This window comes from Lytechinus variegatus, chromosome 4, assembly GCF_018143015.1.
Source record: "Lytechinus variegatus isolate NC3 chromosome 4, Lvar_3.0, whole genome shotgun sequence".
NCBI classification, from domain to species: Eukaryota; Metazoa; Echinodermata; class Echinoidea; order Temnopleuroida; family Toxopneustidae; genus Lytechinus; species Lytechinus variegatus.
The window spans coordinates 34264957-34337045 of record NC_054743.1 but is presented as its reverse complement, the minus strand read 5'-3'; the positions used below and the strand labels follow the sequence as shown (position 1 = coordinate 34337045).

The 72089-nt window shown below is 36.3% G+C and overlaps 2 protein-coding genes and 3 non-coding genes across 7 annotated transcripts; 4 read left to right on the top strand and 1 right to left on the bottom strand.

Annotated features, from left to right (window-relative positions):
• The first annotated feature begins 2272 nt into the window (after positions 1-2272).
• On the top strand, positions 2273-2354 carry TRNAS-UGA. Its single transcript has one exon. It is a non-coding gene; the product is annotated as a tRNA-Ser (tRNA).
• A 5149-nt stretch (positions 2355-7503) lies between these two features.
• TRNAS-UGA lies at positions 7504-7585 on the top strand. Its single transcript has one exon. It is a non-coding gene; the product is annotated as a tRNA-Ser (tRNA).
• A 419-nt stretch (positions 7586-8004) lies between these two features.
• TRNAS-UGA lies at positions 8005-8086 on the top strand. The gene has a single exon. It is a non-coding gene; the product is annotated as a tRNA-Ser (tRNA).
• A 15268-nt stretch (positions 8087-23354) lies between these two features.
• Positions 23355-37655, top strand: LOC121413902 (transmembrane protein 135-like). Of its 3 annotated transcripts, none has more exons than XM_041606896.1 (6): positions 23355-23518; positions 30259-30386; positions 31710-31799; positions 32886-32919; positions 33759-33824; positions 36876-37649. In XM_041606896.1, the coding sequence occupies exons 1-6, from the start codon at positions 23375-23377 to the stop codon at positions 36924-36926; spliced, it is 513 nt and encodes a 170-aa protein (XP_041462830.1). In that variant the 5' UTR covers positions 23355-23374; the 3' UTR covers positions 36927-37649. The 3 variants fall into 3 exon arrangements, with proteins under 3 accessions (XP_041462830.1, XP_041462829.1, XP_041462831.1); XM_041606895.1 differs by lacking the exon at positions 30259-30386 and adding an exon at positions 29261-29403; XM_041606897.1 differs by lacking the exon at positions 23355-23518 and adding an exon at positions 28547-28587 and having other exon boundaries at positions 36876-37655.
• Positions 37656-44001: 6346 nt separating this feature from the next.
• Positions 44002-53972, bottom strand: LOC121413901 (echinoidin-like). Its single transcript, XM_041606893.1, has 3 exons — positions 53649-53972; positions 45156-46184; positions 44002-44297 (listed from the first exon to the last, which is right to left on the bottom strand). Exons 2-3 carry the CDS (start codon positions 45439-45441, stop codon positions 44068-44070), a joined length of 516 nt encoding a protein of 171 aa, XP_041462827.1. The 5' UTR covers positions 45442-46184; positions 53649-53972; the 3' UTR covers positions 44002-44067.
• Positions 53973-72089: the final 18117 nt, after the last annotated feature.

Sequence of the window (72089 nt, the reverse complement as noted above, 5' to 3'; positions counted from 1 at the left end):
CACATAAAAAAATTAGATACTATTACCTTTTCTTTTTTTTTTTATCTTTGATGGATTTTCCTAGGACCTTCACCAATATTCATTATCATTGCTATCTATATAGTAACATGTAGGTCATACATGAATATAGTATTAATTGCTGAGGTGATATATATATATATACTAGCAGCCATCGCTGATTGATGAAAAAATGGTCAAAATATACCATTGCACGGTGTTGCCAAAGTTGGATGGGATCCCCTATGCACGAAGCGGGGAATTATTGGAGTATAACGCCTTTGTGTGTGAAAGAATTGAACTGTAAACACAAGTGGATCCAAAGTAGGAGGTCATTATAGATTTCAGACTGGACTAATGGGTTTGTAATGCCTAAGCACAACTTCCAAACGAAGTTCTTTATCAAGATAAGGGGCAAACAAACGGGAGTTGATTGTTTATCGTGAAATTAGCACAAGGGCTCGTTTTGAATTTTAATGGGGGACTTATGCAAGTGGCTCTATAGAAAAGCCATAAAAACTCTCGTGGCTTTGCTTGGCGAGGTGATTACGCTAATGCTTTTGTGCACACCTTTCCTCCCTGCGTTTCGTGTCGGGTTAAACGGTGGGAAGATGATCCCCTTTTCATTGCTTTTTGAAGTTTGGGGATGAGAAATACCTGTAAGCTTTTTTGTGGGGTTTCCAAGACCTTGCTCCATTCACGTTTACTTGGTAGGCCTATAGCTGTAGAAGATTTTGTTAATGGGCGGGGGTGCAGAACAGTGGACGAATTGGCAAATTCGTCCACTGTCAACTAGTCCACTCACACATGACCTATACCTTCGTTTAGCCTAATGCCATTCGGTCCATCAACATTTCGTCTAACAACCGTTTGATCCAATAATCACTTCGTCTAATCACCAGTTCGTCTATTACCATTTCGTCTAACAACCAATCGGTCTAATACACATTTTCTTTCCTTCATTTTGCACAATTAACACTTTTGTTTAATTAGACCAAATGGTATAATCTATTGGACCTAATGGTTATTGGACGGAATGGCATTAGACCAAATGATAGTAGACGGGTTGGCAATTGGACGAATTGGCATTAGACGAATTGGAAACAAACCGATTTTATCCATTTATTTTTTTGTGGGGGGTGGATCCTAATTGGTCTTTTTTTCATGTTTGTTTCTTTTCAATCTACTGTTTTGCTGATTAATTCTAAAGACAGTAAAAAAGGATTATAGTCCTGAAATTTATATAGGGAACTTCAATGTGATCACAATTGATACAAGTAAAAGTAACGTAGTAACTTTTGGGCCACTGGTTCCGTCCCTCTGGCCTTCAGTTGGTTTTACCCTGGTTTTGTTGACGTTGTACTTTTCAAACCCAGGGTAAAAACATCTATTAATGCCCATACAAAAACATATTTTTTCGTTGCATGTGCGAGAAAATTTTGAACGACCTTCCCCAAATCTGGCTTGACAAGTGTTTTCCGCAATATGGCCAGCAGGGTATATATAAGCCGCAGCCACTCTTGACATACCGGGCATTTTCTCCCCAGCTCCCACGCCGGTCCGCCGGGGACGCGAGTAGACAGACGGCCGCTAGCGATGGGTTTCAACATGAAGAAGCAAGAGATGGGGTTTGTTATTGTAAAACTCAATTTTATGGGGATTTTGCTAGAGGAAAGTACGTGGGAGTGGAGTATACATATTGTTTAGTTCTAACAAGTATGCAAGGAACCGTATGTAACCATGTATGGTTTTCCACCGTGATTGAAGATGTGACTTGCATATAAGTTGCATGATCCCCCATTCCTCTATCCCCTTCCTTCACCCCCCTCCCCGCCCTTTCCAACCCGCTCCCTCCTCATCTCTCCCTCCTTTCCAATCTTTTCCTCTCCATCCCTCTCTTTTATTTCTCATGTTATTTTTACTCTCTCTTTCTGCACCTATACCCCCCCCCCACCTCCTAGTCTACAAATGTAGACCCACATCTGCAGTGTGTGTACCTCAGTTCATACAACGAGTCTGCATAGCAGACTAGGTCTACTGAGGCTGCAGAAGCTGCGCTCGCCCTTTCAGGCTGGTTTGCGAAGTAGCAGATCCCACCTCACGAGCCATTCAGAGTCTGCATAGCAGACTACCCACCTCCCACCCGATATCAACCGAAAACTGTATTCTGTCGTAGATGGCGCTATTGCAAATAGACCAAAATCTGACAGGAAAGAATATTTTGATAAAGAAAAGGGAAAATTGAAGAAATAGCATTGGGCATACATATCACGGAGCTGCGATGGCCGAGTGGTTAAGGCGTTGGACTTGAAATCCAGTGGGATCTTCCCGCGTAGGTTCGAACCCTACTCGCAGCGATCATCCTTTTTCGAGTCTATAACTATGGCCAGGGAAGTTATGGTCGAGCGTAAAACCTCATCCGCTCGAAATATTTTCCGTCTGATGTTACTTGATAGATACCTATTTTTGCATCGTTTGATGAATTTGGCCTCAATAATTTACATATGGGAATCAATAATTCATTACTTCACAACCCAATTTTCTACTTCATTCAGATCACCAGAATGTTCATCTCTTTTTACTTTACTATTTTTTTAATAAAGGAAAGGCTATTTTCATACGAAGCACTGTTCTTAAAATTTACTTTGGTGATTTCATACTGCAAATATTAAATGTGAATTTCTCATTGTTAAAAATGAAATCACTTAAAATGGTTTATGGACATGATGGGGGGGGGAATGATTCCTCCATCATTAAGGGTGGATGTCTCTTACTGATGATTCATATAAAAAAATCGAACTTGCAAAGTAATTTATGCCGCAATATGATTGCGTCTTGAAATTTAATCACGTTATGATATTTTTGGTGCTATTGGTGATCCATGTTTTCATTAATAAGGGGGATATTGTTTGAAGAAAAAAAATACAATAAAAAGATCTTCGTTGGTACAAACATACGATGTATAAATTCAAAAGAGTCATTAAAACATGTAAAAAGAGTTTCTTGATCAAACAAAGACTGTAGATCTATAAAAATACAAAATGGGTCGGTTTTTTTTTTTTTTTCGATTGCAATGATCAAGTATTTTTCATGATCATACAATATATATGATGATAATCATATGAAACTAACTTAATCAAAATATCATTTTAAAATGTTTAATTTGGTTTAGCATCCAGACAGTCAAAAATCAATAGACAACAACCACATGTTTTTTGTTTCAACTTGCTGTTTAGACCACAGAAAGAAAATTTACGAGTTTAATTTTGTCCTATAATTTCCCCTGACGAAATGATGAAAATGGAGTGGTGAAGACGGATGATATTATATCTTTGATCATGAGAAAGAGAGAAAGAAGAAAAGAGTTGCAGAATGGGAAAAATGAAAGGGGCGCAGTGCATGAAGATGGAAGGAAATGTGATAGGAGGGAATGAAAGATGGATGATCGTTTCCATGGTAACAAATTGCAAGCAAGACATGAGTAAATCAAACAGTGAAGTCTACACAGGATTTAAGTTTAGTCTGCTTCTTGTTCTATTGATCTCCTTTCTCTCTGCTTTCTCCTGTCCAGTCTTCCCTTTTTTCGGTGATGGTAGTCTCTCATCCTCTCCCTATTTCTTACCCCCCCCCCGTTTTAATCTTTCTCATCCCCTATCCCACCCCCTACTCTTATCATTAAAAGTTCTTATTTGTTTGTCCATCTCCCTTGTTTCGAATAATTACACATCCCACTCCCTTTCGTGACACGATCTTTTTCATGATCGCGCCCTCGGCCCCCTTCCCCTCATCAATACAGTCTTCATTTTGGTCGCCCTTCCCCATTATCTAAAAGATAATTCCCCTCTTCCCTTATTCTCTCCTTTATATCTCCCGCCCCCCTCTCTCTCCCTCTCTCCTTCCCTCCCTCTCTCTTTCTCTTTGAATATCTTTCATCTCATATTCTCATCTCTCCTCTCCACTGTCTTCCCTGGCGCCTGCACATCTCAATGACCACCCAACAAGGAGGGAGAGAAAATATTTACGAACAAGAAACATAGCACAACAAGACATCCCCTGAAACTTGAAACGAGAGTTGAGAGAATCCCTGCCCCGAGACGCTGGCGTGGTGTCTTGAGAGGCTCCCGCTCTGTCATCTCCGTCGTGGCTTCCCTGTGGACAAGTCTTTGCCCTGATAACCAAAATAAACAACATGAATAACTAACCCTTTTAGCTTCAAAAAAATAATATAAGATCAAAATAATATAAATTACCGTAAGCAAACCCCAACCGATTTTTCAAGAATTTGCGCTGGTTCTCTTTTCGTGTATAATAGTGGCTGCTACCTTATAGGTCTATGCTTATAAATTCTTCCTAAATCTGCAATTGGTCTGGCGTTTGAATATTTCTTTAACATTTTCATGAATAGGCCTATACTAAGTAGTGATCTCACCGTTTTGTGTTATAGGGGCCTACTTCTAAAGTTTACGGTCAAGAGTCTATTCAGGCATATGAAATCACAGCAGAGAATATCAATTTTTTAAGAAAACCCCCTCTCAGCCCCCCCCCCAAAAAAAAAAAATTCAATACTGTTCCGCGGCTTCCGATTCTCCCATTCATTGTACATTTGCCACCACTCCCCCCCCCCCCCTCCTCTGTTTGGTTTATTTTCATTTGGTCCAATGCCAATTCCTCCAATTGCCAACTCGTCTACTATCGTTTGGTCTACCATCAGTTCGTCCAATATCCACATGGTCTAATTGCCATTTCATCCACTCACACCCGGTCCAATAGCCATTTAGTCCATATACCATTTGGTCTAATTAGACTAAATGTTAATTGGGCAAAATAAATGAAAATAAAACGAATATTAGACCAAGTGGTTATGAGACGAAATGGTCATAGACAAACTGGTGATTAGACGAAGTGATGATTGGACCAAATGGTTGTTGGACCAAATGTTGATGGGTGGAATGGCATTAGACTAAATGAAGGTAGACCATGTGGTGAGTGGACGAGTTGGCAGTGGACGAACTGTCACTTTACCATCCGTTTGATCTAAGTTTTTTTCGGTCGTTCTGGAGACGCTACCTCACAACACACCCACACCACCCGATCCTATGTCAGTCAAGTCTCTTATTATAGAGAAGCCCGTCTTCTTTCCTGGTCCTGTTTCAAAGTGATGACATCTCGTTACCGTGGCAACCATGATATACGATCTTTCCGATACATCTAGGTCAGTATGTTCCTTTTCCTTCAAGTCTCGTCAAAACACGATATGAGACGGGACATATTGGCATGTTTCCACAGCATGAGAGCAATAACGTGGGATGAAATCAATCAAATCATGAATAAAATTTGGTGTTTTCTTTTCATTAATATACAGGGGGTATTCCACTCACCCAATGAACGTTCCGAGTGTTCTACCGATAATGTCTTCATTGTTTTAAAATCATCATCATCTCTATCTTTAGCATTATCGATGTCTCGCTCACTGGTTGAATGTTTTGAAGTTCTGATGCGTTTTTCATGAGATGAAGGCTGAAGGCTGGAGTAAAATAGTTTGCTGTGCAAACCTTTAAACTCGAGGAAAGTGGTCTGAATATGCAGCCTAAGGTCCCTCTCATCGAATTACGCACAGCTGGTTATGCTAGTCTAGTGTGAAGACTCACTTTATACAGTTATACAAGTTTCAATCACGCTCTGTGCATGCAGACCAATGTCAAATCAGGGGGGCGTTTCATATAGCTGTTCGTAAGTTAAGAGCGACTTTAAGAACAACTGGTGATCCCTTCTTACGTGATAAATGATCACCAACATCTAATGGTGAACATCATTTACCACAAGAAAGGTTCACCAGTCGTTCTCAAAGTCGCTCTTAACTTACAAACAGCTTTATGAAACGGGCCCCAGGTGTTTCATATAGCTGTTTATAAGTTAAGAGCGACTTTAAGACGACTGGTGATCCTTTCTTATGGTAAATGGTATATTCAATGGCGATGGTTTAGCGCGTAAGAAAGGATCACCAATCGTTCTTAAAGTCGCTCTTAACTTACGAACAGCTATATGAATCGGCCACCTGAATTGAGATCAGTGCTGCAGACTCGTATGGGATGACGAAACATGACGAAATTTGCCTGGACGAAACACACGTTAGACGGCGTTTGGGTCGTTCAAAGGTCCACATAAATTTACGAGGAGATATGTGTGCATTTGAATTTGTAATAGATACCGAAAATTAAAATCTCAAATAGAAATTTAAATTTTGAATTCAAGTAATATCGTACGACCATAATGACGTCTTCTTCAAGATGACTGAAAAACAGGATCATGTTAATTCCAACTTTACTACTGTCATGAACACATAATAATGGCCTGAAAGAGTATGTCCTCCCAGATAATTTAACGCTTGGAAAATCCTGTGCAGTCATCATGGTCACGTAAATTTTGATTTGCGCCAAAAAAAGGCATGACTGTAAAGGATGAATCCAGGCGTCGATTATGTGATAATCCTTCATTTAAGGAATCATAAATGATTTCGCTATAAAGATTCATAGATTGAGTATAAAAATTATTTATCGAAAATGAAATATAGTGGGTAAAATATTGATCAAAACTAATTTATTATAATGACTATGGATACATGAATCGTGAAATTATGATAGAATACTTAAACTATTGTAATTATTGGTATGAATGAAAAAAAATTATACCCGAAAATCTATTTGTGACTTGATTTGTTGATGAACTATCGATCGACTCATGTTGGATTAAAGAAGCTGATTTATTAAGTTATGAAATATAATTATATCATAGAAATTTAGTATGGAATTAACTAACGAATAAAGTGGATATGAGATTACAGATTAAAGCAAACGGATGAGGTGCAGAAGGAGGATGCCTGGATCGCAGGCTGAATATAAATGCATGATGGTGACGATGACCGGTGCTTGAGTTGGAAAAAGAATCTCCGACACGCGCATATCAGGAAAGTCTGAAGATCAGTTAGAAAAACACGATGGTTTTCTTTCTAAATGATTAGGATTACAGACAGATAACACCAACTCATTGATACTATCTGCCGACAGCTATATGCGGTGATGGTGAGAGAGTGACAGGGAGAGAGGAGTAGTGGGAGAGAGGCGGAGAAACGAAGGAGGGGCGTCAGGACAATTTAATGAGGGGCATTCAATTCCATTTTTATCCATGTAGGGCGTAAAATGTTTTATGATAATACTTTACTATACCGTACCTACCTCAATTATTATTTTTGGGTATAAGTTTCATTTGCAAATGTCATTGTAATCATATTCGATCAAATTATTGTTGTTCTGTGTAAAATGAAATGAAACAATTTGGACGCAGCAATCAATTTGAATGGTTAACAACATAACGGGCGAGGGAAAATATTTAATATCATTGTTCATTCACGTTAATTTTTCGATTGTATGAGTATGACATTTCAAACGATTTTTAAAACCAGTTTAAGGGAAGAAAGAAAGAAACAAAATAATATTCACATTTCATGGAGCTGCGATGGCCGAGTGGTTAAGGCGTTGGACTTGAAATCCAATGGGATCTTCCCGCGTAGGTTCGAACCCTACTCGCAGCGTTATTCCCTTTTTAGAGTAAATAAGTCATGACAGTCAAATATTCATTCAAAGCACTGACTAGGGAATTGAGCGATGTTGTTGTTGATTGCCTTTTAACGGCGCTCTAAAAAAAGACAATATATGCGCCAATAAAGAACCCCGATGTTCTAATTTATTATTTTCAGTAGATGAGGCCTTTTATTTTAAGATTTGAGTAGTATAAGGCCGTTAATATACTTTTCAAGTCAATTCAAGTCCGAGTCAAGGTGTGATATGGAGCTACATTTTTGTTCGACGTTTAAATTTCATCCACTCGAAATAATTTGAGTCAGATATAAGGCCTACTTGGTGCATCGTTATCTATTTTTTGCATGTCGATTATTTATTTTTATCAGAAGTGTGGAAAGAGAAGAAACAACGTAAAGTTGCTCACCATGGAGCTGCGATGGCCGAGTGGTTAAGGCGTTGGACTTGAAATCCAATGGGATCTTCCCGCGTAGGTTCGAACCCTACTCGCAGCGTATCGCCTTTTTGGCGACCCCATATGTTTGATTTACTTACAGATAATTTTGTTTACAGAGGACAATTTTGCTTAGCTTGGAAATTAACATATTAGAGATTGTATATAACTTACATAACTTGTTCTTGGTTTTGACAGTCTGAGACGGTGACTCTTAGTGTTACTGTGTGTTAAACTATGACGAGTTTCATTCATTTTCTCATATCATTCTCGGTTAACAGATGGATTCACCAGGCAGGCCTATACCGGGGGAAATTAACATATCTGGGGCCGTTTCATAAATTAGGAGCGAATTTAAGAACGACTGGTGATCCTTTCTTACGCGCTTAACCATCGCGAATGAATATACCATTTACCACAAGAAAGGATCACCAGTCGTTCTTGAAGTTGCTCTTAACTTACTGCTTACGAGCAGCTTTATGAAACACCCACCTAGATTTATATAAACTGTGCAAGGGGGCGAGGGCATATGATTAAAATGCGTATTTCCAAGCTGTCTTGCTATACGCTCCGTACTTACATACAAATTGAAACTCTTTTTTCTTTGGCAAGGGGGAGGGGGTGACCTCCCGTGGCTATACCCCCACCCCTGTCGGTCAATTTCCAGAAATTTTCAGGTTTACAGGACAGGATCAGGATGAGAAGAGAAACATTTCGAACTTTTGTCTAACATTGTTTGACTTTTCAAACATTCCAAAAGACATAATAATACGAAATGGTCGCATTTAAAATCTGAAATGTTCGGATTTTTTTTAGGTTAGACGGTACCGTCCTACATCATCTTTTGTCTGATCCTTTTATTCTGATATTATCAGTTAAAACATTCGATGGAGGTGGAAAGACCAGCGAGTACTAATCCGTTTCGACATGCAGTCTGACAATGATACTATCTGATTGTATACAGTAATAACAATATATTATCACTTCTGTTCCTGTCGTGTTTACATCTAGTCCATTCCAACTTCTATGTCGCCTGAAAACCTGTCCCTCGGTTAGTCGTCATCCACTGGGAAGGCTGTTGCTGAAATAACGTAACCCCCCCCCCCAAAAAAAATGGATGGATGGTTGTTTATGGAAGCAGCGATGAAAGGTCGAACTAATTAAAATCTTACCTCTCTGGATAAATAGTACAGAATGCCGAAGTATGACGTCATTAATTTTCCAATTTTGCCTTCATAATTTTGTTAGAGCATGATGAAATACCTCCACTTCCAAAGTTTGGTGCAAATCGGTCCATGGGGGCCTGAGATATGACCTCATGAATACATAATTAGCTCCAATGATGTATTATTGGCCTGGTTCCGAACTTTTAGAACCAGCCCAATAATACACTTTTGACTTTTGTGACGTCTTCACTTCGGTAGGCCTACTCCATTTCTCCATGATAGAACTCTTTCTCCAACGGACCTCAGATACATGACAGACCTCGGATGTACCTCTAGCAATTGCCAGCCTGGTCATGGCCGTACGCATGTTTTTTCGGTGGTGGGGGGGGGGCAAGATTGAGTACAAATTTTCAAAGAAACTCGAAGCGAAGGCAAGGGGACGAAGCGACTGAGCTTGACATGGGAGCGCATTAGTATTTCATTTTGGTGATTTTTTTTTTGAAAATTTTCAGTAAAAAAACTGTGTGTTTTCAAAATTTCTATATAGGGGTACGGCCATGTGTCAGCACCTGTTTTTTTTCTTTTCCACAGATTTACATTGAATTTGTATTTTATTGAGCCCTATTTTTTAACTAGTAATTGCGTGGTTCTCTTTCATCTATATGACTATGGACCTACTAGCAAAAGATAGGCATTAAAGTAATTGCTATACATATATAAATTACTTTTACTTACCTCCCCAAAGAGGACAGTACTTTTGGAGGACATGAATTTCATGTGACCATTGAGATGGAGTGGAGGTTGTTATCTCTGCGTTGCGTCTCGGTGATGAAGTTTGTTTGACTTAGCTTTCTTGTTGATTTATCATAGAATATATTCAAGGTTCGTGTCCCCCATTTATCATTAAAGACACCAATCTCACACTTTAAACATCCTACTAACACCATGTTGGCCGAAGAAGCATGACTACAAATAAAATGTATTTTGAAGTTCACTGATTTCATTGCCGATCGATTTGTAGAGAAACATTATTTTTGTGTAGTAATCTGAAAATTTTCCACAAAATTTCCGCTCCATGCACGAATATGAACATGACGACAGTTGCTAAATGAAGGCTACGCTTTCAAATTCCCTACACTCTATAGGGTTTACCCAATATTAGGTAAAATGGGAACATACATGTTTGTTGGTTAAAAAAAGTACGAAATATTTTTTACATTTTACGCAATGTTACGTTGAAGTTAACACATAATATGCATTTTCCCCTAAATTGGGGGAAAATTTACCCAGCAAACATGCATGTTCCCTTTTTTTTTTTTTTTTTTTTAATTTACAAAAGTTGTATCTTTATTGAATATATTTGTACGGTTCATGATGGTCACATAAGGAAATGAAAGAAATGCTTCATAAAAACTAGAGACTCATTTCAGAGCAAGGGGTATGTTTTTTTACATGTAAAACATGTGCAAGATTTCTGTCACAAATTAGCTCTTGAGGAATCGAATGATGCAATTTTAAAGGCTGACAGTTGCATTTTGTTTCATAAAGACTTGTTTAAAATGTTATTATAATAAATCTTCAATTCCCATAACAAATTTGCCATCAGCCAATAAAATTATAGCTTTAAATTATAACTGTAAGTTTTTTAATTATAACAAGTTTTATGAAATGGCCCCCTTGCCATCACAGGAACCCAGGAAATCATCATCCCCCCCCCCCCGTGCATGTTCCCTTTTTACCCAATATTCGGCATTTTTTTACTCTCTGTTTTAGAGTGTAAAATGTAACAAGAAATGGCGATGTTATTCAAAGTTCTCTAAATTGCAAAAATAATTCAAGAAAATAATCTTGGAGTGCATAAGGCATAATTGAAATCTCCATGCACTTCTTACATGTAAAATGTTTTGGCTGTACCAAGAGCATCAGGTTTAAGATATAACGACTTTGATTTTTGTCAATAAAAACAAACTTTTAAAGAAAAATCAATCTCTGCCAGTATATAAGAGAAGTTTGTATGTTGTTTTCCTCTCGCTCTTCCCTTTTTAAACCGATGTTCACATAACATCACGCCTTTTAGACATAAAACATTCGTGTTGAAACGTTCTGATCTGTCATCGTAACTCACATCTCAATGTTCCACCGTCACTTTCTCCCGACTGTTTGCACATTAATCATGTTAAACATGATTCATGTAACGGCCGGTGTACATAGCGTAAAGAAATGAACAATTTTTTGTTGTATGTGTTGTTTTGTTAGTTTGTTACAAATGATTCTTGGTGTTTGTCATCTTTCGTCATGGTACACTTTTCGGGAGTGAATTATCAATACGCACACACCCTCACCGACCATTGCGCACTCTAAAAAAAAAGGTTTACCCAACATTGTGTAAAATGGGAACATACATTTTTGTTGGGTAAAAAGATACAAAATATGTTGTAAATTTTACGCAATGTTGCGTTGGAATTTGCCATTTAACTATGCATTTTGCCCAATATTGAGGGGAAAAAATACCCAGCAAACATGCATGTTTCCTTTCTACCCAATATTGGGTAAGTTTTAACTCTTTTTAGAGTGCATGAAAGTATGCTATTCCATTTTTTTTTCATTTATTGCAAAAAAAGGAATCGATACAGCAGATTGGACACGAAGAGAGATAAAAATGTGGAGGGGAAAAGGGAGGAGAGTCTTTAAAATAGAGAAAAATTTTGGAAGTAAAGTAGGAAAGAAAAAAGAAGGGAGAGAGAGGGGCGGATGGGTACGTGGTAGTTAAAAAAAATCCGCTGATATTTTGACGGACGATTCTGAGAGCTGCATGCCTGTTCTGAATCATTAATGGGCCCACTGGAGAATCCGGGGGCGGGGCACAGTCGACCCGTGTCCCCCTATTGGGAGGCACAATTAAAATGTGTAATGTAAAAATGCTGTTAAAACAGAAGTGTGCCCCCCCCCCTTTCGAAAGTGACGACCGTTCATTTTTTGCCTTATCAAATTTTCCTAGGAAAAATGTGCATCCCCTTCGAAAAATCCTGGATCCGCCCCTGAATGGGCCCACCTCGGCTAAACTAGACTAGCCGAATATATACCTCAAATATTTCAATTTGAATCATTTTAGATTTAAAACATCTTTAGGATCCAAAATAAAAGTCTCACTGGTCAGTAGCCGCATCCGATGTGGATTTATAGTTTCAATTCCTCTTTGTAAGAATGTCGGCCTACACAATGATAAGGAGTCACTTTTTAGTTTAGGGATTTATTTTAATTGTCTTTTTAGACATCACAATTTGGATGAATATCAGTGACTTAATACTAAAACTAACCAATAAAACCTATAACAATCATCTTTAACTCTAAAATTATAACGTACATATAAAAATCGGCCACTATATTGATACCACGACAATGATGCCTTCTTGTATTGGTAAAATTATGAAAATCTAAACGAGAAATGTTTCACTAAAAACACCTTTTTTTATAAAGGTACCATGCCAATAAGGCTATGCACTAACCAACAACTTATTTTTTTTCATATAATTAGGCCTATAGATGTATCTGTCTATTCTGTACTATGACTCAAGAGTTCAACTATGTACGAAGAATGCAAGACTCACTCGAAGCTCCCAAGAATCATAGGTCCAGACCGTCGCGCAGCTCGGGATGCGTGAAGTGTTATATTTGCGTTTGGCGTTTTTAGATAAATATCAAATATTTCCATCCCGCTTGAAAAGTAGATTAGGTTGTGTACTGAGACGGATTAATGCTTATAGAAAACGATTCCCTCTTTTCATAGTAATGGCATTAGCATCCATGCAATGTTAATGGAATGTTTAACTGGCATGACTGGTATGGTCAATTGGTGATTCAGTCGCTTGTTTCTGTTGAATTACATTTTCATAAACCGGTGAAAATACAGCTTCCACCATCATGACCATTCATGTTCTGTTCAAATATAATCTGAATATTTTTTACCCCTTCTGCTATATATTTCTGCCCACCTGGACAGACATGTAGATGGGGGGTCTTGGGCACTGAGGACCCCCCCCCAAAAAAAAAGGGATATATAAGTTAAAAAAAAATCGACGACAAAGGGGAATGAATAAAGAAGGGAAAAAAAGAAAAGGAGATGAAAAAAAGAAGATGAAGAAAAGGGTGAAATATTTTTTTTAAATAGGAGTATAATTTCAAAATCTATCACGATATTAGGTCTTCATTATAAAAGTTTTTTTTAAAGAACTCTCGCTCGCTTTTCAATATGGTTGGGCTCATTACCCCCACAGTCCACGCGCATCTTCTATTCTCCTAACACCCTTCAACTTCCTCTTCCTCTGTTAATGCTTTTCTTCCAATCTTCTCCACCACCCCCCCCCCAGCACTAAAAAAGTTACATGGGTATCCCGAGAAAATAGTAAAAACTTCTCAATAGTTTAGATTATTGAAGATGGTATTGGACAAAATCGAATATTCAATAAACATCATCAATAAATCTTTAATTGCGTGTATTATATGAACCAAATTTTATAATGTCTTTTAATGTAAAAAAAATGATTCTCGTGAAAAAAATCAAATGTCCACACATTATTTTTAAAAAATAATTTATATCATAGCATAGCCACATTATAACCATGGTGTAACCATGAAGTTCATTTAGTCCCATAGGTCCATGCATACAGTAACTCAATAAGGCTCTCTTGCCTCACATGTCGTCACGATAGTTAGAGCAATGCTCTGATCAAAGATGACACGTGAAATGGGAGGAAGGGGTCCCTACGAGACAGGCCGGGGGACCAAACATCGCTGCTAATTTCCAAAATGTTCACTCATTCCTGTTTGCTTTCTAAAAAACAACAGAAGTGTATTCTAACCCAAATACGGAAATAACCATTCCCCAATAAAACCGCATTTCACGATCGAAATATTTTGCATAAATCACACGGGGCGCATACTTCCATATCACGCAATACTCATATGAAAAAAATAAGGTAAAGGTCCTATTTCTACATCTGGAACAAAAAAAAAATAAGTATCTGAAATGAAACATTGAGATTCCCCAAAGGAACAAAAAAAAAATAACTTTTCCTTCGAAAGGAATAAAGTAAAGATCAGAAGCGGGGGAGGGGGTGGGCTGGGGGCTTCAGCCCCACTTTCTTTCCAAAACCGTGTACAAAAACGTAAAAATGACAACGGGATTGTGATTTTTTGCCCCTAACTCCCCCCCCCCCCATTTGGAAACCGTTCATGGGCCCCTGAAGATATATACATGTGCTAAAATGAAGACGGTCTGCCAATAATAGGCTATGAAATTCCTTTTCAGCACTTTTTTATAGATGTAAGAAATTGAATTGTAATATGTGATACAAATACCACTTTAAAAGTTATCTTTCCTAGTTGGATGCAACCAGTTGTCCCCCACCCCACCCCAGCCCCTCTCGACCCGCCCATCTGTCTACCCCCCCCCCCTCCTCCGCATTCTTACTTTGAAATCACATTAAATTCATATCATATGCACTTCTTTGCAATATTCATGATTCCCGTAAGATGCATTCGTACCCATTCTCCCCTTATCTCTTGTTACAGTTGCAGACAAGATCTTTGCGAGATTTGAATTCCGAATCAGTGCATCTATATTTGAAACGTCCGTATCACACTTGCGTGCCATTAATACAGGCGATGGGATCCAAGGGATGGATGAACCAATGGAAGAATATGCTGGTTTAAATTGATTTGTGTCCAATGTTGATCGTTAATATCCCCCACGAGGTCCGGGGATGCGGATGGTATGACAACCATAGTCTGGTATTTAATATGATGTTCATCATTTATATAGACCCTTTTATGCAATAAAGTATGACTCCGCGTGCATAACATGCAAGTATGTTCTTTATCCAAATACTCTAAGGTTGTACCAATGCTGTTATTGGTCTATTTGGATGAACATGGCATCATTCGTTATTAAAATGCACTTGAAACTCATTCAGAATTATAATAAAGACTCAATATAAATAAAACATACAATTAAAACAAAACATTGTATGTCGTGAAAAAGAAAATAAAAAAAGGAATGGAATGGAATTGAATAGAATAGAATTGAATGAAATAAAATAGAAAATGGTAGACTAGCAGAAGAGAAAAGGATATTAGAATACACAATAATACAACTCTTTACAGCAAGAGTATAAACCCCCTCCCCACCAATCAAGAACCAAAGAATCATCCTACCCGTACACTGAAATGCACTATTCATTTCTAGTCAAAACATGGAGTTGGACGTATAACGTTAAACATGTTACACATAAATCAGATCCGATTCTTCGCTGATGGGACGCATGCGAGTGACGGCGACATCGGGTGACGAACAAAAATGGCGCATTCTTGGGATGCCCCGACCAATGGAAGCAGGAAAGGTGACGAAACGAACGTGTAAACATCGTAAACAACGCCCATGTCAACGGCTTCCGTGCAAATTAATCAATTATCAAATTAGTCAATGCGAACGACACATGAACAGTTAGATGAATTACATGTTATGTAGATGTAAAACACGCCGGGCGACGTTTGGAGGTGACGAAATACATGCAAAATGGTGCTGCCTATTAAAGTATTGTGTAATTTACTCTCATCATCTGGGCCCCATTTCATAAAAAGTTACTATCATGACGATGATGGTAACTCTTTCAGGAAATGTCAACTTTTATTCGAAGAGCCAATCAGAAAGCGGAATTATCACTGTTGTCATGGTAGTTGACAATCCAATGGAATGGGGCCCCGGTTATAATACATAAGCTATGCAGGAACCATGACTGCATTCCAGAGGGACATGAAAAACTTCATTCATTCATTCATTCGTTCGTTCGTTCATTCATTCGTTCATTCATTCAATCATTCATTCATTCGTTCATTCGTTCGTTCGTTCGTTCGTTCACTCTTTCATTCGTTCGTTCATTCATTCATTCGTTCATTCATTCATTCGTTCGTTCATTCGTTCGTTCATTCATTCATTCATTCATCATTCATTCATTCATTCATTTATTTATTCATTCGTTCTTTCATTCGTTCATTCATTCATTCATTCGTTCATCCATTCGTTCGTTCATTCGTTCATTCATTCTTTCATTCGTTCGTTCATTCGTTCATTCATTCATTCGTTCATTCATTCATTCATTCGTTCATTCATTCATTCATTTATTCATTCATTCATTCGTTCGTTCGTTCATTCATTCGTTCATTCATTCATTCATTTGTTCGTTCGTTCATTCGTTCATTCATTCGTTTGTTCGTTCGTTCATTCGTTCATTCATTCATTCATTCGTTCATTCATTCATTCATTCATGGACAATCCTAATTAACTTGTCAACCTTGTGGGGAAACTGGAATTTAGACATATATTTTGTATAATAATAATAATAATAATAATAATAATAATAATAATAATAATAATGATAATAGTAATAATACTAATAATAATACCAATAATAATAATGATAATGATAATAATAATGATAACAATGATTACAATATAATAAGTTCTTAGATACGCATAATTATAGTCTCTATGCATGTGGAAGAATTATTATCTTACATAGGGCTAATACATTAGCCCTTAAAAATGTATGTTTTTAACATAGATTTGAATCTGTTGAAATCTGTTATTGATCTTATATTATCAGGTAGGTTAATTAAAACCAATTAATGTACATGCAGGTAGAGCAGAAATTAACACTTCATTAAAAAAAATATATAATGAAAGAACGAGGAACCCATGACCATCACTTTGGTAATGCGTGGCAGTTTGGGAAGTTCTACCTGTTTATAGCATCTTCATCATCTTCATTAACATAGTAATTAGTATAGTCGTTATGCTCGCATCCTTTCTTTACTTTTTTGATATATGTATTAAAGTTTCCTGTAAGCATGTTCATTGTTGGCAGCAAAGACAAAATGATCTAAAACTACTTACAAGAATATTATCCCCATTTTTTTTTATAATGAAGATACATTTTGGTATTCCGGTCGGGTCAAACCGAACTTGGTATTTTAAAAACTACTTCATCCCAGTAATATCAAAGGACCAAACTCTCTGAAGTCAATAGCTCTCTGATTACAGTCCGACCTAATTATTCTACTTCTCGTTATTGTATTTGTGACTACGAAACCAAGACCACCTCCATCCATGAGAATATAATATCCAAAACCTCCCACAATTAACCAATATGAACCTCCGACTATAAATTACACAACAAACGTCATGGCAACTGTCAGTTTCTTTTGTCGAGCAATCAAACATCAGGGGATCTTTTACCAAATGATTACAGCTCCTCCTTTCTTTTTAGTGCCCATTCTTTTCGTCCTATTTTAAGGGTATTATCGGCACTATATAGACCAGGCATAAATAGTTTTTAGAGCCCGTTTCATAAACACTTACAACTATTACCAATTTGGAGACCTTGATTTTGATTGGCTGCTGAGCCGTGTTGCCATGGTAGTTGCCATAAAGCTAAAGTTACAATGGTTGTAGCCCTTTATGAAGTGGGTCTCTGGATGTATTTTATTAGGGTTCTGGGTTATTTTTCATTCCATAAAGCCGACAATAGACGCGAGGGAGGGAGAGCCGGAGGGTAACCTAGATATTTTTGGGTGTATTCATTTGGGTCGCATCGAGAAGGCACAAGTTCAAAAGCACGGTGCACGAATGCACGAAAGATATGTTTTATTGGAAATTACAGAAAAAAAGATGCAAAAATATTTTAAACTTCTGCACACGTAGATACTCTACTTTTCAAAACCTTTTTCATTAACAGTGATTGTGTTTGAAAATGCATAGGCCTGCCTTTAGCGTTTAGTTTTGAGTTGAACTTGAACAGCTTGTGCCATAAAAGACAATAAAAAGGCTGGGATATCTTCAGACAGTCATGACAGTAGCTGAAAGTTATTTTGAAAAGTGAAATCTATAAAAGCGCGGCCCAACTGAATCTCGTTTTCATGTTGTTCGTTTGGATGTGTTTCTTGGTAACCTTATGGCGACTGAAACTTCATTAATGTTGGAACTGTTTGTATTTGTTGTACACAAAAAGTTAAAATGAAAAATAACCAGAATCAAGGGACCGGGCCATGGAGGATTATCATTCTGTTGTTACTGGGGGCGCTCTGACAATGCTCAGCACTCCCACATAATTCTCTGTGGTCAGGTGCCTGCGAGAATCACGGGCATAGGTTATTGCTGTAATATAAAATAAGATAAAATTATATTTAAAGAGAACCCACCTCGTTATTTCAGTTTTTATCCATTTAACATGTATAATGATAATCCAATGGCGAGATAATTGAGAGTTTTCGCATTTACTACGGAAACACTCTACAACGCATCGATTCCTTTGAAAATGAAATTAAAATCTCAATAGAGAGCTGAGAGGCTTTTGTAGAAAGTTGGTAGACTAGGACAGCAGATCATCATCAAGATTTGCACCAGACGAACAATTGCAAATATCGTGCCGTTGTCCAGAGTCAAGAGATTCCGATGCTGTCCCAGTCCACCAACTTTTGACAAAAGCCTCTTCGCTCTCCAATGTGATTTGACGTGCATTTTCAAAGGAGTGGTGAGTTGTAGAAAGTGTCTCCGCTGTAAATGCGAAAAGTCCGAATTATCAAAGAGTAATTTTAACCCATGTCATGATCTCGACTGTTGAATGTGCATGTTCTTGTATGCGAAGAGACTGCAGGGAAGACTTGAGGGTCATGTTTATCGTTTACTTTCACCCCCATCCGTCTCTCTACTTCATCTCCATCTTCTTTTATTCTATTTTAAGACAGGAAATGAGCTCTCGATTTGTGGAGATGTTCACCCCAAGCCCCGGATAATCCAGGCACACTGTCTTCATCGAGAGGAACGCGAGAAAGGAAACGGTATTCCAGGGATCGGTGGAGTGGGGAGTGAAGATGGGTGGGGGGGGGGGGTGGAGACGGGAGTTGAGGGGTGCAGCTGCATTGGAAGAGGGGTAGGGTTCTCAGGCTCCAACAAATAAAACAGAAAGTCGTCCGTTAATTTTTTTTTTACAAATGTATTAACTCTCTATTCATTATATACCCTGATATAAAATTCAAAGATTTTTTTCAGAAATAATAGATCATTTTGAAATCCCGGAAAAGCAAGACTTATTAAAATGAGTGGTCATTAGAGTGAAATACATAACCATGGTAACAGGACCTATATACCCAAATAATTTAAAGAGCCGTTGTGGTACTTTATTAATTTTATTAAGACCGTGATGAATATGAACTAAATCTCAAAATACAATTCTTAAAAGGGATCAGTAGTCAAAGATAAGCAAATCTTTGATCATTTTGGTGAAATTATATCTGACCAAACTATTGGTAAAGAATGAAATTGTACCAATATGATGTTCATTATGATTACTTGCTTAAAACTTACCAGAATTCACAGCAAAAACTGTGGTGTTAACAGGTGTACATAGAGGACCACGCTAGTTATTTTAAACCGGTGTTAAATTGGTGGTGTTAGTTTTACGCCTATAGGTGTTATTACAACACCTTTTGTTGTTACATTTACACTCTTTGGTGTTATGTTCAATCTCTAGGGTGTTATTTTAACACCTCAGGGTGTGGTCCTCTATTAACACAAATTGGTGTCAGTTTTAACACCGCAGTTTTTTACAGTGTTTGTAGTAATACATTATTTCTTTAAACATGTTAAAGGGCTGTGTTTTCTTCTTGTTTTTCCCACGCAGGTTACCCCCACTTTTTCATTTTCATCTCTTACTTTAATATTCGAGGAGGGGCACGCGTCTCCTTGCCCATGCGCGGAGGGGACAACGTGCTACGCCAGTCGTCTTCAAAACAGAACACTCCAAAATCTGTCTGTGACCTTTGGGTAATTTTCATGGACGATTATTAGAGGCATGGATAGGTACATAATGGATCTCCGTTACTTGATTTACTTTGCGCTTTAATACGAGACGATACTTGCATAATTGGAGCAGAGATTAAAAACATGATAAAGAAATAATCTTGCCCAACTGATGAAATAAATGGAAGATTTGTGAATATGTAATTCAAAAATGACACACAAAAGGTTAAAATGAAGAAAAATGTGGTGATGCGATGATGTAAAAAGGGCAAGACTGGTGAAGGAAAGATGGGGGGGGGGGTCGAAGTAGATTGAATTGACAGAAATGGAAAGAAAATCGGAGGATATGGAGATCATGGGGATGGGAGAGGGAGAAAGAGGGAAAGAGAGGGAGGGAGAGGTGGGGGGGGGGGGCATAATGGCGATAATAATAAAGGCCTAGTGATGATGGTAGTGGTGATGATGATGCTTAATGTGATGGTGATGATGATGATGAAGATGAAGAAGAAGAAGTAGAAGTAGAAGAAGAAGATGATGATGATGATGATGAAGATGAAGAAGAAGTAGAAGAAGATGATGATGATGATGATGAAGATGAAGAAGAAGATTTAGAAGTAGAAGAAGAAGATGATGATGATGATGATGAAGATGAAGATGAAGAAGAAGTAGAAGTAGAAGAAGAAGATGATGATGATGATGATGATGACGATGATGATGAACATGAAGAGGAAGAAGAAGATGATGATGATGAAGAAGAAGATAATGATTATGATGATGATGTCGATGATGATGATGATGATGAAGATAGTGATGACGAGTCGCACGAGTAAGCCTAATAATGGGACAAAAGTAATTAGTGAAATCAAGAAATCTAAACGAATATATTTTAAGCCAATATAAAAATATTACAATATTACAAAATAAAATTGCGTCGCGAGCGGGGTCGCGAGGCTTTCGATAAATGTACAAAGGGCACACTCTGATATGAACAAGCGAATTTCTACTGATAAATTATATTTTATAAATGCTTCCAGAAATCAGAATATTAAACAAAAATACAAGTTAGGTTAAACCGTCATAACAGTAGCCATGTCGTGTGCAACCAAACAGGACCAAAATTTATGGATATCATAGCGAAGAAAAAGAACACGGATGCCCCATGCAATGGCCGGTCACACCCAATCAAAAATTACTCCTAACCGACCGACGGCTTGTCATTGAAAATAACAGAATACTTTTGATCGATCTGGGTTCGGTATATTCAGTGTGGCTGTACCCTTACTGAAGAGAATTCCTTATGTATCCAATCTCGAATCCTTCTACATCCCATCTCTCATCACAAGTATTTCTCTTTTCTTGAACATTATTCTTCCTTCTATCGATATAAATCACTCCCAGTGCTGTGGATCTCGGAGTAGATCGACTGGATGAGCACGATATAGCTCAGGGCTATCGTGATGCATAGGCGTACTCAGGGGCTGCCTTCATCATAGCTCACCATCACGATTCTGAAGTTGCTCCGGGTCTTCTGCCCATTTAAAGTGAGTTTTAAAGGTCCCGTTCGCTCCTAAAAAGTTGATTTAGTTAAAATAGAGTAAATCAAACGAGCATTACACCGATATTTCCATCAAAATCGGACATGTCGGATGTTAACACAGGCACTAATTATGAAATTTTAATAAGTTTTGTCTAAATTCTCAAAACAGTTACACGCATATATGAATCTAGTTGTAAAAAAAATTAGGCCTAGTAATTTGTGATATTTGGGTTTTTCCCCGATATATTTCCCAGGCTACATGTGGAATAAAATATTATGTAATTTAATATGGCCATTTGTGGTATTTGATAAGTACGCCTCAGCTACCAATTCAGAGCCATTGAGGGCATTATTACGGATGAGGGATTATTAAACTTTATATTTTGTAAATATATTTCTTTCCCTAGCTGCAAATCGTGTGAATTTTAAATCTAAAGCTAAAAAAAGTAGACTTAAAAAAAATGCAATAAATTTCTCATTTCATATTAAATATCCAATTCGATAAAATTTGAAATGATGTATATCCAATTTTTCTTGTCTAATTTGTGAAATTCAATTCATAATTGGGATTGACTTGGTGGTTGGTGGGGGGGGGGGGTGCCTTCAGGGGCCCGTTTCATAAAGGACTTGCAACTGTTGTAACTTTGCCATAATGACAACTACCATGGTAACATGGCTCAGCAGCCAATCAGAATCAAGGTTTCCATGGTAGTTGCCATAATGGCAATGTACTGAGTTGCAAGTCCTTTATGAAACGGGCCCCAGGTCATCTGTTGATTGTGGATTGTGAAGACTGATATAACAATATCGGATTTAATTGACATGTTTTCATTTATTGCTTCATTCCCGGCTTCATTCCTTCACAGCAAAAACTGTGGTGTTAACCGGTGTACATAGAGGACCACACCAATTATTTCACACCGGTGTTAAATTGGTGGTGTTAGTTTTACACCTATAGGTGTTATTACAACACCTATGGTTGTTACATTTACACTCTTTGGTGTTATGTTCAATCTCTAAGGTGTTATTATAACAACCTCAGGGTGTGGTCCTCTATTAACACCAATTGGTGTCAGTTTTAACAGTTTTTACAGTGTTGTTTTATAGGCTTAATTAAACAAATAAAATCTTGACATATGATTGAGGAATTAGAAATGATTAGGATTCGGTCCTCCTTTAAAAAAAAAAGGTTGAATCAAATGAATCTGAATGAAATAGAACAAGCATCGAGTAAATGAACTATTTTGAGGGAAACTGGGCCCAAACGCACGAAAATTTGTTTCGAATTTACTCAAGATTATAGCAACATTAATAGTCAGTTATAGCGCATAACACATTATGAATAACGTCTCTATGCGATTCCAAAGGACTTAGATATTATTACCATGGCTGTAGCTCAAGCAGCTAGCTTCCAGCGCTCGGCAATTCAAGGAATAAATTCCTGCTAGGTACCCATTCACCTCACCTGGGTTGAGTGCAGCACAATGTGGATCAATTTCTTGCTGAAGGAAACTATGCCATTATGGGTGGGATTTGAATCCACGACCCTCTGTTTCAAAGTCCGGAGACTAATCCACCGGGCCACAACGTTCCACCTTATACTGAACATCCACTCATTTGATGATTAAGAATTAATGTTCCTCCTGATTTTATTTCGTTTAATTATTTTTTTTTTGAGTCGCGCTTGGAGATATTCTTTCTGCAGCTGCTGCAGCTGCAACTGGCACGTCGAAGTCAGTAGTTACACGCCCTCTCGTGTTTCATTTCTTAAATGTTATCATTTTTGTCAAGATGGCAGCCCCCAGCAAACTCTGGGAGATTGCGACCTGTTATGAACTTGGTCATTGTTGGACCCCTAGTTGCGTAGCAGCTACTTTATCTGTAGGAAAGGCATCGGTGAAATATTCTCTGAAATTGTATACTGCATTCTACTTAGTAAGTATGGTTAATGGGAAAATAACGGAGAGATAACACGTTGATCTAAGTAGGCTAATCCTTTTTGTATGGGCGGTGTGCATGTGAATGATGTGGGGGCGGAGACCGCGACGGGGCCCGAGACCTTGGCCTTGGGTGCCTCGCAGAAATTTCCCGTGCTCCGCGTCGTGATCTCGCAGTCGCAGGAGATTGTTTCGCCTAAGTTAGTCTCATTCATAAGGCAGGGCTCCAAACTAACCCATTTTTTCTGCTGGTCCAACCTTTTCATGTCGGACCAGTAGATACCCAGTTTTTCAAATTTTTACTGGTCCAAACCTAAAATCTACTGGTCCCAAAAAATAAAGAAAACATTAAAAAAAGGCACAAGTTTATTTTTCTAGCCTTTCGTTACCCCCCCCCCCAAATAAAATGAAGGAATGAAGGACAAAAAGAAAGCAAGACAGAAACGAAGGAAGGAAAGAAAGAAAGGAAGGAAGGAAAAGAAAGAATAAGAGAAAGGAAGGAAGGAAAAGAAAGAATAAGAGAAAGGAAGGAAGGAAAAGAAAGAATAAGAGAAAGGAAGGAAGGAAAAGAAAAAAATAAGAGAAAGGAAGGAAAGAAGCAAGGAAGGAAAGAAAGAATAAAAAAGGAAGGAAGAAAAAAGAAAAGGTAAAGAAAGGATAGATGTGAGGAAAAAAAGAACTAAAGAAGGAAAGGAATGAAGAAGGAACAAAAATAAGAAAAGAAAGAAAAAAAAAGAAATGAAGGAAAGAAATGAAGCAAGCAATTCAGAAAGAAAGAAATCCAGAAAGTAGTAGGCCCTAAAGGAAAGAAAGAAGAAGCAATAAAAAAGAAAGGGTTAAAGGAGAGATGGAAAGAAGGACAAAAGAAAGAAAGAAAGAGAGGAAGGAAAGATTGAAAGAAGGAATTAAGGAAGAAATAAAGAAAAGGTAAAATGATAGATAGAAATAAAGGGAAGGAAGGAAAGCAAGCAATATAAAAAAAGAAAAGGTAAAAGAATAGATGAAAGGAAGAAAAAAAAAGAAAGACTGAGAGACAAAGAAAGGAAGTAATACAAAAAAGGTAAATAAATGATGGATGGAAGGAAGAAATAAACAAAGAAAGTAACGAAGAATGAAGGAAAGAAATGGGTAAAAGGAAGGAAGAAGAGAAGAGATGAATATACGATGGATGGACTAAAGAATCAAAGAAAGAAAAATATCAAAAAGAAAGGAAGGAAGGAAGGAAGAAAGAAAGAAAGTAAAAAAGACAGAAAGAAAAAGAAATAGAGAAAAATATTTTTTAAAAGGATAGAAAGAATGAAAGAACGAATAAAGAAAAAAGGGAAAATAAAAAAGAAAGACAGTAACAAAAAACAGAAAGAAGAGAGGGAAAAAAACAAAGAAAGATTGAAAAGAAAGAAGGAAAGAAAGATAGGAAGAAAGCTAAAACTGTTATCATAAATAATTCATCAATTTCTTTTTGGCTCAATTAAAATAGCTACGAAAGAAAGTCAGAAACCAAGTGTATCAACACACACACGCATATGTGGGGCTCATATGTATTCAGACGATATCGCCCAAAACCCGATCTGTTTGAACCAAACAGAAGTGAAAATTTATCCTTTTACTGCTTACAAATGACAGAGTTACTCCAATTTTTAGGAAATATGGACATCATAAGAGCCTTTCATGAGTATGAACCATGAATTTTGACAGTTCTGTGAGAGATTTCTGCCAGAGTTTAGCCAAGCTTCGTTCGTGCAGCCAGTAGAAAATTAACCACGTAGGGTGTGTTGCTGGCTACATGTACACTGTATCTACTCTAGTAGCAATTACGTGCGATTCATTCTGTGTGTGGATGACAGAATTTTTCGGGGGGAAATGGTTTGCAGCGAATTTGATCATTTCTGGAAAAGTTATTGGTCCAACAATGGTTTTTATTACTTGTCATATCGGACCCTTAAAATCTTGCTATTTTTGGAAAAATTACTGGCCAGACAATGACATTTTTTTACTGGTCATGTCGGACCAGTAAATCTTCCTATTTCTGAAAATCTACTGGCCCGACAGCGATTTTTACCGGTCTGGGACCGTCGGACCGCCGCTTGTGTCGAGCCCTGCATAAGGGGGGGGGCACAAGACATGCAAGAGGGCTGAGAGTGAGATGATAGTGCAGTTATTGCCAGACTTATAGAGAGCTGGCAGCCGTCTGTTTCAAGGAGTTTTTAAACATTTTTTATTTTTTAATTTCTCCTCGTACACAGACAGCTCGCTATTGACTGTGCAGCCACCATTAGGGGGTGAACAATGCAAAATTCTCCCGACGGGGCACATTGATTTTTGTCTTTATTTCATAAAAATATTGAAAAAGAATTGAACCGAAATGCAGATTATTATTCCATTTTGGCCTGAAATGCACCACAATGGGGAAAAATCAACTTAAAAGGGGAAAAACAGTGACTTAGATCTACTTCAGCTGTCGCGCAACTTCACAGTCTTCACTCCCTCGTTTTATCCGAACTTAAAGGGGTGGCCCAGGCTGAAAATATCTGTATCGTAATAGATAGAGTAGAATCCACTGAGCAAAATGCCGAAAATTTCATCAAAATTGGATAAGGAATAATAAAGTTATTTAAGTTTTAAGTTTAGCAATATTTTGTGAAAACAGTCGTCATGAATATTCATTAGGTGGGCTGATGATGTCACATCTCCACTTACTGTTTTGTTATGTTATTACATAAAATCATATTTTTTTCATTATTTCATATTTTGGTGAATAATATGTCTCCCTTATTATGAAATAAGTTGCAGCAATAAATATCTAATGCACTAAATCAGTTGTCAATCCAATTTGTCTAGTTCTTGGAGGAAAAAATTGAATAAACCTAATTTCATATAATGAAATACAAAAGAACAAGTGGAGATGTGACATCATCAGCCCACCTGATGAATATTCATGACGACTGTTTTCGCCAAATATTGTTAAACTTTAAAATTCAATAACTTTGTTATCCGATTTTTATGAAATTTTCGGCATTTTGCTCAGTGAATTCCACTCTATTTATTAAGCTATAAATACTTTCAGCCCGGACCACCCCTTTAAGTACATAAACATATGGCCATCGAGTCCCCTGTACAGATTGCGCTAGAACTTCGGTGTCTGTATTTGGTGAGTGGAGCCAACGTAGTTCAGTGGAACAACCAACAGAAACAGAGACCGAAGCTTTTGGTCTATGCCAGACTCTGAGTTACACAATCACAGCTGAGATCTAATCTCTTAATTGTAATTAGTCTAGGCCTTGGAGGAGTTTTTCCCACACTCTACAGATAAAAAAAAGGAGTGCCTTTAGTTTACTTTAGAATCCATAGCCATATTTAGGGACAGTGATTTTCCGCGATCGCGGAAAACGGACGGAATTCACGGAAATGGCCTTTTGAAACGGAAAGTGGCATTTCAAACGGAAAATCACAGAAAACATATTTTTCCTCAAAATACACAGAACAGCAACATAAATTACTCAAAAATCTCAACAAAATACGAATATTAAATGGCCACAAAACCTCACAAAACACGATCTCACTTGACCAAAATCAACATATCATGACTGCTCTTCACTCCTTCACACCAAATCGTACCCCTCGCCCCGGTCCTTCCCGGCCGCTCTGGCAGTGTACGGTCGATCGGCCGTATCAAAATCATTCACATGCAGGTCGTGTTTTGCTGCCCTCTACGTTTGAATATGTACAGCACGATCTTGAAATCCAAAATGGCGGATAGAATGAAATCGTTGACTGCTCGAAACGATGTCCAAAACCCCCCCAAATTATCTATAAAAGTTCATTCAACAGTGAAATAATGCTAGAAATGTAAAAGGTGAGGATGTATTCATGTGAGATATATGTGTCAAAATATTTTTTTGTGCCCGCATAGATCCGATTAGAGCGGATTCTACTGTGTTGTTGGTACAGTGACAGATCCAAATTTTGACCAGCGCGAGCGTTAACTTGTGTTATTGCTACTGGATAGGTAAACGGAATTGTCACTTTTCCGTGTGTACAAAGTCTCTATAGGGAAACGGAATTTCCATTTTCTGACATGCCGAAACAGAATTTAAGATTTTCTGAAACGAAAAAGGCAATTTTTTGAAACGGAAAATCACTGTCCCTACATATTAATCAAACAACCTACTTAGCCTGACACGAGAAAGTAACTTTTTAGAACGAGACATCACACACCCTACATATGTAATTGATTCATGACATTTGATTGTAAGCCCCACTGTGAATGAAGTGAGACGTAGCTAACGTTAGTCCAGTTCCACATTGGAAAAATTCATGGATTAACAGAGACAAAAAATCTGAAAATGGGGTATACAAATTTTTATTTTTTGAAATTTCATTATTTTTTTTAAAATTTCATTTTCATTCTTTTTCATTTCATTTCATATCAGTTGTGAAACCATGTGGTCCAGTGCTAACTCACACTTACATAGCAATGAGAGGTTTATATGTTAACTTTATACAGGGATTATAGACTAGTGCTGCAAGTCAGGCGGCATGTTCGGGTTCGGTTCGGCAGGGTTCGGCAATTTTTTCTGAACTTTGGTTCGGTTCGGGGTTTGGCAATAAATGCCAAATTAAATTTAAGGTTGGCCTTGAGTCTGGCCTGGGATTAGCTTGGTCACAGTCCATGGTCACAAAGCCCAATATTATTTAATTATGTAATCTAAAGACCCTGATAATGTTCTACTAGATATAAATTTTACAAATGACTCTATTTACAATTTCATGAGCTATACCACAATTTTGTTGATCTCAGCAGAACTGAGGATGCATCAATTTGCTTTTGCTTTTGGTGAGTTCTGCAGTTGTCATTTGCAGTTGGACATTAACTTTTGGTGATAAATTCTCAATCTGAAGTACAGATTTTTATTCAGATTGAAAATGGCAGAAATGAGTCGATTTTGGCAGCAGTGTACTTGTTATGAATTTCTTCACTGTTGGTCCCCATCATGTTCAGGTGCTGTTTTTTCGATTGTCAATGCAGTGACAAAGTACTCTATTAGGATGCATGCAATTTTTTATGTGGTATGTATCAGTATGTCAATCTGGGGCTGATCTCAGGAAAGGGTCTTTCCAAGGACCATCTTTCGTGTAGCCCACCTTTAATGATACGCTGTATGCAGGATATTTCTCAATTTTATGATAAGCAAATAAAATTTTTTAGCTAGCTTTTAAATCAATTTTTACACAATTTCACTACATGTAGTTTTCTTTAAAGTGCATAAAGTGTGCTCCTTCAGTTTAATATACAGAGTGAGGTTTATGATTTTTTTTATTAATACACCTCAGAAATTGCTAATTCAATTAGAGGGATTGCCAATCTCACGAAAGAGTCCTTTCTCCCAAATAATTTGATGCAATTTTAGATGTACATTTGGATGATCAGGAAGTATTCTTTGCTGTGATGTAAATTTGATTCGTGCCTATAAAGTGAGGCATGTCTGCAATGAATGAATTTTGATGTCCATGAAATCAAGAGTTGCAGTAAAATAGTTTGCAAAATTTATTGATTTTAAATAATCAAACCAACATCAGAATGAGAATCATTTCAGAAACATTTTTGTTAATCAAGAAAAAAAATGAAGAAGATTGGCTGAACTTTTTTTTTTGGGGGGGGGGGTTGCAGAAGCATTGAAATGGTTCTATCTTTCGTTGTCCATGCCCTACCTACTTCATTCCATCCATCCATCCTTTACAGGTCTCACACACATACGGACGTCTGAAAAAGAAACAGAGATTGACTTGGTCACGCCTGGTGCCTTTCTTTCGTGACGTCTTCCAGTCGACATTGTTTCTTTCTAGCAATGTCTCAATGGTCATATCTGCATTCTGTGTATTTAGGTACCTTCCAAAGTGCATGTGAATCGGAGTCGTATAGTGACGACAATTACAAGGCAGCACACTTCCAATGTATTCATCTTTTGTTCAACGGATGATTTCAAAGTGGGACAAAAACAATTATGAAAAACCAGTATACTTTTATATACTCTAGAGGAAATATATTTTTTTTAAAACTCAAATGGAAGCTGAATTTCTGTAAGGATGTAATACATTGGCTTTGTGTTCCCTTCTTGTTCACAAATTCTGGCTTGCCATATGATTGAAATTTATTTTGGTACAATTTTTGTGTAAAAGATATTTTTTTAAACTTCATTGACATCTTTTTGTTGTTTTTCGATCATTCATGGTTTCACTAATCTCACTTCTGTGCAGAACTCAGAAGAGTCCCCTCTAATTCTTTTTTTCGTCAGCTTCAGTTGTCAATTCCTCTTTTTCAACTGACAAATTTTGATTAGTTTTTTAATCTGATTATGTGTGTTATTTCATACTTCTTACTCCATGTATTTGTTCATGTACCACTAATTATACTTGGCAAGCCAGAATTTGCAGTCTAGTTTATGAGTATGCTATTATGTTATGCTTGAAATCGCATTCTTGTTGAAAAAAACTGCGTTCATTGTAATATGAACAAGCTTTCAGAAGCAGCCAAGGCTTTTTCTTTGTTTCATATTTTCAAACTAGATCACTACTAGTGAGTTTTATTTTGCAAAGTTTTTACTTGCATCAACTATCTAGCACTTTCAGTAGGGCATTTCATAATAGCTTTCTCATATTCTTTCAGGCTCCCCACTGCATTTTTTTCTTCAAAAATTCTTTCCTGTAAAAAAATGTCTTTGTGTTTGTTGTGTATTACAGATATCCGCCTTAGTTCGAAAACGAAGTTGGCCGTATTTTCAAAAGGGTCTGCCTGTGGAAATCCTGCAGTCTACCGCTTTTTTGTCCACCAATGCCGCCCTCTTCATGAATTTTATTTGTGTTTATAGGTACTGTAAAATGTAAATCACCATGGGGGAAAAAATTAGAAGACATTTAGGGTTAGGAACTTGGGATTGAGATGATTGTGTCAAAAAATAAATGATTGTTTATCTTTAGTTACATGTATCAAATAGACGGTGGACCTTTTAATTACAATTTTACAATTCAATAGTTTACTTCTTTTCATTCCCAAATATATTTTATAAATTATACGGTACATTTATTTCCAGGGTTTGGGCAAATCTTTTCATCTTATTTATTTAATTTTTATTTTCAGGTTTTTGTTTTAGTTCACTTAGATAATTTGCACCATCACTTTAGTGACCATCAACATGATCTGCACCTTTTCCTATTTTTAGTATAAAATATTTTTAATTTCATGATAACCAGCAGAGATAAACAGTTAAAGAATGATGCTTCTTGTCATGCTTAAGAAAGAAAAGCGAAATTGCACCCTTCATCTGATACATGTTATTTTTCTTTATTAATCCAATTAACTACATATTGATGTTTAAATAAATGTATGAAGAGTATTGCACCCATACTTATGTTCTCTTTTTATCAATGAGGTACTGGTTTACAATGTTTTGAAGTTAAATCCAACTATTTCAAGTTTTCCAACATTCCAACTATTTTCAATTCTATCAGAAATCTTAATTTGTACTTTGTATGCTTCAGTATGCTATGTACGAGATGTCCTTAAAAAATAATATGTTTATCAAATAATCTCTATTTCCCCTAGAATTGATTAAAAACTTTTTACAAAAAAATTATTGTGCGGAGACTTTGAGATTATGTCATTTATTATCGCAAGTAAATTCGTTTTTATATTCAAAACTTTAAATCAGTACCTTAAATATTCTATTTGTTTTGCATAAAGTTTACCTCAAACTAATTTCGATTCTCTTGAATACAAACTTTGTTTAATGTTGAGCTTACAAAAAAAGAATAAAACCCATATTTTTTTCTGTTCAAACTTCTTTCACATTCCTGTAATTATCAGGTACTTGAATTTCAATGATTTATGCCAGTGGGGAAAAATGTTATTAAAAAAAAGACATTCTGAAATACCAATAGAAGTCTATGACTTATAAGAAGAAGAACTATTCAAATTCATGGCAGAATTATTAATATCATAATAAATACTATCAGCACAATATCTTGTATTTTTTACTTAAAAATCTATAATGCATATATACCTATAGGGGATAGTGACAGAAGTGACCGTTATGTCCTACATTTTTTGCATATTTCTCCAAAAATAAATCAATAAGTGACCATTGTACCCAGTTCTAGCTTAATATGTCCTTTATTTTTTCCTTTTTTTTCAGACATTTATTTGGAGGTTTTTATACTGGATTTGGTTTTATTTCTTCATTTCCTGCCTGCTTTATTGCCATATTGACTGAAAGAAAAAGCAGGTGAGTTGATGACGATGATGATGGAAATTTATTGAAACAGTGATGATGATTGTGACGGTGGGGATAGTTAGGAATGTGAGAGGATGTTGGTCGTGCTATTGAAGGTGATGGTAGGTTTGATGGTGATTTTTCTGCTGATGATGTTGGTAAGGATGTGTAGATGAAAGAAAATTGGTAACACTGATAACGATGGCAGTGATGATTGTGAAGAAGGTGATGATGGTGATGGTGATCTTGATGATGATGATGATGATGATGGTGATGATGATGATGATGATGATGGTGATGATGATGATGATGGTGATGATGATGGTGGTGATGGTGATGATGATGATGGTGATGATGGTGATGATGATGATGATTCATGATGATGATGGTGATGATGATGGTGGTGATGGTGATGATGATGGTGATGATAATGCTGATGGTGGTAGTCATTGAAAATTATGAAAACAATGATAGCAGGGATAGTTCTGAAGGTGAAAGGAGTAATATCTAAAGTAATCTTGAAGGTGATGATAGGTTTGGTGATAGCGTTGGTAATAATGATGATGTGTAGATTAAAGAAAATCAGGAAACAAAATAATGATTATGAATGATGATGATGGAATTATGGAAACAATATGACAGTAGTGATGGTGAGGATATTTATGAAGTTGAAAGGAGTAATGTTGTTCGTGCTATTGAAGGTGATGATAGGTTTGGTGATAGCGTTGGTAATAATGATGATGTGTAGATTAAAGAAAATTAGGAAACAAAATAATGATTATGATGATGATGATGGAATTATGGAAACAATATGACAGTAGTGATGGTGAGGATATTTATGAAGTTGAAAAGAGTAATGTTGGTGCTATTGAAGGTGATGATAGGTTTGATGGTGATTTTGCGATTGATGTTGGTAACGATGATGATTAAATAACTTTGGTACAGTAAACTCAATAATGATGGTAATGATGACCATGATGGTGGTGATGATGGTAATGATAATGCTGCTGCTGCTGCTGATGATGAAGATGAATGAAGATGATGGTGGTGATGATGATGATTTATTTACATTACTATACCTTTGTCATTGTATTTCAGGAGATCAATGCTAGCACTCTATACAATGAATCTTGTAAGTAGCCTACATCTCTGTGACATAATTATTCCTATTCATTCCTAGCAGTGATTTTCATTTATAATTTTTTTACAATTGTGTGCACCATTGGTAAAATGTTCAGATTTTGTTTTGTTTTGTTTTGTATTTTTGCTTTTCTCTTCTTGATCGTTTCACTATAAAATTTTTGTTGATTAAAATGTAAACTATCAAGAAAGTTTAGAAACAAACATACCATTACAATTTCTTCTCCCTTGCTTGTTAGTTATTCCACTTTAAAATGTCAGGAAACCAAATCCATGTCCTTTATATTAAAGCAGGTAGTCCTCCTGTTTGGCTTGTCTATAAAGCATTTTGGACTGTACATAATAAAAATAGGGAACATTCGTTCAGAATATTTTGAACTTCTTTGTATTGTTTTCCACATCAGGAAGTAGTATTTAACATTTATCTTTTAGTTGTACTTTGTTCATTCATGGTTCTTTTTCATCATCTTCAATTATAAATTCCTGGTTTCCAACTGACAGATTTTTGATCAGTTTTGAATTTGATGATTTGCTGTATTTCATTTTACTATTGCTTCATTTACGTACCACTAATTATACATGGCAGGCCAGAATTTGTGGTCTCGGTTACAAGTGTATTATGTTATGCTTAAAATCGCATCTTGTAAAAAAAGTTTTTTTAAAATATGAAGAAAAAAATCAGCATTCTTTGTAATGCAGACCAGCTCTTCAAAGCAGCCAGGGAATTTGCTTTAGTTTCATATTTTCAAACTATCACTAAGTTTTATTTTGCATGGTTTATACTTTTTCATTCAGAATATTTTTTTATTCTGTGTTATGTTTTCCCATCAGGCCATGGAAGTAGTATTCAACATGTGTAAGCAGAGGAACTATGTCTCACCAATCAAGAATGGAGAAGTAAGTTCTATTTACTTTGTCCAAAGTAGATTTAATAATTTTTTTCTGGCAATATGAGAGGTATCTTTCCTCGTGTATAATAATCAAGAACATTGAAAGTTTGAGGTGAAATGGAAGTTCATCTTAGACGCGTTTTCGTGCAATTGTACTAATGTAATGCCAGCAATACAGGCTTTGAAAAACAATATTAAAGACATCCCTTGTATTGTGTCAGTGGATCAATTTCTGATCATTCACGCCAAGCAAGGAAATATTATCTTTATAGAGATAACAAAGAAAATATGAATTTGTGAATAATGTGAATTTGTACACACATTATAGGGGTCTACATGTATATTACAAGACTACGCTGCCTGGTCAGAATGTTGCACTATGGGTAATGAACATGGCCAGATATGGGTAGTCAAAGACTTAAGGGTGGGCTAGATTAGGGCTGCTGGATCATATGCCTTTAATTAAAGCAAAATACAGTGTATGTATTTGTTATTAATTGTAATGTATATGCATGTAGATTTCCTTATGGCACTTTTTGGTCCATAAATAGACCAAGTGTATTGAACAGATCTAAATGTATACTGGGAGCATACATTAAGGGCTAGAGGGGTAAGGGGGGGAGGGATTATGATCACAAGCAAATTGTAATTGTTGATTATTTACATACAGCGCATCCCTCATGACCTCAAACAGGCATACATGTACATGTATACACACAGCACATGTGTACCTCTTTTTTGGTTTTAGAATTGTGTTCAACTGTAATAATTAGTACATATTCATTGATATGAAGTAATTAGTCGGTTAGAACAAATATGTCCAGATTAGCAGATTTTTGTGTCACTATCAAGGGACATGCTCATAACCTTGCTGGTATCTCGTCTCTGTTTATTCATTTTATCATTGTGAACCTGCATGATGTCCAATGTCTACATTTTTGCTGGAAAAAAAAACGATGGTTGTCGGACAAGTGCATACAGGGTGGCCAGCTTTAGTAGTGAAAAATGCGTCTAAGACGTTGTTTTGATATATAGGAAAACTTAATTTGAGATAATTTAGCTTTGGTTTGCTTCTTGTTGGCCATCCTTCATATAAATTGACCAAGCCTTGATTTAACTCTAAAAGGCATAAGGTGAGGGGGATTGAGATGATCTGCCCTGCTTCCCGTTTTTGTGTGAGAAATTAATATGTAACTCAAAAAGCTGGTTTCACGTTGTTTCATGGATTCTTTCTGACAAGGTTCATGCAACTTTTAAGACCAAATATCAAATGTGCAAACACTGGATACGCTGTTCTGAAATTGCGCAACATTTTGTGTGCAAGTCAGAAAAAAATGGCAGGATTTCATTCACACTTTTGTTGAATTTTGTAGAAATTTATAGAAAAATTTAAGTTTTGAAAGTTTCTTGGGTCAATTGTCTCCCAAACCACCACCACACCGAGCCCCCCCCCCGGCATACAGCTATGATAGTGATTTTAACTTGAGAGCCTCATTCTGGACCCTTGCTTCTTTAGGAGCCCCCAAAGAATGAATAACCCTCACTCGTTTAAATTTTTGTGACAATGTGTCATCTTGATCTGATGTAAGTTTGTAAATGTTTGTGAATGAATTATCCTCCAAAACACATTTCAAGGAAATTACCTGAATGCAACTTACCCTCTACGCCCTGTAACATAAAGCTTAGCAATCGATCATTGGAGTAGCTTTTACGATTGATCATACGCACTAATCAATGCAGTCGATTGCAGAAATCAGTCACATGATCATTCATTGCGCTTTGTGTGACAGGGCCCTGGAGTGGACTGGTCATTATCTAGACATTCTATGATGGCCTGAGGGAATCATTTCAAGGGTCATCTTCACTCGTGGATTAATTCCTTTTGATTTTTGATTGGCATTTGTTATGATTTAGATGCCTAGAGCGTGATAAGAAGCATGTATATTCAGGGTCAGTCTATTCTTAGGGGTAAACTCCACTTCACCGCTTATCAAGACTGATCGTGTCAATTTATTCTGAAATGATAAGATATAAACCAGTTGAAGTGGCAGGATTCGGACTATAAATAATATTTGATTGCAATAGGTTTTATATATTTTCATTAATCAGAAAAAAAAGGAAGCTTGTGTCAAACAAGCATTCGATCAAGGATATTTTGAAGGATATTTTTACCATAGTACATGTAGGTCCATGTTTTAACTGAGCTTTCATCAGAAGTGTATTTTGTCTGCAGTTCAGTTCATACTGAAAATTGTTACGCAATTTGTATGAAATCAGTTTGTAAATATCCTAACTTCCCCTTTACTTTGAGTCTCGTTTTCCTGCGCACTCTTGAACCAAATTGATGATTTCAGGATAGTTCTATTGGTGTATCAGAAGGAACGGTTTCAGACCGCCTCGAAGTTCGCCAGTTCCAGGTATTCTCTGATCAGGAAATTTACCCCCATCAGAAAATACCAGGTATTTTGGTAATGTGAAAGCAAAGTCGCGTAATTTCCCCGAAAGAAAATACCCGCTAAATAGTAGGTACTTGGCGAAATTACGAGAACTTTCGTGGGGATTTTTCCAAGGTCGCAGGTATTTTGGCGATGTGAAAGCAAATTACAGGAACTTTTATCCCAGCGTGTCGTTGGGCGCGGCGGCGTGGGTGGCTGCTGGGCTAGTGATTTTGAATCTCCCGCCTTGCCTGCTTATCAGACCACACTGCGCATGCTCGTAACTTTGGGAACTTATCCCGAAGGATGTGTTTCGGGGCGATGTGAATGCAGGAATAATTAATGGGTATTTTTTAGCCTTAAAAAGTTCTCATAATTAAACGGGGATTCTTGTGATCGAGGCGGTTTGAAACCACGTATTGATCTCTGCGTTGGAGTTTTTAGTCCAAAACATAAATGTTTTGGACTTACCCTTTATGACCAGACCACCAGAGAGAAAGATATGCACAGTGCTATCAATATTTGATCACATATTTCAGAATTGTCGGTGCAATGGCCTGGTGAAAAATATGTTATGATGATTTAATTTTATAATCATTCTCTCAATTGACCTCTCATTTCAGGTTTTGATATTTGCAGCTGCCTCAGCAATCATCTTCTGTATGCTCCGGTAAGACCCCTAAAATCTTTATTTTATCATTTCCAAAGTTTTTGGATTGTGAAGCTGAAAGGGAGAGGGAAAATCACAAACTTGGGATTGTTCAATTCCTACTTCGTTATAAGAGGTCTAATTTTTAGATGATCATGAGAGTCACGTGAATTCTTGATGTTGAATGAATGTATTTTGATCAGTAAATGAGATGTTCTTTTCACCGACTGATACACTACAGCTATGATTGGAGAAAAGGGAAAGCATCAATGTGGAATAATGAAAGATTTCAAAGAGCGCCCTCTTGCTTCCTGAGGTATACAGCATTTTTTTCTGAAGGGAAATGACTTGTTGGGAGTAAAGACACATTTTCATATTTATAAGTTGATTTATCTGACAATCAAGCAATCCCTTTGTGATATTTTTTTTGTAAGAGAGATTCAGAATTTTGATTTATACTGGGCTATTAAGGACTTACTAATACAAAAATGTAAATATTGACTTTTTTAAATTTCTATTTAAAAAGTGTGTATAAAAATGATCAACATTCGATCTGTTGTGAAGTATAGAGTATTGAATTGCGGTGTAATCAATTTTCCATTTTTGCATTTAAGCTTTTTTGATGCCATGTTTTCGTAGTGCACGATGAAATACCTCCATAACCCAAATTTGGTGGAAATCGGTAAACGGGGCCTGAGATATGACCTCATGAATACATTATTAGCTCCAATGAAATAAAACTTGAAATAAAACTTGAATCAATATACAAAATATAAATATACAATATATAATATATAAAATGTATATTGGCATTGTTCTTAATATTACGAGCCAGGCAAATAATACCTACATTTGAATTAAAAGGCATAGAAAGCTATTTGTGTATTTTAATTAAAGGAACCTGTCTATTTTTAGAGTAATACCAAAGAATATTATATGCAGACAATAATAATTAATAAATGATGAAACACACGAAGGAAACAATTTTTTGAAGGAGCAGAAAACAGTGATTTGTTGGCCTACACTCATCATGATGGTTTTTAGATAAGTTGGTAACTTGCCTAAACTGTTTTTTTTAATACATTCAGTACATTAAGTGCCCAAATTACGTTTTGAAACAATAACTGAAATATTTTGTTTACCATTTAAACATGAGGAAAGAATCAATGAAAAATGCGAACCAGACAATGTAAAAGATACATTGACATTTTTGGCTTCCCATAATTTTAGCACAGAGTTAGGCCATGGCTTAGACTGATCTTGACTTTATTAAACTACATGTATGGGCCAATGACTATTCCATTCACACTTGAAAAATGGAGCAAGGTTGACCATTAAAATACTCTATATTTCACCCTCACATTATAAAACTCTTCAATCATTCAACCTAACGATTTGTGTTATGTCTTGGTGTGATTCTCTTATTTGCTCTCTCTTCTCTTTCTGTCTGTCTATTTTCTTCCTTCATTCTCTTATCCTTTTCTTTATCTCTTCTTTGTTTTAATATTCTCACTCCTTTCCTAGATCTCTTCCTATAATATAGATCACTTTCAAAGATCAAATAGATCAATCAAATTCTCTGTCTCTCTACTCCTCTCTTTCAACCACTCTCCTCTCTATAGACTTTCAAAGAAATTCATACGACTATGAGAAGAAGAGACAAAAGATAAAACTGAAAATTAGCAGTATACTAATATTCTTTTTCAAATAACAAACAAATTCTATGATAACAAATACTGATACATGTACATAACAAGTGCAGAAAATATATCAAAAGTTCGCATGAACATAATGAGTACCTCTTAAAATCATTTTTATAGAAAATTACTATTTACAAATGTACAAAAGAGATGATTTTGACTCCCCCTCTCAACTCTATGATGCTATTCTACACACTTGTACACATTTTCTTTTTCAAAATAAAAACACATTTCGATTTCTTTTATTTTTTTTATTCAGTGCTTTTAGAAAAAGTTGATTTGGTTCATTTGTCAAGTTGAATCACACCATGAGGCATCTGTCTGTATTTTCTCCCTATAACTACTGTGGTGATTTAACATACACAGTGCATCATGCCCCATAGGGGAGCCAATGCACTTCTGACGAATGAATCAGTTTTACGACTAATGTATCAATTTTCATGACTTAAACAAAATTTAGTCTGGTGTAATTTCTATACTTCCACATTTTACAATTATTATGCCAAAAATCTCTTTGAAATGAAGAGTACAATAATATTGAATACTGTGCATCTCTCAACGAATATACTTGAAATATTGAAATACATGCCCATAGAAAGCTGTTGTTTTTCAAAGCATTTTGCTAATCAATTTGAAGTACATGTATTTGAATTACTTTCAACTATTGAAAAGCATGCATTTGTGACATGTGATTGATTTTTCAGATGCATTTAATTACAACTCTTTCCTGTTTTGGAGGTAGACATTGTGATGGTATTACACATAAAATAAAGATACATGCTTAATAGTAAGAACAAAAACAAGAAAGAAAGAAAGAAAATGAATAAAAGATGAAAATCAAGGAGATCCTGTTTCAGAATGTTAGATAAAGCAACATGTACAAAAAAATAAACATTAGAAATAGTTTCAATATAAAGTCACCAGTGTTGAATATAGGCCTACATGTACTTTGCTACTTTAACATGTAACCTATAATTTATACACAAGATAGCCTATAAACAGGAATAACTATTATACTTGAAGTCAAATGTTAATATGCCAACCTCTGTGGATTTACTTTTTCAGATTATTGTACCACCGCACACAAAATAAAGGCTTGCAATCATCCACATTCTTCTATTAGTAATCTTACAGTTTGAACCTCAAATAAATAGATTCAAGTTCATTCACATTTTCAGGTACAGCAAAATGTGATTTGTTCCAAAATCAGGTCATGGACCAGTGGCATTATAAAGGTGCGTGGGGGCATTTTGAAATGAAGAGGGGAATATGTCATGTTGAAATGGTTCAATACATGACATGATTAAGGTTAAATGGTATTAAGTCACCGGTGAGAAAGGGGTCAGTCGTCTCAGAGAAAGGGGGGGGGAGGGGTTCAACTTTTTGTGTAGGGCCCTAATACTGGTAACCTGTGCTTCTGTGGTAGGGAAATCAAGATCAATACCGCGGAAAGAATAAAAATACAACTATGGAACTCTTAAAGTTTTTTTTTTCAGAGATCTGAAGATCTATTAATAACAATTCTTTGTATAAAAAGAAATCTTTTGACCGACTCCTGTCACTTTCTGCTATCGACCCGCAAAAATACCCTCTTTATGATGTACATGTACATGTTTTTCTGGTTGCACGTGTCTACTGTACAGTTAAACAGCTAGTACCCCCCCTCCTGATATACACACATGCTTCCATGTTTTAATACCTAAAATCCCTAGAACTGCATGCATATGTTATATTTGTTTCATGTAAAAGGAGTAGGACCCGTACGTAGCTATTGAATTAAGCAATGAAAGTTGATGACTGCTTCTTTCTAGGTAATTGATTTTAATGCCAAAACCACACTCTTCATCTTCCAAGATGTACATGGGCCTGACAGGGAAATTTTTATCCAATTGTTATGTTATGTTTTAAAATCATAACCATTTTAGAGGAGCATAGTTTATTTTTCTATCTTTCCACCTGAGGGATTTCATAAAGCTGTTCGTAAGTCAAGAGCGACTTTAAGAATGACTGGTGATTCTTTCTTACGCTTTCAACCATCGCCAATGAACATATCATATACATGTACCATAAGAAAGGATCACCAGTCGTTCTTAAAGTTGATCTTAACTTACGAACAGCTTTATGAAACACCCACCTGCTTCATATGAGAGCTATTCCAGAACTTTATATACAAATGTAAATTTGCTACACTTTTTTCACAAGACAGTACAAATCATAGAAAACAGACCTTCCTCAGTAGGCTGTACATTGTATGAAACAAGCTTTGAAGGCACTGGTGTTGATTATCACATGTACATTAACATTTCAAAGTTCAGTACATTCAACTTTGAATATGACCAGCTAGCTACGTACAGTTTGGTCAGAGAGAATACAAGTCACAACCATTTCATTCCCTTCTTGAGTTGTTTTTCTTACATTTTTCTCACATTTCCTGCATCAATGTACAGAGAACTTCCATGAGTTCATTGCAGTTCTGGAAAGAAAATACAATTCACAATGTTCCTAGGAGTCTTTGAACTGTAATAATCCCTTTGGGAAGTGGGATGTGGGCTTGAAAGTTTTGATGTTTCCTGATATTTTTTTATGGGGGTGGGGAAGCAGAGAGAGAGAGACACCGTTCTCACTATGTTCCTAAAACTAGTTTGTGGAAACTAGTTGAGTGGAAACTACATGTAAGTTTGTAATGAGAACGGTCAAAGCGATCTTGGAAGTGATCTTCCAAACCAGTTTGTAAAACCACCTCGTGATGTAGTTTTCAAGATCGCTTTGCCTCGTTAAACTGGTTTTATCGTAAATGAGGACACAACCATTCTTAGGGAATAGAATTTCACACATTTTGCTACTCAAATAATAACATGATACCTATATGCCACAGCAAAGTCGAAAATAGGGGGCTCTGAAACTAAATCAAGGTCTTAAAATGGGGGTCTCCGGGAAGACTCTTGGATCAACGATTGCTAAAAATGCAATGCTCTTGACCTAACCACATAAAAAAGCGGGGGTCTCCAAAACTCATTATCGTACAAGGTAGTGGCTATGGTAGCGCAACGAGAATCACACATTTGATCTTCTCTGGAACAGGGAAAAATAGGAATTTCTATGGCTTTCTAAATTGGTGATGCTCTGGAACGGAAATTTAGGCTAAGAATGGGATCTCGACCGCGGCACATACGTATCTTATATTTATTCCCCCCCCCTCTCGGTGTATGGTTACAATATGAGGCCTATAACATACAAAATGATTGAATAAAATATAAAGACCATGTACAACTCACCATAAGACAACATTCATTCGTATTTAGATAAATAATGAAATTAATAATTAGCCTTAGGGATGGCACATTTTTTAAAAATCATTTTACAAAGTTAATCTCCATTGATGTCCCTTATGATTTTAGAAAAAGTGACTCATTTTGTCATCCATTTCTTTATGTTGAATTTGAAATACACATTTCCAGACCAGAATGACGATTTCATTAACAGATAAACCCTACAGGTGAAAATTGATTTTTCAGGTCAGACATTTTCTTCTTGCCAAATTTTCTTTGGCATTTTCTCAATAATTTAAACATTTAATTTGCTGGGATTGTCTTTCTCATATGTGGTTAGTCAGACTCCATGGATCATGAATCTCTACTGAGGGCATAGAATTTATCTACGTGTAGTCTGCTGTGCAAACCCATCACTCAAGTTTATAAGGGTCTGACAGACCTGCCAACCAGGGGCCCGTTGCAGAAAGAGTTGCAATCAAACGCAACTCTAAAAATCATGCGCAACTTGATTTTCAACCAATCAACAGCGCACATTTTTGACTTGCGATTGATTTTTTGACTTGCGCTTAAACGCAACTCTTTCTGCAATGGGCCCCAGAACATTTTAGCCATATTTAGTACATGTTTGCAACCAAAATATGGCAGTACTTTTTTTCTTTAAAAAAATATGTTTTTGGTAAAAAAAAAATTTAAACCAAAATCAAAATTTATTGAGAAAAATCATCTCCATATGTCTCAGTATTATAAAACCTACACAAATATGGTTATTATATCAATTTCAGTTAACTTTTTTTTCAATCATTTTGTTAAAACCAGGGTGAGATATACACATGTTTCAATGCTTTTTTTTTCATCTGCTAGAGCAGTATGCATCTTAGCTTGCATGCAGCTTGAGCGCCACGATGAGCAAGTGCAACAAGCATTTTATTCTGAAATACACTTTTTTGGGGAAAAATACGGTTTTTTTATCACAGAATACAGTTTTTCATTCCCAGAGGTTGGCAGGTCTGGTCTGAATGTGCAGCCTACTCATGCTTTGTTTACTGAAGGCCGTCATAGAAACATCAAGTTTTGTATGTGTTAGTCTTTGCATGGAGACACACTTGCTGATCAGACTAGAGTTCATTTTTTTCATTCCCAGAGGTTGGCAGGTCTGGTCTGAATGTGCAGCCTACTCATGCTTTGTTTACTGAAGGCCGTCATAGAAACATCAAGTTTTGTATGTGTTAGTCTTTGCATGGAGACACACTTGCTGATCAGACTAGAGTTCATCGGTATGCTACTTTGAGCATGGAAGATATGATAAATGCTATTGAAAAAAAATCAGAAAAAAAGGTTTTTCACCACAAAGAGGATCATTTTCTTCAGAATTTTCTGACAAGCAAAAAAAAGAAGGGGTACGAAGGGACCCCACTCTTCAAAATATGACACAATTACACCCACCAAAATATCACACAAAAAGTCACTTTGAAAAGGCTCGTCTAAGGGGGTGTCGCAAGAAAATATCTGCAATCAATTACAAATTTCATTTGCAAATTCACAAGTGGTAGATGAATTTTAACTTGAGCAGATAAATTTTTATTTTTTAAAGCAAGTTTCTTGCAACACCCTATATTAATGTGTGGGTACAATCAAAGACACTTCAAAGGGAAGACTGGACACTCAGAAGAGCATGTGAAGAAATGCTCGTGAAGAACGCCCTACAGCGTTGAGCAAGTACATGTAGATCATTGCGCATCGCCATTTTGGGTTGTGTACAAAACATGCAAGAGAAATGGTAGATTTTTACATATTAGACATTTTTTTCTAATTTTTTTTCTAAAATTGGACATAATATATCTTAAAGTTTTTTAAGAAAGATTAGCTGGAATTATCCACATGTGCCACCCTTGTGCCCTCTCTCATTTTCCCCCTATGTTTTATACACAGCCACATGCCGATGTGCAAAGGTTTACATACTCAACGCTGTTTAGTGCCCTTCCCCATGAGAGAAATGGAGTGTTTCAAAGAATCGCCAAAGTGTCCGGTCTTCCCCTTGTATTGTCTTTGGTACAATCCCAAGTTTAGGCAAGGTTGCTTCCCTCTCTGGATATAGGCATGCTTACTATGCAATGTGGAATAAATATTAGTGACTATATTGCTTCCAAGTGAAATCTTATGAAATAATATCTTGCTGATCTTGGTTATTAAGAGATTATTGTGCAGGCATCTTACACACAAAGGGATGTCTCTCGTGGCACGAAGAATCCACCCAGACCGCCACGCCCATCATGGGGACAATCTGACGGGCACAGTTTTCCATTTGGGCGGAGTCGCTGGGTTCGCCCCTGTGCCAGTTGGTGTAGTTGACGGGTGATTTGTCCAGCCAGCTCCACTGGCCCTCGTGGCCTCGGTCTGACAGACCTATCCACATCCCTGGGTCTCCTGGGTTAGGATAGTGATAATGGTGATCATGGTTTTGGTAGTGAGGATGATTAATGAAAAAGATGAAGATGGTGATGGGGAGAGCCGGAGGGGAGGGGTAGTGGTGATGATGATAATTATGATGGTGGAAGTTGTGATGAGAGGTGATGGTGATTGTGTTAGCAGTGATGATGTTGATTATGGTAGTGGTTATGATGATGATGAATATGATGAGGGTGGTGTTGGTGATATGATGAGGAATATGGCGATGGTGGTGGTGGTGGTTATCAGGTGTTAGTGATGATGATGGTGACGATTGTAGTGGTGATGATGATTAATATGGTGAATGTGGTGGTGATGATGATGGTGGTGATGATAATGATGATGGTGATTGTGGTGGTGATGATGGTGATGATGATGAAAAAATGTTTTATGGGAAAGGGGGAAGAGATATAAAGGAGTGAAAAATGATAAAAGTAAATATCTTTGATTTTCATATAGAAATATCCAAGCAAGTATGATTACTAAATTCATTATTTGTGCATTTGGCAAGGTACAAACAAAATTAAGTTTCCAATATCTCTGCTACTGACATTCAGTCAAAGTGGACCTGTTTTGAATACTGTAGAGGGATGGCAGACAAGCCTAGAATATATGAAGTATTACAAAATACAGTCAAATAAAAAAAAATATTTCATGAAAATTTTGCTTTTAGAATCAAAGTTATATTGACAACTTCAAACACCTTTTTTTCCATTCCCCTTGTTAAATGTTTTAGGTCTTCAATAACTATCATTTTGGGACCATGAATTCCTTATTGGAAAAAAAAGATTTTATTGAAGATGAAAAAGAAAGAAATTTGGAGTCTTTTGGACATACCTCCACCAAACATTCCAGTGATGCTCTGCCTTAACTCTGTGATGAACATCTCCTCCTCCGGCGACGTCATGGAAACTATGTGAGCCATCTCCTCCCCCTTGCAGGAGGAGTACCCTGCGCATGTTACCTCCGCCTCGGACCACTTCACGCGCTTACCGAAGAAACGGTAGCAGAATATCCCATGGTCAAACTGGTAGTGCGTCCAGAGCGGCGGGCAGTAGGTGACCGCGGCAACCGCTTCAAAGGCGATCAATAGCAGGAGGAGAGATGCAATCGGTAGCTCCATTGCTGCTGTGGTTCTCCCTGCTGTATGGTAAACTTTCCTGTGAGGTATGAAACAAGTCACAGTGTTGCTTTACTCAGAGTCTCCGATCTTGCAGTATGAAGTTGGCATTAGATGACTTGGTAGGAAATGATCGGTTGTGGTGGTGGAGGCACTCTTTCTCAGTGAGGATGTCCATCTAGTGTGAAATGATCTCTCAATGCTTCTTGGCTGGTTTGTCATATAGCGAGGCTCACTGTGCAAACTTAAGTTTAGTATTAATCGATCCAGTTGATTTTCATGAAGTTCAATGAATAGGCTCCTTATTTTATGCTTATGAATCCCCCTCTTTGTCAAGAACCTGATGTTAAGAATAGACCTTTTGGGAATCTGATGTTGTAGTCACTCATTGGCCATCACATTTCATCAAATGGAGACTCACAGACTGTTGATTATCCAAATATATGTATCCATGACATTTTCATCAACAAAATGATATCCCAACCTCCTCTGGCATATTGACAGCATTACCCCAGTTCTCGATGGTACGGTGCAAATTGATCTCGTGTAGTCCCATCAACTTGTATGTGCGTTGCCAAGCTAGAATAATGAGAGTTCTTGTTTCTTTCTGCCAATCTTGCTACTATTTGTCCATTAGAGATGTTGATGAGGAACTTGTGGTGTTGGTTGTTTCATCTGCAGATAGTACCTTGCCAAAATCTGAATGATCTGATTGATCCCTTCCAATTCTCTCTTCAATGTGTTACCTAGGAGAAGAAGAAGAGAGGGTTGATTCATCAAATGGAATAACAAAAAAAAAATGGCAAAAGATGACAGGGTTGCAGTTGATTTCATATTATGCAAAGTTGAATTTCAAAGAATTTCTAATAGACAATAGATGATATTATTTTAGCTTGGCATCTGAAAGGTGAAATCCTAGTATTCTGTCCAAGTAGAGTATTATGACGAATGTTGGATGCTGAGTGATGGAAGCTAAAGCTCCGATATGTGATTGCTCTGAGAAATCATTTTGAAAGAAGTTTAATGTAAGGGCTAGAATAGCACTTTTTCAGGTTAGGATAGATGGTTTCTAGTTGTTGATATTCTCAGAATCTATAATTCATGAAGGGTCTACACGTATGTCAGGCATCTCTCTGTTCAGAAATGCCCATTAAGCAGTGTGATCATACCAATTTTTATAAAGAAATGACTGTGGTCATCTACATGTATGTGTACATTAAATTGAAATGAGGGAGAGTGAAAGTACTCTCATTTATTTCTTCCAATAATAATGCATGTAAAAACATACAAATATCATCCATTTGAACATAAATATACATATATAACCATGAAACATTAAGATGAGATTTAAAAAATATAATGAAAGAAAAAGGTATCCCAAAAAGCCTCAAAGGCTTGAAAAAAGGGAAACCAAGAATAAACCAAGATTAAATAGAAAATGATTCGCAAATAGAACAGGGTACCATAATGCATCGCCACAACAGGAACATTACCCATCATAATTATCATTCACAGAGCTGGATACATATGTAAATGAACATCTCGTCAAAGTTCATACTTTTGCAGGGGTGAGGCCATTGTCATTACAAGGGCACTAGCAAAAAGAAGTATACTTTTCAACAGCCTGATCTGACTATCATATTGAAACATTTGAATATTATTTTGGATGGGGATTACATGACAAAATACTTGTTAAGGGTATTTGGCGATCAACTGGTGATTTCTTGTTTAGGGTACATTTTGAAAGTCCATGTAAGATTATGATTGGTGTGCTCCCCCCCTCGGTACTAACATACTTTCACTGTCTTAACTTTATTTTCCTAGAATGTTTTCTTGTTAACATTGTTTTGTAAGATGTTTGTTCTTGTTTTTCACTGAAACCAAGTATTAAGCCAATGAGCATAATTAATGAATTTAACATTTGCCACCAAAACAGAGACATTGCCCATCAGATATAGAAGAGACAAGTTGTGTGTAGACAAAATACCAATATGAAGGGGCAGTTTATGTGTGGTAATTATTTCCTGAAGTCTTATCAGGAGTGGTTCTGATCACGACTGTAAGTTGATGTATTTCTCGGTTGAAAAATACTTTTAAAAATGAGACGATAACAAAAACAGGAGATTCGCACAAATGAAATCAGGTGAACTATTTCAAAAATTGTGTCACTTGAAACTATAACTGTAAACAAGATCTCATTCACCTTTATCAGTCAGAATAGGGGTTGTTTAATCGATATCTGTTGGTTCATGATACCCCTATTAATTGATTCTATCCATGTTGATATGAAGGGTTTGCAATTTTGCATAGTACATTAGATTTTGTAACATAGATACCATTGTAATATAGTTGTAACATAGATAATGATAATGTTTATCTACATGTAGCTAGGGTAGCCACTTCACATATGAAACTGCTCTAATAGTGGGCCCGGCATAAACATGATGATATTGTACTATTACTCTACCCTTCTTCAATCTAAATGCCGAGCACATTGCAGGAAGGCGGAAGATCACATATTCAAAATTCTTTTGGTATGACTCGACAGGGGATTTTGAACCCATGGCTCCCATTCATGAGATGGGTGCTCTACCACTGAGCCAACAACAGTTTTTAGCATCTTGATGTAAATGTAGAACATTTCTATATTTGGAATGTGGATAGACTCGCCCAGTAAGTTGTATCTGTGTATGTGGGGGATGGGGATTCATGTACCTTCTGAATTGGTGACCCAATATTTTCTCCCAGACAATTGACAATATCTTGAAAGACATTACTTTGAGATTAGCTCCTAAGTTCAGACTTTTTTAAAATTTTATATCTTGACAAGGTCATCAATTTGTGACTAATTGCTTTTATTGGGAACAAAGCAATGGAATGCGTATGCGTTTGTGTATAACTCTAACATATATCCCTATATTTGTACATCCCAAATCTACAGTCTCGTACCATGGATCCAATCCATATGCTCGTACACAACCCCAGAACATTAAACTAAACAGATACTGATCACTGCACTCATATAGACTAAATATCAAAACAGATCATGATGCGGATGTGAAGGTGATACAGTTCCGGACCCTGGTACTCAAAGATTTACAATCAATTGGAAATTTCAAACTTTGAATGATCTAGGTTCAGTTCATACATAGATCTGGGTCCTAAATGTATTACCTATTATTATTTAAACTTTGCTATAAAAGATATGGTAACTACCATGGTTCTACCTTGGTATCAGGGCTTATTAGCCAATCAAAATTGAGGATTCCATAGTAGTTGGCAAAGTTACCACAATTGTAGGTCTTTATGGAGCAGTCCCCTATTTCCGGGGTGGTGGGGCACTCAAATTATTTTTTATTGGGGTGTGCCTCACGAAACTCTGAAATGGGGGTCTAAGGAACTGACTAAAAGGGTAAAGTATGGGTTCTTGGAACTAGATATATATTGTAGTGTGCGAAAAACGGTCAATGGAACGGGATCGCGGCGCTGTACGTACAGTGCACCATAGCGCTGTGAATGCGCTAGCCATGCATGGAGCGTCTACTAGTTATATGTAGGGAGTTGCGAAGTCGTACGTGCATCTCTCACATGCGGTGTTCACGCTTGACAATTTTGGCTGGGCTGGGGAACTGAGATGTCTCGTAATGGGGGTCTTGCGAATGGCGCTGGGCGGCTTCTGAACTGAACTTTTGTCATTTGGAGTATCTAGAGAACTGAAAATTAGGTCTGAAAAGGGGTGTCATCAAAGCGGCACGTCCCCGTACCACCAATATGTGTGAGTGCCCCCCACCCCTATTAAACAAGATGATCATGTAACTGCAAATTTGTGCTTGTTTTGTGATCAATTGGATCTTTCGTATACTGAGCATTGATCTAGTTAGATGGTGAAAGAAGCCCCTTGGTGTAAAGGTCCATGCATTTATAAAGGAGGAGTCCACCCTTGTGTGCTGTGTCAATTTGATTTTGATAATAAAATGAGAGAAACATAAATAATGAAGGTTGATGAAAATTCATTATAAATTCAGATTGTTTTATTTTTAATTTTTTGACCTCAAATGCTTTTTAGTAGAAGCGCACTATTTGTCATATATTATAAATTTGCATATAAATTAGTTTTAATGATTCAAGGTGATTCAAGTTTTTTTTTGGTGTGTTGAATGCATAGGTCAAATAATTTTCAACTTTATTTGTGCTTTCATTGAATTCATACAAGATAGCTGCTTGCACTTGATGCCTCAACTTAAAAAACTCAAGGATTTAAAGTTTTTTAGGTTCAATAATTATATCTGGGTAATGCTTTTAACATTCAATGATACAAAATTGTAGTAACTGTCAAATATGATTTTTAATCATTGATTCGTTGTGAAAATGTGAATTTATTGTATGGTGCTTTGCCTGTACTCTGCAACGAATATGCAACGAATCGGATACGGCCATTTGCCCATCAATTGATGATGTCAAGTAAAAAGAAAAGAATTCCCATAAGAACTAACCATAAGAACTCATTAAACTATTTGCAGGTAATATCACTTGCACATCCCAAAATATCTTCCCAATAAAGCGGGTACGTTACAGTTTCCATTGGCTTGACCTTGGTTTGACCTTTTAACTTTTTGCGTTTCGGATCGCTGATATTGTATGTCTATTTAACACTAACAGTAAATTGCCATTTTGTCTACTGCCAACTCGTCCACTCACCACATGGTCTACTTTCATTTAGCCTAATGCCATTCCATCCATCAACAACCATTTGGTCCAATAATCACTTCATCTAATCACCATTTCATCTATGACCATTCTGTATATTAACCAGTTGGACTAATATCCATTTCATATTTATTCATTTTGCACTATTAAAACATAGTCCAAATAGACCAAATGGTATATGCAATAAATGGCTATAGGATCAACTGGTAATTAGACTAAATGGTGAGTGGACCAATTTGCAATAGACCATGTGGATAGTAGATGAACTGATGGTAGACCAAATGATAGTAGACGAGTTGGCAATTGGAAATATTGGAAATAAACCCACTCTAACATGTATGTGTTTTGAATAGTCACACCCTATTCATAGGTTCAACATAAGAAATTATTCTTCTCTCTGAAAAAAAAAATCAGCTTCTGCTGTGCAATTTGTGACCCTGAGAAACGAAAGAGCTTAACATTGAGTTAAGAAGATCTTTTGGAGATAATTCTTAAATTTGACCTGACGGAGGCTATTCCTCCTTTGAGAAATCAGTAGAAGCCAGTTTCATTTACAATGAGACCTTCCCCTTTAATAGTTACAATCATTTTCAAAATTAAATATGGCTGAATGCGTGTATTTTCAGTCTGGACAATTGTTGTTAGGAGCAAATGTCATAGAACCTACATTTGACATAAAATTATTTTTATACTGGATGTTCCTCTTTTCATAGAACTCTATTTTCTTGCAAACTGAGGCTCAGAAATACTTCATTATTATATTGTTTTTAAAGCTATCAGCGACTTGAAAACAACTTGAATTTCCAGGGTATTCGAACAGCAACATTTTTTTTTCGAAATTGACAGTTGTACTAAACATAGAGAAAGCAAGGGACACATGCCACAAGATAATATTTTCAAAAAGTTGTGGAAAATGAGTCGTAAATTAGAAAAGCACAGGTTTCTACGACAGCGAAGCAGACATTACCAATATTGCCTCCAGACTTCACTTTCTATCTAATGATTTGAGCCAATATCCCTTCATTAACTTTCATGGACATTTTAATGCCTTACTGTTTTGTTCAGGTTAGATGTTTTTAGGTCATCCAGAGAATTGCTGGAAATGATGACTTCCATTGTGGTGGTCAAATGCAAGAGCTCTACCCCCTTCCCCACCCCTCCCCTTCCCCTCCCCACACAATTTCCTCATGCTTTCTGAGCTATCCTGCACATTGGGAACACAGACAAGCATTTCTTATTAAACAGTAATGTCTTTGTTTCAGTAACTACATGCAGCCCTTATTAACAGTCATACTTCTGTTCTTGAACCTAACCATAAAGTACACTTCTGCAACTTTTCGGACCAAACAAACTTTTCTCTTCCGAACTTGAAATCCCCGGGACAGAAGCGTTCATCGGAGATCGAATTTCACTGCATTTTGCTCTCAATCCCTAGATCCTATGCTTCATCAGTCTCCTTAACGTCCCTCGCGTGGCTCCGCTCAGGGTACGAATCTAGCGGAAAAATCTAGGATTTAGTGGGCTAGATGTGTCATTCATCACCAAGTCCAACCCTACCAATGATCTGACAGTTTATTCCCTCTCTATAATATATGCACATAGTGTATAGCAATATGGACTGATGATATGTAAAGTAGGGTTTCATTGTTTATTTATAAGGCAATCATGAAATGAAATGCAATTGCAGTCTGTGAAAATGATTATATGACCAAGCATATTTTTCCTCAGTCTGTTTCTGTCTCTCAGTTTATTTCATCTAGTGCGTGTCTGCATCTTTTTCTTCTATCTCATTCTATTGCTGACAATGTAAAAATGTCAAACTCATCATTTTGGTTTCCATTTTGCTGACTCATAGATAAATAGTTTTTAAAACTGTATTTTGTATTTTGACAACAAAAGTTTGGCTGTGTTTGTTTTGGTAATAAACTCATTCATTCATCACAGTTGTCAAAGTAGTCATGTTACATATACTTCTATGCAATCAAACATTTTATAAAAGGTTATGACACAATATTATCAAGAAAAACAGGCTTCAATTTATTTGTTTTTGTATCATTGTTTAGTCATTTATTTATTCTATTCATTTATTTATTTCTCTTAATGTAATTAATTTGTTTCTTGAAATATGATTTATTTGTTTATTTCTAATATATATTTATTTATGTATTTATTTTATTTGTTTATGAATTTATTTGTTCACTTTTTTTATTATTATTATTACTATTATTATTGTTATTTCTTTTTTTTTGGGGGGAGGGGGTTGGGAGGTTGGGATGCTCTTATACTGTAGTACACATGTACACTGTATGTACCTACATGTATCCTTGCTAAAAGTAGGCCAGCTTTTTCACCCAAAGTTATTTTGTCTGCTAATATCATGTTCAGAAGACCCTCACCCCCTTTTAGATCCAAAATAAATGAATCCAACTCTTATCCCTATCACCACATCACTAGAGCTCTATAAAGAAAAATCAAATTTGTTAGAATCCTGTCAAAATGCAACATTAATTCAATCAGACTCTAACCTCAGGGGTGGGAAAAAGATAAAAACCCGACCGTGGACGGCCGCCTCCCGCACGCTTGATGTTTTGGGGCGGCTCGCTGAAAAGCTTAATGATATTTCATTTCCGGTGGAGTTGACAGAGGTTTGTGATAAGAGATTATATTTGATTTTTGAGGTGGTTAGGGGGATTTCAAAAAAAGTTTTAAGGATGTAGGATGGATGCTCTGTGGCTCTTATCCCTGGTAGTATTCAAAGTGTCCATAGCACTCAATGGCTTTAACGCCAATGTTAATCAAAGTCTGCATTAGCAGGTAACAGCAATTTAATAGAATGATGATAATGATATCAACCATGGTTTATGTTATGTAAATAACAATTTACCACATACGTGTGTATACGGATCCATGCACTATTATTGCCAGTATGTATTGCTAAATGAGATTATATTGACCACATCTGTAAAAAAAAAAAAATCTGGATCTCTACCTCTGCAAAATATTTTGTGGGTATTTTGGGATATTGGCATGTAAATGTACATTGATATAAGTTTTTGCAAAAGATGAGTTTTAACATATTCTTTGATAAAAAAAAACAAACTTTTAAACAATGAGGAGTGTTTTTTTTAATTATTCATTTTTTCCACTCAGATGTAAAGTGTAAGATCACTCCTAAGGTAGAGTGAAAGGAAATAAAAGCAAGTACAAACTGCAGAATAACAGAAGTACAAAGTAAAAACAAAAAGTTAACCAAATCTTTTTATTTACAAGACATGTTTTCAAAAATTTATTTGAACTGAACACTATTTTGTCAAATGAATTGTTCACATGTTAGGAGCTTTCTTATAATTATTTGTAGTCAATTATATATACAAATCAACTCAACTTGTCAGCAAAAAATGAGATAGCTAATCAAGTGAAAAACTAGCCTAATAGATGATAAATTAACATTAAAATGTTGGTATAAAATGAAATGAGTAAAAGGATAATCAATAGGTACTTACCTTCAATCTCACTACTCTTTAGCTCACTGCCTAATGAGATTGGAAAAAAGTTTGCCACACTTGATAGATGTTTAGAGTTGAATAAATCCAGTTCCTCTTTCTTGGCAAGAGTTATTAAGAAATGAAGTAATAAATGCCGCCTGGCTGAGTTTTAATCGGTAGCGTGAGAGAAACTTAATCAGGAGTAGAGTGTTTATGGGTGACCAACAAGAGTGCGAAGCCCTTCACAGCTTTCCATGTGGTATGCAGATGTACCCGCACAGATGGAAAGTATACTTTCACGGTGCTGCGGTGTAGTACGGGAGAGAGAGAGTGAGAGCAGAGGGAAAGAGAGAGAGAGAGATCATTATTATCCAGATAAAAGGAGATAGAGGGAGAGGGGGGGGGGGGGTGGAGGAAAGGTGTGTAGGGAATAATACTAAACTGGGATAAAGAAAAAAAAACAGGTGATCATGGTTTTAAGATGCAAGGGAATTATAATCTATTCAATTGTTCATAATTTATGGTGATATGGACAAGGGAGGAAGTCAGAGAGAACCAGAGGGGGAGAAGTTAGAACAGGGTATAGAACATGTAAATATGTAAAAAAAAAATAGAAAGAGAGAGAGAGAACCCAATAATTAGGCCAATTTTAAAGAGTTATAATGAGTTAAAGGGAAAGTTCACCCTGGCAAAAAGCCTATTTTAAAATAGCAGAAAACATGATAAAATACATTGCCGAGGGTTTGAGAATTTTCTATCAAATAATTAAAAAGTTATTAGAATTTTAATTATTTGATTTGTGATGTCATATGCGAGCAGCATTCCTACATGGCGATTGGTGAAAAAAAATCTTAAATATCATTTTCTCAGAAAATTGAAAATTGTTTTTACTGTACGATTTGTGTATCAATAGACTTACCATTTCACACCCTAACATGAAAAGAAAACAAAAAATAAGTCATCAGGAACCATTAAAAAAGTGAAATTAATGGATTTTATATTACATGTACATACATGTAACATATGGGGCAGCTGCTTGTTTATGATGTCACAAATCCAAAACTTAAAATTGTAATTAGCTTTCTTAAAGGTCAAGTCCACCCCAGAAAAATGTTGTATTTGAATAAATGGAGAAAAATCAAACTAGCATAACGCTGAAAATTTGATCAAAATCAGATGTAAAATAAGGAAGTTATGGCATTTTTAAGTTTCACTTATTTTTCACAAAACAGTGACATGCAAATGAGTCAGTCAATGATGTCCATCACTCACTATTTCTTTTGTTTTTTATTGTTTGAATTATACAATATTGCATTTTTTACAGATTTGGCAATGAGGACCAACTTGACTGAACCATACAGTAGTAAACAATGCTAATTCCACATATTCAGGGATGAATTAATCCTTGTTTCACTTGACAATGGAAAGAAAATTAGAATATTTCATACATGTATTTCATACAATAAAATACAAAAGAAATAGTGAGTGGATGATGTCTTCAGTCTCCTACATGTAGTTTGCATACCGACCAGGATGTGCATATACCTGTTTTGGGAAATTAAGCGAAACTTTAAAAAGTCATAACTTTCTTATTCTTCATCCGATTTTCAGTGTTATGCTTGTTGGATTTTTCTCTTTTTATTTAAACAAACTTTTTGTGGGGGTGGACTTGTCCTTTAATCTTTAACAGATTTTCCTCAAACCTTCATCAAGATATCTTATTAAACTTTTATAGCTTTTAAACTTTTTATACTAACTTTTTTTCATGATGAATTTCCCCTTTAAGCTTGGATTGTAGTTTTGAAGAAACAAGGAGAATATGGGCTGCTCAAAAAGAATAGAGATGTCCTATTTGTTTCCTTATAAACTTTTTAAAACTTGAATTTGCTTGGGTCCTCTGTAATAAATTGTATTGTTCAAAAGTGTGATTGAAATTTCTTCTTTTTGTCTCGCCCACCAGAGGTGAAGGCGAGACTTAGGGATCCAAATGTCGTCCGTCCGTCACAAACCTTATGACACATAACTCCACAACCGTAAGTCACTTTTCAACCAAACTTGGATGGTAGATGGACTTGGGGGACCTGCATGTTATGCTGCAGTCGGAGGTCACATGGTAAGGTCAAAGGTCATTTTCAGGTCAACGTTAAAGTTTACATGCAAGACTCTCTTATGACTCCTAACTCCTCAACCGTAAGTCACTTTTCAATCAAACTTGCTTAGTAGATGGACTTGGGGGACCTGCGTGTTATGCTACAGTCAGAGGTCACATGGTAAGGTCAAAGGTCATTTTCAAGTCAATGTTAAAGTTTACATGCAAGACTCTCTTATGACTCCTAACTCTGCAACCGTAAGTCGCTTTTCAACCAAACTTGGATGGTAGATGGACTTGGGGGACCTGCATGTTAGGCTGCAGTCAGAGGTCACGTGGTAAGGTCAAAGGTCATTTTCAGGTCAATGTTAAAGTTTACATGCAAGACTCTCTTATGACACACAACTCCACAACCATAAGTCACTTTTCAACCAAACTTGGATGGTAGATGGACTTGGGGGACCTGTGTGTTATGCTGCAGTCGGAGGTCACATGGTAAGGTCAAAGGTCATTTTCAGGTCAACGTTAAAGTTTACATGCAAGACTCTCTTATGACTCCTAACTCTGCAACCGTAAGTCACTTTTCAACCAAACTTGGATGGTAGATGGACTTGGGAGGACCTGCGTGTTATGCTACAGTCAGAGGTCACATGGTAAGGTCAAAGGTCATTTTCAAGTCAACGTTAAAGTTTACATGCAAGACTCTCTTATGACACACAACTCCACAACCGTAAGTCACTTTTCAACCAAACTTGGATGGTAGATGGACTTGGGGGACCTGCGTGTTATGCTGCAGTCGGAGGTCACATGGTAAGGTCAAAGGTCATTTTCAGGTCAACCTTACCTAACTCCGCAACCGTAAGGTGCTTTTCAACCAAACTTGGATGGTAGATGGACTTAGGGGACCTGCATGTTATGCTGTAGTCGGAGGTCACACAATAAGGTCAAAGGTCATTTTCAGGTCAACCTTACCTAACTCCGCAACCGTAAGGTGCTTTTCAACCAAACTTGGATGGTAGATTGACTTGGGGGACCTGCATGTTATGCTGCAGTCGGAGGTCACATGATAAGGTCAAAGGTCATTTTCAGGTCAACATTAAAATTTACGTGCAAGGCTCTTAAGGCAAGTGTTATTCCATCCCAGTCATATTACAATGAAGTTTCGATACAATTCTGTTGCATGCCCTCGCGAATCACAATATTTCTGGTTATTTTCATACGTGGGCGAGACACAAAATCGCTTTTGCCTTGTTTTGTTTAAAAAAAAGAAGAAAGAATGGAATTATGAAGTGTTTTAAGTACAAACATTCAGGCCTCAAAGAGATGATTTTTAAATTATCCAAGCCCCGAGCTGTATGTGATATTTAGTCATGGCCTAGCAGTTAGATGTTAATGGGCCCTCTGTAACATTCCCCATATATCATGGTGGTTAGAAAGAAGTGTATATATGTAGTGATGAATAATGACTATTTGTCTAAGACTCCCCATATATCATCCCAACACACTTGGAGACAGAACGCCCATTAAGCAGCCAATAAATCTTGCATTGTGTCATGCCAAGAAATTATGGTTACACTTAGTAATTCCGAAGGTTCGTAATTCTGAAGCTACTTTATTCCGAAGGTTCGTAATTCTGAAGGTTCTTTATTCCGAAGGTTCGTAATTCTGAAGCAAGTAAATTGCCTATATCTCGATGTTCGTTAATCCGAAAAAGGGTTCGTAAATCGGAACATTTGTGGCGTTATTCCGAAGATTCTATACTCCGAAAACAAAAGGTTCGATGTTCCGAAGGTTCGTTTTAAATCCGAAAATGAAATAAGGTTCGTTGTTCCGAAGGTTCGTTAATCATTTCGTTTTCAAACTAATGAACCTTCGGAATTGTGAACCTCATTTCATTTTCGGATTAACGAACCTTCGGAATTACGAACCTCACTTCATTTCGGACTAACAAACCTTCGGAATTACGAATCTCATTTCGTTTTCAGACTAACGAACCTTCGGAATAATGAAGCTTCGGAATTATGAATGCATACGGAAATTATCACACATTGGTCATATTCTATCATGATTTATTGCAATGTAAATGTGTATTATGGAATGTTAAATATGCTTGGGGTTGTGTGAATACAAAATGATGTTATGTTGCATCTGGAAGAGCTCCAGGGTTCTTTCATTTTACAAAGGGGGAGGGGGGCACATTTCCCCCAGAGGAAAAGTTGTAAGCAAAAACAAAAGTCCTCAACTGTGTATGGAAGATGTACATACTCCCATTAAAATATATGCTTTGACTTTCAAAGGGGGGGCACACTTGTGTAAGAACAGCATATTTACATTAACAATTTTGATTATATGGCTCTCAAAAGAGGGTGGGGCACAGGCCAGATATCCCCCCCTTGATCTGCCACTGATTGCACTGCTATTGCACTCGCATTCTTTTTTGTCATGTATTATTAGAAATCTTTACATTCATCTTCTAATTCAGGTTTATTTTCTACTTGATGTACTTTGTTTTCTTGTAACAATATTGGGCCAGCAGGTTAAAAGTTGTCAGAATATATTCTGTAATTGTTTATTGTATATGCTAATGGTTATAATTTCAAAAAATACTTTTTTATAGATCATGCTGATGTACAGTATAACTTTTATCCCTTTTTGGAGGATACTATAGATTTGGCCTCGTCATGCCGCGTCCGCTGCTGCTGCAGAGATTTCCTTGTGAGCGCTCTATCAGCTGCATTTCTTCTCTGATCATCTTCAAATTTGGCATGAAGGTTGGGTATGGTATAGCGAAGAAGCCTATCGATTTTGGTGTGGGCGGAGGTCACATGGTAAGGTTATTAAAGGTCATTTTCAGGTCAACATCGAAGTTTACATATGCAAGACTCTCTTACATGACACCTAACACCGTGACCGTAAGTCACTTTTCAACCAAACTTGAATGATAGATGGACTTGGGGGACCTGCATGTTATGCTGCAGTCAGAGGTCACATGGTAAGGTCAAAGGTCATTTTCAGGTCAACATTAAAGTTTACATGCAAGACTCTCATATGACACCTAACTCTGCAACCGTAAGTCACTTTTCAACCAAATTTGAATGGTAGACTTGGGGGACCTGCATGTTATGCTGCTGTCAGAGGTCACATGGTAAGGTCAAAGGCCATTCTCAGGTCAACGTTGAAGTTAGAGAGAAATGCCAGTAGTTGCCGTAAAGACTGATTTCATGAGAAAGCCTGTAAAACCAAGCTTAATTCTCAGAATATCATCAAGGATCTAGATCTGTTACAGTTACATAAACTGAACTTTGTGAAATCTTGAAATCTACGCTGAAAAACGTTCACACTGAAGATCACCAACACAGACGGAAGTGACCGAATCCGCGCTTATTTTGCTTATTTCTCAGCAATTACACTATTTCTCCCAGAATCCTTTGGCACATATTTTTTATTCATACAAACAGACACTTGGGTGGTCATTATATTAGATTCTGTAAAAAGTCATTTTGAGATCGTTACTAAAACTTGAATTTATCTTTAACATGCAAGACTCTCTTTCTCTGTAACCATAAGTCACTTTTCAACCACACTTGGATGGTAGATGGACTTAGGGGACCTGCATGCTAGGGTCATTTTTTGGTCAAATTTCTGTGTGAGCTCTATATATCGCAATGATGGATGACGCGGTGGGTTCTGGGGATACGTGTGCTGGGCTGCGCGACCCCCCCCCCCGAACATCTCTAGTTCACACTGACCTGTAAACCAATACAAATTTCAAGTTGATGGACATTGATAGGGCCTACTTAGTATAGGTCTACTTAACATTTGAATTCATTACACAATCTTACAGTCTATCTTCAATTCTCTATTATATTTTTGTAGGTTTTTAGTTCCAGTATCATTTCTGAATTAGTCCAGCAAGCTGATCAACCAATGCTTGGTCAGTCGGTAAAAGTTTTAAAACAGATGTCATTCAGCTGTCTGCCAGACTACCGCACTCTCTCAATTTTTTTTTCTTCTGAAATTTCCTTCTTCGAACTACAAATTCATGGTGATGCTGACCCCATTATATAAGTGGTTTGTGCAAATATGACATAATATGTTGCTAAACGTAGAACAAAAGTTGCACATGTCTCTTAATTTTTTGCTTAAACTCACCCGTAGTATTGAAATGACACCCATTTGAAAATCAATGTAACAGTCTTGGAATGCCATATGATTGTGGAAAATTAACCAATTTATTGTTTTTATTGAATTTTAGGTGTGGTTTCAATGTCATTACCCAACTATTTCTGAAGATATATCCTTTTAATACTAATTACAGACTATCATCACAGAAGATATCACTGTTTTTGGCTCTTCATCTTTGATTTATCACAATTTGAAAAGTGTTGAAAAGCATGTATGTGTCATTTGACGACCATTTTGGAATGCGAAATCAGTCACTAAACATTCCGGTAGCAAAATTTCTCAAGTAACACTTGAAAATATGGGTAAATATCTATCAAAACACAGAAATTGGTCCCCCTCCTCGATGGGACGGGAGGTGATCCGTGACCTTGAACTTGGCATCTTTTGAAAAAATCCAACTTTGAAAGAAAACAACCCACACTCTTGGGTTAATATTTTCTAATTCTGTTGAGCATAGGAAAGTCCATAAATGTGCATAATATTTGGTTCTAAGCTAATTGAATTTTGTATTTATGAGCCTCCAAACATGCTTCTGAAAACATTGACATGGACGCTTAACACCATTTTCTTTGACCTCATGTGCGAAATCCGGTCGACAGGTACGCGCTTTAGTAAACTCTGCATGTTTAGACCAAAAAGTACTTCCAATTTACTTAAAATGAGGACTGTAACTAATCAAAATTGTCTGCAGTTGTCAATCAAAAATAGGCAATTTTATTTAAAATAATTTCTTTGAGTGCGCACTGGTTGCTATGGGAGGCCGTATCTTGGAAACTGTTTGACCTTGGGGCAAAATATTTCAGATTTTTCCGTCAGACACTTGGGGCAACATTTGGTGCAAGTTTAAAGAAAATTGAAGAGGCTTGTGTGACAAATTGTCTGAAAATTGGTTAATTTGACCTGGATTGACCCACATGTGTATGGTATAAAATATTTGGGAGAAGATACTCTTACAGGCAATAAGATATTATTGTGGTCATTAGTATTTATTCTTAAATTTGGGATTTGTGAGGTGTCAATTTTTAACCCACAGGGTATAATGATAATTACATACAATGAATACAGTGAATGACTTGTGTTTACTATCCAAGTCCCATGTAAAAGGACCAAAGTATTGACAAGGAGAAAATTTAGACATTTCTTCAATCTACTAACAAATATGATACTGAAATTCAGTCAAAATTATCTCAGCATTCACATAACACATGTACATGTAGATCATTTAAATTGTCTCCATTACATATGAAAATACTTCTTGATTGCAATTTCTTATGAAACTCAAATGTCAAAATAGGGGGGGGGGGGGGTCAAGAATCAATTTTCCTCCTCAAAATCTCACATTCTTCTAATAAATTCATTAAACGTAAATTGAGAAAGCAGTCTATATCAAACATTTATTTCCTTTCTCCTATAAATCATGATAAATTAGTACTTACAGTGCAAGATCAAGGTTGAGCAATCAAATATTGAAGGAAAATGTGAGTGAGCGAAAAGAACCAACCAGTTTTTAAATCCTGAGCTGTGATTGGTCAAAAATTTCCAGCCCAAGAGTGAATCCCATTGGCCCGAATTCACAAAGGTGGTTTTGAAAACCCACAGTTGAGTCCATGGTTTATGCAGATTTCCTATATAAATTATGCTTAAAGTCCATCCCAACAAAAACTTATTTGAATAAAAAGAGAAAAATTCAACAAAAAGAACACTGAAAATTTCATCAAAATCGGATGTAAAATAAGAAAGTTATGGCATTTTAAAGTTTCACTTATTTTAAACAAAATAGTTATATGAACGAGCCAGTTACATCCAAATGAGAGAGTTGATGACATAACTCACTCACTATTTCTTTTGTAATTCATTATATGAAATATGAATTATTTTTATTTTCTCGTCATTGTCATGTGAAATGAAGTTTCATTCCTCATTGAACACATGTAATTCCATTATTTTAATATTTTGTGCTTCAGGCAAGGAGGTCCTAATCGTTAAATTCGTGAAATTGAAATATTGTATAATTCAAACAATAAAAAACAAAAGAAATAGTGAGTGACATCATCAACTCTCTCATTTGGATGTAACTGGCTCGTTCATATAACTATTTTGTTGAAAATAAGCGAAACTTTGAAATGTCATAACTTTCTTATTTTACATCCGATTTCGATAAAATTTTCAGCATTGTGCTTGTCTGATTTTTCTTTATTGATTCAAATCAACATTTTTCTATGGTGGACTTGACCTTTAATTTAGCGCGTATCGGGTGCGTGTATAAAACATGTCCAATTCTGATGTGCGCATTTGTCACAGTGCGCCAAATTGACGCCTGTTACCATGGTTAGATACGCTATTTTATTCATGAGTCCACTCTTGAAACAGTAAATTAAGTGTAATTTATACAGGAAATCTGCATAAACCATGGACTCAACCATGGGTTTTCAAAAGCACCTTTGTGAATTCGGGCCATTAAGACCTAACAATGTTGCACATTGCTAATAGTCTGCCGACCCAAAGTCAATTCCTTTGTGACATCACAATGCATACACTGCTTTAGGTCTTGTGTCCAAAAATTTAAAAGGTCTCTGACCCTGAATTTTGACAAAACCTTCAATGTCACATGCAGTAGTAAACAATCTTCTTGTGAGAGGCATATAATAATACATAAAATAGCTTTCTAGAAAATTAAATAATTTGAGAGATGGCATTGATGAGTACCAATCCTTTAGTTTCAGCAATCACTCATCATTGGACGTGCATAATAAAAAAATATATAAAGTGCATCCCCCTCAAAAAACGAGATTTAGCAATGATTTATCACAACTTAATGACAAATCCAGGGGGGGGGGCACTTCCATTGACGAGTGGATACCATGCACGACCATGGGGTCTCGAAAAGCACCCTAAACACGTATTTTTCATATTCTGAAAATGCACCCCTTAAGTATTGGCATTTGAAACCATACCCTTAACAAGTATTGGAAACAAACTGATACTCTTGGCAAGTATTCCTTGAAATGAACCCTTAAACAAGTACAGCGATATTTTATCGTTATGTCACGGATCCGTCGGTTTGACCTTTGTATTACACACCATTTGGTTTAATTAGTACGGTCTCTCTTCCACACCTTGTGCAAATCGGACTCTGAACACATAGTGTTGGGGCAAAAAGGACATCCTTTATAGAACATTTTAATCTTCCTTGTTTTATCATCCCTGCAAATTTGACCCTTAACATGTAGCTTTCTTGGCAAAATGGATATTTTTGTGTTTTTGACACCCTTATCACGTTACATACGTAACGTGCCCTATCTTGAAAAAGACATCCTTTTTGCATGTTTTTTGGTCGCGCATGGTATCCACTCGTCAATGTAAGTAGCCCCCCGGGGGACAAATACAATAGACAAATGACCTACCATTGTAAAGCTTAGAATCTCCTCTTTCATCATTCACGCATGAGTGAGCAAAAACAATTTGAAGAAAGGGTATCTGAATTTTAAAAAGAAAATCACATGCCTAAAATGTTCAGTATCAGATACCTTAGTCACAGAAAATGGTCAAAAGTTAAGAAAGTTCTGTTCCCTCAAAAAAGTGCTTGTATTTCCATAATTTCCTTTAAAACAAACATGTTTTCACCAGTTTCCCCACAGGAGCTATCTCACAGTTAAGAAAAGACTTAATGCAAAACGAAGTGTGGAGCAAGTCTAAACGCTATCCTGTAAAATCTCTTCATTTTATAAAATTATTGAAATTCAAGCCTTATTTCAAATAATCAGAACTTTGTTATTTCTTGACAATTATCTGTAATTGAGGTATCAAATTAAAAAGCAGACATTGAACCTTTCAAAAATGTGGTTTTCTTTTTGAAACACAGATTCAAGGACTTTTGGTATCCTTTCCTCAGATTGTTTTTGCTCATTCATGTGTGAATGAGAAATAATCTAAGTAATTTCAGACGAAAGAGGAGATTCTAAGCTTTGCAATGGTAGGTAATTTGTCTATTGTTTTTGTGATTATTTTATGATCAATCATCAATAAATCTTGGTTTCGTTTTTTTTTTGGACACACTGTAAATAGGAGTGGCGCCCAAATGGCACCAATATCACAAAATGAAAAATAAGTATAGTGAGTGGGTGACGTCATCCATTTCCTCATGTACATACAGAACAGGGTGTGAGTATAACGGTTTCGTGAAATTATAAAGAGAACCTTTCAAATGTTATAGCTTTCTTATTCTACTTCCGCTTTTGATGAAATTGTCAGTGTTATGCTTGTTGGATTTTTCGGTTGTTATTCACACAACTTTTTTTGTTGGGTGGAATTTTCCTTTTTTTTAAATGAAAATGCTCACCACCACAAATTCAGTTTTTTCCTTCAAATGATTGGGTCACAACTCACAAAAATATTCTAGAATGTAGTGCGTCATGGTTTAGTGGGTCTGAAACTCATCAGAGCGTAAGTGGGTTTTGAATCCCAGCCATGGCATGTTTTCCTTCAGCTGTAAATTTACTCATATTGTGCTGCTCTCAACCCAGGTGGAGGTGACAGTACCTTGAGTGCACAAAATGCTTCAAGCAGCAGCTCCAGTTTAAGCCTGGGTAAAGGTAGATTGCATTGGATTAGATTATATATACATGTACAGTAGATAGATGACACTATATAAATCCCCATTATTATTATTTTCATATTTTTTCTAATACATGTACTTACATCGTTACATTAACCGTGGCATATATATCTACAGACTTTAAAATAGTAACAACAAAATATAAACAACATTAAAGAGATCCATCAAGGTGACTTGAAATATTGGGCAATTCCACGATAACACCGTGACATTTTGGAACACCTATTTACTCATTAAATGTGGAATACCAACAAACTATTTATCTTTTGAAAAAAATTGGATTATGTATCTATGACTCTAATCACAACTAACCGACAACAACAACAAAAATCTTTAACTTCATGCTAATTAATGAATTATGCATAATTAATTACAACTGTAACACCGTGACTCAAAATGGACATGCATTTTCTCGTACTTGATTCATTTAATAAACTCTGTGAAGTTACTGAACATTTTAAAAAGAGATTATGTTGTTGAGATACAATAGAGACTTGACAGTAATAACCAAGTACTTTATAGAAAAATAATCAATAAACATGACAATGATGATACATATTATAAACAAATTCACTGTAACACCGTGACTGTAACACCGTGACTTCAGAACTGCATGTACAAAACGTATGTAGAATTTTCACATCATTCTTCCTTAACCTAAATAGTAATCTAAAAGGTATCATTGAGCAATCTTTTATCAATAAAATTTATGTCATACATCAGAGTACATGTAATTAATGAGGATGAAAAATCTAGTTAAAAATTTCACTAACAAAAACAACAAAAAATAAAACTATATACTTTGTAACACTGTGATGGTTCTTGTAAGCCCCCATGTTTCATTCATAAGATACAGGAAAAGTTTTACTCAAAAAAGTTATGAATTCTCTCTAATGCAGAAAAACTTAAATGTAAATATGCAGATTGATTGAAATACAATTTTACAAGAAGACAAAGAAAAAAAGCTTAATAAAAAGTTAGAAACACTCAGTAAACTGATATATACTTTTAATTGCAAATTTATGGTAATTATGCATGTACATGTACGTGTAAAGATAAGTTGAGCCCATAACAATTACAGGAAGAAAAATTAACACACAGCATCTACAGACTTGCATGTAGATATTCGCTCAATTTCCAAGATGTTATAGAAATTTTGCAACTCATAAATGGAAAAAAAAATAATGTTCATGATTAGGCTACATATAAACATTAAAAGACAATCATTAAAAGGTGAGGCATACAGATTGAGAATTTTGGACAAACAATTCAATCCACAATTTTGTGCTTGGATCCAGATACATACATTCATATTTGTTTGTTGCTTTGGAAACAGCCAAGCCTCCATCCCAACTGACAGAAATCAGCTGGTCACTTCAACAAACATCATTTGGCAGGAACCTACTATGCTTTCTGTGCAATAGCAATGTAGGTCACGGTGTTACAGTTATTGTAACACCGTGATATGACTTAAGTAACTTTTAATTAATTAACAAACTGACTAATTAACTTGTAAGTACTTGTATATGATAGTTATATGTGAGAATGATTTGGGCACTAAAAGATTTTAATATTGTTTGTGTAGTTTTCATAAAATTAAAAAAACATCAGTTTTTACTGTAACACCGTGACATTATTTATCATGAGAGTTTAAATGTTCGCTGAAGCATAACGCCAAGAAAATTTTGAACTTTGGTGAACCTGTTATGAAATTCAGCCCTAAAACTCAGAAAAACACATTTAGATTTTTATGAATCTTTCATTGGAACACTTGCTACACATATTTGATTTTAATGCATTTTTCACACATTTAAACAGAAATTAATTATGCTTATTTAATTTCCATATTTTGCATCTTAAGGACCAAATTTTTCGTTATAATGGACAGAATTGAAAAATTCAGTCTTTTAGCTTTAATATGATACCAAACTTGTTCAGGTTTGACCATTTTTAAAATTTGATGGTCATGTCCACTTTATCATGGAATTTTTAATATTCCATACAAGCGGTGACTGAGTAGCACATGTTTGCTGGTAAGAAGGTTCTTGTATATCAGACAGTCTACATTTTAAGATGCATCAGACATAATTTAAGGATGTGAATAGGTGAGGTCCATCGTGGAAATTGTTGATGTGAAAGAAAGTCTTTTAATCTCCACACAACCGGTGACCAAGGAGTACTTGAAGCTGGAGAGAAGGAAGATTCCTGTTTATCAGACAGTCTACATTTTAATATGCATCGGACACTTAAGGATGTGAATAGGTGAGGTTCATCATAGAAATTGTTGATGTGAAAGAAAGTCTTTCAATCTCCAAACAACCGGTGACCAAGGAGCACTCGTAACTGGCTAGAAGATTCCTGTATATCAGACAGGCTAAATCTAAATTTACATGTAGGTGAGTCTAAATTTAAAGAGACATTTAAGGATAAGAACACATGTAGCTGAGTTTCTTCGTGGAAATTGTTGATGTGAAAGAAAGTCTATTAATCTCTACACAACCGGCGACAGAGGAGCACTCGTAGCTGACGAGAACGTTTCTGAATATCAGACAGTCTACATGTAAAGATGCATCGGACAATAGCTGAGGTTCATTTTGGAAATTGGTGATGTGAAAGAAAGTCTTTAATCTCCACACAACCGGCGAGAAGATTCCTGTATATCAAACAGTCTAAATTTAAAGATGCATAAGACATTTAAGGATGTGAATACATGTAGGTGAGGTCCATCGTGAAAATTGTTGATGTGAAAAAAAGTCTTTTAATCTCTACACAACCGGCAACAGAGGAGCACTCCTAGCTGGTGAGAAGGTTCCTGAATATCAGACAGTCTACATTTAAAGATGCATTGGACAATTACAATATGAATAGGTGTGGTCCATTGTGGAAATTGTTGATGTGAAAGAAAGTCTTTTAATCTCCACACAACCGGCTACCAAGGAGCACTCTTAGCTGGCGAGAAGGTTCCTGAATATCAGACAGTCTACATTTTAAGATGCATCGGAAAGTGTGCCTGAAGACATTATGCTTGAAGGCATAAATAATTGGGTTCATTATTGAATTACTTAGAGGCAACTGAAGAAAATATGCTAGGAATACTCCTTCCTCCGGAAAAAATATTAGGTTGATGAGAACGATTACGGCCGAAAATCCCAAGCATATGAAATATACTGCCACGACGAGTGAAAGTGTTTTTGTGACCGTGATGTCCCATCCAGCGGCAGCTGCCGGTGCTACCTGACGGTTCCTCTTCCGGATGAACAAGATAATTTTGAAGTAAATGACTGTTATTGTGACAAAAGCAAGTAAGACATAAATTGAAAGTATTGCTATAAATGAGCGTTTTCCTCTTGGCTGTGCATGCATAAAGCATGTCTTTTGAAAGTTGCCATAGCCAAAATTAATGAAGCCAAGGCTCCGCATAATGACCAACATCAGAAATGGCAAACCCCAAGAGAGGATGATCATCAGGACAATATTCCTCTGATTGTATATTCGATTGTAGATGGTTTCGGATCGTGTAATTTTCAACAATCTATTCACCGCAATAAGTGCTAAATTACTGACACTTGCCAATAATGTCAGGATTGTGATTGCTCCTGCAGATGCACATAGCCACAGAAATGTTTGGTCAGTTGAACCAGTCAGTAATACGATACCCTGGATAGGGTAAACAAAGCAGACCAGGAAATCTGTCAAAGCAAGACTTGTGACAAATGCATTCGTTTTGGTACGAAGTTTTTTAGAGAAAAGAATTGCCACAACTACTAGACCATTTCCTGTAAAGCCAATTATTGTCATAGCAAAGTATACACATGCACTGAACACATCCATCGCTGATGGTGTTTCGTTTGACTCTATTGAAGGAGTGGTTGCCATTGTTTTATTGTCAATTTAATACAAAAGTTGCAGAAGTTTCGGTAAATTACACTCAAGCAGTAAAGTGTTCATCTGTTGACTTGGGAGAGATGGCTTCAAGAAACTTGTTTTATTGTAGTGCTGCTAAAGTGAAAATAAATGTGTGTTCACCAATGCAGATATTTTATCCTAAATTGATTCTCAAGAACTACATAAGACTTTTATAGTGATATAAAACTCAACACTGACTGAAAAAAATAATCGTTGTGTCATTCAATGCAGAAAGCCAAATCTTACTGATGCATACTTATAGAGCTCTATCAAATCTCAGCACTGATTGAAAAAGATAATTGTTGTATCATTTTTATCCAAACCTCACTCATGCCAATTCATAGAGCTTATTATTTATCAAAAGAACACTGACCAAAGATAATTCCGTTATTAAAGGCATGAAAAACAATTACTGATGCCAAATCATAGAGCTCAAACACTACAAAATTGGCCCAAACATCATTGACTGAAAAAAGGTAAAAGTACATGTAGGTGTCATTAAAATGCAAAAAATACAAAACTTTCTGAGAGAGCTCTATTATATGACCCCGATTGAAAAAAATTATTGTGTCATTGAATGCACAAATCCAAATGTCTCTGATACAAACTGATTAAGCTCTTGAGAAGGACAATAACTCCTCCCCTAATGATCATTATAATGACCTTCAGGGCCTCGTCCAACCTGGTACTAACTTCAAGTTAGAATGGGGGCGCACTTCATGAAACAAATTGTCAGTGATTTTCATTATTGCTCAAGGGTTTGTCAGTAGGTGGTTTCAGACCTCCTCGAAGTTCGTCAGTTCCAGGTATTCTCTGATCGGGAAATTTACCCCAATCAGAAAATACTAGGCATTTTGGTAATGTGAAAGCAAACTACGCGTAATATCCCCGAAAGAAAATACCGGCTAAATAGTAGGTACTTGGTGAAATTACGAGAATTTTCGCAGGGATTTTTCCAAGGTCGCAGGTATTTGGCGATGTGAAAGCAAATTACGGGAACTTTTAGCCCAGCGTGTCGTTGGGCGCGGGAGCTGTGGGTGGCTGCTGGGCTAGTGATTTTGAATCTTGCGCCTTGCCTGTTTATCAGACCATACTGCGCATGCTCATAACTTCAGGAACTTATCCCGAAGGGTATGGTTCAGGGCGGTGTGAATGCAGGAATTAGCCGAAAACAGTTCCCGTAATTTAACAGGGATTCTTGTGATCGAGGCGGTTTGAAACCACCTATTGTCAGTGATTTTCATTATTGCTCAAGGGTTTGTCAGTGATTCTCACTACAAGTGAGTGTAACCCTTGTATCTGATTGGCTCAGATCAAATTAATCAGTGAAACCAATAATTGATATGCTTTGTGAAACCACCCTCTGAGTATGCTATACGGTGGATTGAGAATGATAAAGATATTGTGATAGTGATATCTGTATTACTTAAAGGTCATGTTGTTTTGAATAAATAGTGAAAAATAAACTAAAAACTAGCATAATGCTGAAAATTTCATCAAAATTGGATGTAAAATAAGTTATGACATTTTAAAGTTTTGCTCATTTTTCACAAAACAGTGATATGCACTCCTCAGTGACAAATGAGACAGATGATGATGACCCTCACTATTTCTTTTTTTTTATTGAACTATACTATATTTCTTCTTTTAAAGATTTACAATAAGGACCAACTTGATTGAACAATATAATATTAAACAATGCTTAATCCACATGTTCAGGGCGGAATTAATCATTATTTTACTTGAATATTTGGAGAAAATTAGAATATTTCATACAACAGAGATAGTGAGTGGATGCCATCATCAGTCTCTTCATTTGCATACCGACCAGGATGTGCATATAACTGTTTTGTTTGAAATTAAGCAAAGCTTTAAAGTGTCATAACTTTATCATTTGACAACCGAATTAATTAAAATTTAAGCGATATGCTTGTTGGATTTTACTCTTTTTATTCAAATAAAGCTATTGTTGGGGTGGACTTGTCCTTGAAAATAGTTTTGGTAAAGATGATGTGGGTCGTACTTCTCAACTACTGAACTACACGTAAACTTGATAAAAAAATTTGAAATTGCCAATTTTGAAATCATATTCAGCACCCATGAATGTGGGGTTGCCACCCTTTATCCTTGAATAGAGGACAGAGATTTGTCTTAGATTAATTTAGTGAATAATTTTAATTAATCATACCTGTTTAAACAAAACTGTAGTAAGATTAACAGCTTTAATTGCAACTTGATTTCAAGTAAATAAACAAAAACATGGCTCGTATCCTGAAGTCCACTTTAAGTTTCGACTATGAAAGACCAGAGTTTGAAAAGTTTTAAGGTATACTCCAAGCTGAAAATTATGATTACTTAAAAAATAAAGAAAAATCAGGCAAACAAAACACTAAAAATTTCATTGAAATTGGACAAGGAATAACAAAGTTATAGCATTTGAAAGCTTTGCATCATTCCTGTGAAACAATTCTAGGCATGTCTTCATGAATATTCAATGAGCAAACTGATGATGTCATATTCCCACTTGTCATAATATATATAATATATCATTCTGTGAGAAAACGAAAAGAAGGAAGCGGCAGTGAAGAAGTTATCTCTGCAGACATCATATATATAATGTAGAATATATGTAAAGTAAAAATTAATCACAAGTGGTTTATCCCAGTGTTGTAGCAGTGAAGGAACACAAAGAAAGTTGCGTGGCTGTCCCATTGCTATTACCTACTATGTCTTGCCTCACAAAAGTTTGTTGCGGAGTTATACAAGGGGGGGGGTTATGCGGGGTAGTTCATTGCGGGTCCGAGAAATAATCTAAATAATTTCAGACAAAAGAGGGGATTCTAAGCTTTGTAACGGTAGGTAATTTGTCTATTGTTTTTGTGATTAAGTTATGATCAATCATCAATAAATCTTGTTTTTTTTTGGACACACTGTAAATAGGAGTGGCGCCCAAATGGCACCAATATCACAAAATGAAAAATAAGTATAGTGAGTGGGTGACGTCATCCATTTCCTCATGTGCATACAGACCAGGGTGTGAGTATAACGGTTTCGTGAAATTATAAAGAGAACCTTTCAAATGTTATAGCTTTCTTATTCTACTTCCACCTGGACTTCCGCTTTTGATGAAATTGTCAGTGTTATGCTTGTTGGATTTTTCTCTTGTTATTCACACAACTCTTTTTGTTGGGTGGAATTTTCCTTTTTTATAAATGAAAATGCTCACCACCACAAATTTAGTTTTTTCCTTCAAATGATTGGGTCATAACTCACAAAAATATTCTAGAATGTATTGCATCATGGTTTAGTGGGTCTGATACTCATCAGAGGGTAAGTGGGTTTTGAATCCCAGCCATGGCATGTTTTCCTTCAGCTGTAAATTTACTCATATTGTGCTGCTCTCAACCCAGGTGGAGGTGACAGTACCTTGAGTGCACAAAATGCTTGAAGCAGCAGCTCCAGTTTAAGCCTGGGTAAAGGTAGATTGCATTGGATTAGATTATATATACATATACAGTAGACAGATGACACTATAAATCCCCATTATTATTATTTTCATTATTTTTTCTAATACTTACATCGCTACATTAACCGTGGCATATATATCTACAGACTTTAAAAAAGTAACAACAAATATAAACAACATTAAAGAGATTCATCAAGG

Coding starts and splice junctions, on each gene's coding strand:
- LOC121413902 (XM_041606895.1), top strand. CDS start 23,375: ATGGCAGCCCCCAGCAAACTCTGGGAGATTGCGACCTGTTATGAACTT. Junction 32,920..33,758: donor CACTCTATACAATGAATCTT/GTAAGTAGCCTA, acceptor TTTTCCCATCAG/GCCATGGAAGTAGTATTCAA. Junction 33,825..36,875: donor CACCAATCAAGAATGGAGAA/GTAAGTTCTATT, acceptor CTCTCATTTCAG/GTTTTGATATTTGCAGCTGC.
- LOC121413901 (XM_041606893.1), bottom strand. CDS start 45,441: ATGGAGCTACCGATTGCATCTCTCCTCCTGCTATTGATCGCCTTTGAA. Junction 44,298..45,155: donor CACTGGAATGTTTGGTGGAG/GTATGTCCAAAA, acceptor ATCCTAACCCAG/GAGACCCAGGGATGTGGATA.